At 40.3% G+C, this 72,089-nt stretch overlaps 1 protein-coding gene and 1 pseudogene across 1 annotated transcript; both read left to right on the top strand.

Moving 5' to 3' along the window:
* Positions 1-26,543: 26,543 nt before the first annotated feature.
* LOC147890062 (ubiquitin-conjugating enzyme 15-like) lies at positions 26,544-32,820 on the top strand. The gene is made up of 5 exons (XM_087390653.1): positions 26,544-26,821; positions 26,899-27,001; positions 27,093-27,156; positions 28,874-28,962; positions 32,596-32,820. The coding sequence occupies exons 1-5, from the start codon at positions 26,697-26,699 to the stop codon at positions 32,689-32,691; spliced, it is 477 nt and encodes a 158-aa protein (XP_087246779.1). The 5' UTR covers positions 26,544-26,696; the 3' UTR covers positions 32,692-32,820.
* A 33,585-nt stretch (positions 32,821-66,405) lies between these two features.
* Positions 66,406-67,039, top strand: LOC147890061 (acetyl-coenzyme A carboxylase carboxyl transferase subunit alpha, chloroplastic pseudogene; annotated as a pseudogene).
* Positions 67,040-72,089: the final 5,050 nt, after the last annotated feature.

Below are 72,089 nucleotides of genomic sequence, written 5' to 3'. Positions count from 1 at the left end.
TTTCTAGTAACTGGTTTTAAAATATCTTCATCCACTCTTGATTAGTCATTCTTTCTCCTCTTTGCTCACGTTTTTCTTCCACATACGAAAATATCTCAAAGAAACTTATTCCCAAGCTCTGTTCATCCCTCTTCTCTTCCATTCATTCTCTACTTATTTCACTCTCTCTTAGAAACCAAAGTTGCGACCTAAATCTGCTTGGAAGGAGTGAGAAAAACAAGTGTTCTCTAATTTTTGGTTCTTTTTCTACCTTTTTGGAGTATAGAGAGTCAACTCCTGAAGTTGCAACCTAAATATGCTTGGAAGGAGTGATAAAAACAGGTGTTCTCTAATTTTTTATTCTTTTCCTACCTTTTTGGAGTATAGAGAGTCAACTCTTGAAGTTGCAACCTAAATCTGCTTGGAAGGAGTGAGAAAAATGGGTGTTCTATCATTTTTGGCTCTTTCTCTACCTTTTTGGAGTATATAGAGTCAACTCTAGAAGATAGGAACACATACTTTATAGGTAATGAAGTGATTTCGCCTTAAAAGTTTTGTCTGTATTAAGTAAATACATTTTTGTATTACACTTTGTCTATATGTTTGTTATAAGAGATAGGGGAGAGGGAGAGATAGAGGTAGATGATATTTCAAACTACAAGATGATTTTTGACATTTTTTTCTTCACTGCTATAGGAGGGAGAGATAGAGGAAGGGAAAGAGAGAGAGAGAGAGAGAGAGAGAGAGAGAGAGCGAGATTATGTTGAAGTGCTATGTTTTTTTCTATTTGAGGGATGAGTGAAGGAGAGAGACATAAAATAGTCATTTGTTTCTTCATTAGTATAGGAGGAATAGATAAAGGAAGGGAGAGAGAGAGAGAGAGAGAAAGATTATATTTGAAATTGCTATATTTTTTCATCTATCTGAGGGGATGAGTGAGGGAGAGATATAGAAAATAGTCATTTGTTTCTTTGCTAGTATAGGAGGGGTAGATAGAGGAAGGGAAAAGAGAGAGAGAGAGAGAGAGAGAGAGAGAGAGAGATTATATTTTTGAGCTACTATGTTTTCTTCCATTGAGGGAATGATTGAGGGAGAGAGATAGAGGTTGTATTTCAAACTGCTACGTTTTAGAAGTATTTGAGAAAGAAGGAAGAAAAAGAGATCCTAATCAAAGAGTTTTGGGAGGGAGAGAGAGAGAGAGTGATATGATATTAATAATGTTTGCTTTGTTTGTGGAGAAATAGAGCAGGAAGAGAGCATATCGTAAACCAAGTATTTCAAAATAATTTGATGTTTGTTTGTGTGAGGGGTACCTTGGAAGACTGACTGAGAGAGATAGAAGTATTCTATGTTTTTGAAATAATATTTTGTTTGTTTTTGTGAGAGGTTTAGTTAAAGCACAGAGATGGAGAGAGAGAGAGAGAGAGAGAGAGAGAGAAAGAGAGAGAGAGAGAGAGAGAGAGAGAGAGAGGGATAGAGAAAGAGAGAAGAGACAACATAAATTTTGAGGGTCCATGGAAGTAGAAAGAGGTAGAAAGAGAATTTTACTCATATGGTACAGGGGTAGAAACTATAGAAGTAGAAAATGATAGATATAGAAGTAGTTTATAGTCTATTGTATTGAAGAATGTTAAGGATGAGCATGGGGAATGGACTCCTCAGCTCTACAGGAAATATTCTTGGATCACAATGTAACCCACTAATCATGGGTACTACAAAGTGGGTCGAAAGGATGCAATGGACATCTCCAAACATTGGAAGGGAAGGATCTTAGATTTTGAAATTTCTCCTGGCAGTAACACAGTGACACATGTATATATTCACCATGTCTTTACCCATGCAAACATATGTGTGCATTCAAATGTAGGACTTCCATATCGTAGGCCCAATTGTAAGTTTTTCAAAGTGTACTGGTACTTCATTTGCATTTTATAGTATTTGTATTTATTTGGGTACTTTGACACAACTGTCTTATGCCTTGTATTTTTTTTACAAACTTATATCCATTTACTTACAAAGAGTGGGAGCCTGCAGCATGCGTAACTGGGGTGTTGCATGTCGTCCATGTTGAGATCAAAAGTCTTCAATATGAAAGTTGCACATCAAAATTAAAAAAGGACGGGATCTTCTTCTATGACTCAATGTTCATTGTGCCAGATGAAGAAGGACAGTATGGTAGATTAGAATCTCTTCCCTTACCCTCTTTTGATAGTCCAAAATGGCCACTTCTAAGCACGGAGATAAGTGAAGCATATAGAAATAGATTGTTTAATGATGTGAGAAATGCTATGAAGCCAACTACTGGTGGAAGAAATGCTAGGTTGAGTTGGCTTCTTCCATTTCCATGTTTTGTTGATTTCTTTGTAAGTTGTAGGCAATTAAGGAAAACAAAGATTACTTACACTTGCAAGAGCTTAGAATTGGACTAGTTGTCTGAGCTATTTGACAATGGATGGACAACAAGAAAATGTCATGCTAAAGATTTAGTACAATGTCAATTGAACACTTCATATGTGACATTTCGGTGAGCAAATCTTACAATTCTTGTTTGTATTAAAAATTATTAGGATAGTATGAATTAATAGATCCCAAATTTTGCAAGTATTTCATTGGAAGGCAAAATCTATGCATGACTTTCACATATAGAAGGTTTAGATGGAAGAACCTGCAATGGGAAGATCTGTGCGATGGGACTCACAGTCTTGTTATTGAGGTATCAATTTATTGGCAAGAACATCTTGATCTAATGTTGAAATTGGAAGAGGAGTGGACCATGTGATTTATCAGGGAAGAATTGCAGTTGGCAATAGAAAGTCCTCTCGAAGACTATTATTTTAGACTTGATAATCGTAAAGTTAGATAGAGGGATGAGACAAGTATCCTTTATAAGAATTTTTGCCCCCCCATAATCTAGAGATAGTAGAGACATGATGGCAAGTATTTCATAATTGGATCCTTAGTGCTTTCACAATGCACTTAGCAATGAGGCATTGTTACATGTATGAAAAGAAATCATAAAGAATACAAAGTGTTGCTTCATTTATTGTTAAGATTTTACTTATTAAGTTTGCACCTCTAGATTGATGGCTCTCTATGGTCTATGAATGATAAATTGATAAACATTTGTAATTTTAAATCTGTGTGGATATTTGTATATCTATATTGTGCAAGAGAGAGAGTGTGTGTGGGAGAGATAGATAGCAATTAGAGTGTGCAAGAGAGAGAGAGAGAGAGAGAGAGAGAGAGAGAGAGAGAGAGAGTGTGTGTGTGTGTGAGAGAGAGAGAGAGAATTTGAGAGTGCCAATAAGCAACACAAATAATGCATCTAGCCATGAGACAGAGTTAGATGTATGAAAAGAGAGAGAGAGAGAGAGCAGTTAGGGACACAAATAATGCACCAAGCCATGAGACACTATTAGATGTATGAATAGAGAGAGATATATACTATGAGAGAGAGAGAGGGAGAGAGAGAGCAGTCAGGGGCACAAAGGGAGGGAAAGAGACATAGGGATGGGGAGGAAAAGATGGAGATGGAGACGGGGGTAGAAAGAGGGAGATGGAGACTGGGATAGAGTGAGAGAGAGGTAGAGAATGGGAAGAGAGAGAGAGTTAATATTGCATTTATTCATTTGCACCTCTAAGTTGAGAAAGAGAAAAATAAGAAAGTTAATTAAGGTCTTCAAGAGACTATGAGATTGAAAAAACCCCAGATACAACTAATCCAAAGGGTGGAGCTACTAACAAAATACAAAAAGTGTATATGTAAAATCAATGTCCATGACATAGATAGCTAAGGGCAACAAGGCAACAAGATGATCATCGGGTGTCAGAGAGAGAGAGAGAGAGAGAGCAAATAGGGACACAAAGGGAGGAAGAGAGAGAGAGAGAGAGAGAGAGAGAAAACAATGAGGGACACAAAGGGAGAAAGATATATTAACATCCTCGGAAGACCTTACAAGTCTATGAGAGAGAGAGAGAGAGAGAGGGAGATAGCTAAAGGCAACAAGAGAGAGAGAGAGAGAGAGAGAGAGAGAGAAGAGAGAGAGAGAGAGAGAGAGAGAGAGAGAGAGAGAGAGAGAGAGAGAGAAGAGGGAGATAGCTAAGGAGAGAGAGAGAGAGAGACAAACACTTTCCAAAGTAAAAACAACAAATATAAAAATATTGTAATTAAGAGCTTTTTTAAGGGCAATGACCTTTTATAAAGTACACTTCTAAGGTCATTTTCACATTTTTCAATTTCCCACTCTTGAGTAACATTGCATTCCATAGCCTCCTCTTTCATCTTCCCGAGCATCCTCCTACACTCATGGCTTCCCCTAGAGAGGCTTTTGTCCAGTGGATTTTATCCACTGATTCCCATGCCTCTGTAGATCAGGTTTACCCTATCTTTTGCAAGGCATTCCATCTTGAGTCACACTTGAGAGTTGCAGCTGCTCTTATTTCGATACACCTATACCACCATTGAACCAATTGAGCCATTGGGCTTGACTTAGTTCTACCCACCCCGTGTTGGGTTGCTCTATTATATGCACAACATGCTTGCCACTACGATCTATCCATGCCCTAAGTGGACCACACTCTGATGCTTCCATAATTCCATGCCATGTATGGTGCATGAGCATATAAGATGTGCTGCCAAATAGAAAAACAAATTAGTAAATATAGGACCATTCAATATGCACATTTCAATGTCCAAGTTAGAGATTGCCATGTACTATGTGAAATGATTCTTTACCCAAGCTATCTCCATATTCCAGCTAAAGTCATTCACAACATTGATGAAACATGGTGCATCATCATCTTTGAATCTTTTCTTTTGTAGTAAAGGTACCAAGCTATCAAGAGCTAACCACACTCACACCTTTTCCAGTCTTTTTTGTCCCTTCCTCCCTCATTCACAATAGGCATTGTGTAACTTTCTACATACATTAAACACATTAGCACGTTTGAGCTTGTCATTCTTCTTCTTTGCAGAAACGAATTTTAAAGCCTTGACACCACCAAAGCTTGGCTTACAAGGAACATTCCCTATTTTTCCAGATCTTTTCTCATCTTTTGTAATCTTTACTTGCTCAAAGTGTAGTCAAATATCTGAAAGAACCTTTTTAATTCTTGCAATCATCCTCTCACTATCTTGTTGGGGCTTCAAGTTATATGCATCAATGATGTACAGATGCACCAACTTTTCCATTATTCTCACAAAGCATGAAGCGCACAAATGTGTACTTGCTCAAGAGGAATTTCAATAATTGGGCTCCATTAGTCACAGTTAGGTGAATCTAACTTCTAGCTAGTTAAACTAATTGTATAGGTAGGTTAGCTCAACTAACCTCATTTAGGTTATCTAACTATAGTCGATTTGACCCACAGTTAGGTTAGGCCAATTTAATCTAGGTTAGAGTAACTCATAGTAAGGGTAATAGGTTAATTAGACTAACTAGCATGGATTTGGATTCTTGAGTAATTGCAAGACTTGTGTCCGGATGGGGACAAGATTTAGCCTCAGAGCTAGGGGTGGTGCCAGTTTCCTGTACACTAGGGTGGGTGCCGGTTGGTATTGTTGAGGTCAGATTGGGTTGTTGCGCATGTTGAAGATGCAACTATTTTCGTCATGCCCACCGACTATGCAAATGTGGCACCACAAACTTGGTGGTGGATTGGTTTATGCAGCGATCCTCGCTCTTAGGATGGGGCATTCATTTGCTGTATGATTAGCCATCTAGTGTGGACATCATATATTTTCTTTCCATGGATAAGTCTAGGGGGGCGGCTGAGACATGTGGTAGCAACTGGACCGGGTCCAACCTTGTGACCAACTGTTGCCAGTTGACCCCTGACCACCTTCATAGATCTTGAACAATGCACAAATAAATACAATAGCTAAATTGTCTATTGCAATTGCTCCAAAATGGACAATACTTGATACGAAAGTATGCTCAATATCCCACCAATGTGCTACTTAGATGTGGACCTATAGCAGGCTAGCCTGCATGCTCACCAAAGAGCTTCAGCGGGTTGGCTGTAATGATGCCTTTGTAGCACTCCTCTTCTCCCTGACTTGCAGCCTTGAGTGCCCAACACACTGGATCCCTAGACCTCCCTGTTACTGTAACTACAATCCAACTTGAGGCAACAGCTTCTGCTGACCTTTTAGCTCCTTGATGACCACAAAAGTGGCCCTCAATCGGGCTGGTAGATTAGCAAGTATGATGAGGCTTCATTCTTTAACTATCGACAATTGTTTGTCTCTAACATGGACAGTACTGATGACCTTGTGTGTAATTCTAGCACACATCTTTGTCAAAATAGCCACCAAGACCAGTGCTTTTGCTTCTTCTACTGGTATTTTTAGCTAGAGCATCCTTATCTAGTGCCTTAGTTTGATCTATCTCTGCAAGTTCAGAGGCCCATTACTTTTGATTCTTTTTACCACCCTTTGTAGGTACTCTCGTTTGCATGCACGGTGGACAAGTATGGCTTGTATTTGATCCATGTCCCACATTAAGCATACATTTAATAGTCTTGAGGTAAACAGCTAGCTAGATGCCATTCTACATGGTAGGATCCATAGCCCTCAACTTCAAGTAGCTCACCATTGTTATGACCTTTGATCACACTTGGAATATCGGTTTGGTCAAAAAACCACTTCAAAATTGAATGTGACTCTTTTGGCACCTGTAAAAAATACTCACATGTTATTTCAAAATATTCTAAGTCTTTTTACATTATTGCATTAAAATTCATACCTCAAAGGCAACCAACCACCAAATCTCCTATTTTGATTGCACACTGAACTATCTTGCATCATTAAGCTCAACTTCAAGTCCAGTATTCTATTCATCCTTGTCAAACTAACTCTTTCTAATTTTTTACCTTTGACCACCTCATTTCATCAAGCTTTAGTACAATCTTTAGAGTACCATTGCATTGGACTCCATAGGCATATCATAAAACTTCACCATGGCTTGCAGAACTCTTCAAACATCCATCACAAAGTTATTGTTGACTATCATTTCCAATTCTTTAGACTCTCCATCCTTTGTTTCCAAAGTTAGTGTACTACATACATGCTAGGGCTCACTGACTAAATCAAGTATGCCCAAATTGAGTGCATGTTTGGCCTTATCAACATCAGTTGGTTTAGGAAGCAGGGCTTTAACTTTTGCTCCCAAAGAAAGACATGTTGTTTTTAAGCTCTTAAATATGAGCCGATATGCCTTGTACTTATCCCTGCAGTATCACAAACTCCCTGTGCACTAGTTGCATTGAAATTCTCCATAACTTTATTCATCATCTTAGATGTTATCTCTGATTTTAGACTTTTGAATTTTGAGATGTTGTATAATAGACTCCAACATTTTTTTTGTAAACACCTCACCCATAGCACCATAGTGCTCATCATGGATAGACAAGAGTTCTAAAACACTCCTACAAGCTCTCAATCAATGCTTCTAGTGACCACTTTTCTTGGATATTTCATCCATTGGATGCAATTTCCTCTTATGTAGTCTTGGAGCCATTGGAATATCCTTCATGAATGATTTTTTTTTTTCTAACTTTTTAATCTCATCCTTCAGAGCTGTATTTTGCATCTATAAGTGAATTGCATTTATAGTGCTCTCTCCCAATTGAGCATCTAATGTTTGAACCTTTACATGTAATTCCTGATTTTCCTTCTCTATGCCATTATATGCAAACATTTAAACACTTGTAGCTTGCATAGATGATACCAAATGTTGATTCCAAGCCTCCAACATTGTGATCCTTTTGTCTCTTTCATTAAGCAAAGATTGATATTGGCTGTGAAGGGTACTTGCTCCATAATAAATCAACCTTCGATAATATCCCAACAAACCATTCTCACCCTTACATAAGAACTTTATTAAGCTAGTCAATCCATGGAATTGAGGAGTCTGAAAGTTTGTGGATCTACTGGATATATCTTCCCTTCTTACTACAAATCCATATGTGTTTTTCCTTGATTTTGAAGAGCTACTAAATCACTTTCACTTGCTAAGGAGGATTCATTCCTCTTTAAAAATGGTGCATTCTCTGCATCTATTTGAAAATGGATATCCACCTTTTTTAATTCCGAGTTGCTTGCGTGATTTCATGCACTTTCCACCTAATATAATATAACATTGACATCAACAAACTATATACAAACATGACATGTTTCAGAAAAGTATCAAACCAAGCAAAAATGAAAACCCCAATTGCATGCAAAATCTAACGATTGAAATCTACAAATTCAAAAAAACATTTACTTATCATCAAACAATGTTAAACTATGTGAATGAACAATTACCTTATGGGGATCTTTAAACAAAAAACGTGATGAAACTTGTCCTCTTCAATGGTCCATCTTGTAATCCAGGATGCTAAAGTTGACGGATTTTTCTCCAAAACTAATTATACGCTTCCAAACCACTCCAAATCTATTTCAAACCATCTTCTATAAAAAACCTCAATAGTAAGAGTGTATCTTTTAAAACAAACAAATCTTTCTTCCTCTTCAAATCATGTATTAAAAGAAAACAACACAATTACCAAAATAAACTATAAATTAACTGCTTCTTCAAAGTTGCATCATAAAATCTCGTTATTTTCATTGTCTTGCATTGTTCTTAAGGTTTTCTCACCTGAATCTCCATGCAAGTTGCTCTGATAGACCCTGATTTGGACTTGAAAACTAAAAACATTCTAAAACTACATGAATTAATAGTACTTGATTCTTGGAGCAAGGTTCTTTGAAAGAAAAATGTGATTAAACTTGTCCCTCCCAATTGTCCCAAATGCGTTCCTGGATTGATGAAGTTGATGGTTCTTGCTTCAAAACAAATTATATGCTCCCAAACATCTCGAAATCTATATCAAGCAATATTATGTAGAAAACTATTGATAGTAAGAGTGGAAAAGACTCTTTTCTATAGTGGTGCATATTGTTTTTCCAAATCAATGTGCCAATGGTGTAGTCTCTTCTTTTAAGGTTCTTCTTCAGCAATATGGTTGCACACAACCATTTCTTGAGGTTTGGTTCTTCATCTCATCTGCTTTTTATAAAACTCATCGTTAATCTTTCGTGGTAACTATTCAAATATTTGAAAAAATAGATTAGTTATGGGTTCTTTATGAGAGGCCACCAGCGCATCGTCTGAAGAGATGCGGAATCTATATGGAGAGAGAGTCTAGGAGAGTTTAATGCAAGATCTTCTCAGTTATTTCTTTTTAATTCTACCTTAGACTGATACACTTGTAGTCCTAAACTAACATTTATCCATATTTTATTGCTTTTTCCACATTTTAGAGGACAGATAAAAGCGAAAATAGTGAATTTCTTACAAGGCCCCAAAATGAGCGATGCTTATAGATATACACTTGTACATGGTTTCACAGACTCGACCAAATTTTTTGACAAACAATAGCACCTTCATAGGAATACCATCCACTTTGCTTTTTCAAATACAAAGATTGTGAAGAATTAAACTTTCCAAGATTTTTCTATGGCAATGAGAGTAACAAAAACAAAAGAGCTACTTAGCTATCAAAACAATGGGAATTCACAAGCCATGACCGATGATTTGCTACACACATTACTAATATGTTTTTCAAAGTAATAAAAATTATGATCCAACAAATCTCATCATCATCATGGATCCACCGACTTCGAAAAGGAAAACTCAAAAATAGAATCATTTATGCACAAGAGGTTAAACAAAAGCAAACCATGTTACAATCAGACATAGCCTATCATGACATGCAATGGTTACATACATCATCAGATTACCTTGAACAATTGTAAAATAATTTATTTACCATGATACGTCAACTTGGCCCACCTACCTTTTTTTGTAACATTTACTAGTGGAGAACGCCATTGGGAACCTTTGCAACAAGCTCTACAAATACTAGCAAAAGACAATGACACACAAGATAGTAGTGAAGGTAACATACATAAACTTATAATTAGACAAGGCCCCGTTACACGTGCATGTTACTACTCACATGGAGTTAACTGCTTCACTTAGAGAACTCCTCAAACATACAAAACATATATACAGTGAAGTTGAAGTTTTTTCTTTGTGACAGAATTCCAATCACATGGAAACAAACATGAACATGGTTTGCTATGGATAAAAAATGCACCTACATACAACCAGTCAAATAATTGTCAAATCATTAAGTTTGTAGACAAGTATATCTCATGTGATAGAGAACTTATTGATGAAGTAATATTGTAGGAAAAAGAATAAAACAACATGTAGATTCAATTTTCCTTATCCACTAATGAAAGAAACTAGAATTCTTCTACCTGCTGATAATGTAGAAAAAAACATGTTGAAAAGGCAAAAGAAATATTTGAATTCCTAGAAGTGTACACTGAAAAAAGTAAAATTAAAACATTGAAAGAATTTTTATCTGCTTTATGCTTAGATGAAGAGACATAAAAACAATCAATTTCTACAGGATTAAAATATCCAAGAGTGTTTTTAAAACGTATTCTACACACCAATCCTTTTGCACCACGACTTATAAATATATGGAATTAATCTAATATGGACACTCAATATATTTTAGAGCCATATGTAACTGCATCATACTGCACATCATACCTCACAAAATGTGATAATGGAATAACAAAAACTTTTAATGCGATTATAGAGAAATGTAATCATGGGCACAATGATGCTGCCACACATATCAAGCAACCTAGGTTAGCATTCCTAAACATGCAACAAATTTCTTCTCAATAAGAAATTTTTATAATACTCTCATTACCACTGCACCATGCCTCCAGTTCATTCCAATTTATCAACACAACATCTGTGCATGATCAATCTTTTGTGCTAAAATGCAATTATGAGCTCTAAGCCTTACCTGACAATTCCACAAATATAATGTGCACGTCTATTTTAGAAAAATACAAGGCACTTCCCTTTTCCCTTGACAATTTTACCCTACCTTGCAACAATGAGAGGTTTAGAAAGCGAAAAAAAGATAGAATCATAAGATCGATAAAATACGGTAGACATCGCGACCTCAAAAACTACTACAAAGAGATGATCTTGCTGCATCTATCTTTTTGACAAAAAGAAGAAAATTTGAAAGGTTCATATACAACCTAGAAGGACTTCTACAATCTCCACATTGATAATAAACCAAATAATGCAAAGAAACACACACATGCTTACTGTAACAAGCTAGAATAACTTTGAAGAAACTGCTCACTAATTACCAAAGACAACGATCACTTCATAAGCTCAACAAAACTTGACTTTAGTGAAAACACTATCAAGTTAACAAATGCTACAAAAATCAAGTTATATAACTTGACTTATGAGGAAGACAGTAAAAAAGTCCAAATGAAGCATGCCATTACAACAACATTGGACTCAAAAGGGCCCTGTAAGGGAGCCCTTGGGCTGGTGACATGGAAGAATAAGGTGAATAAAACCCAGTAGAATATTGGCTGATGGAGGGCAATAGAATATTGGAACTGGCCTGACTTCTCTATTTCTTTATTCAATGGCCCAAACAATGATGTGGAGCACCCACTTGCTACCTCAACTCTCCCATCACATTTTTTAACTGTAACCAAACTGAGAAACCTAGTTTCTCAACCAAACTTGTACCATTTGACATGAAACAAAATCCTCCCATCCAACTACCACACTCATTTCATTCCCTCTCATTCCTCTTGCTTCCCCCTTATTTCTCAACACCATTTCGAATTTTTCTTTGCTCCAACCCTCTTTTCAAATTTCCTATTGGTTCCTAAGTAGGAAGTTTCTTTCTCTATTCTCCCTCTCATGGGATGGACTCTCATGCCAAAATCTCGTCACTTCTCTTCTCTACCTGCATTTCCTTCCCATTTCACTCTCATTCTTTCAAAACTTTCAAGATTTTTGAATGAGATTCAACCTACCTTCTCCTTTCTCTATTTTGGGTGCTTTTCCTTCAAATCTCGCCACTTCCTCTCTCATCTAAGATTCTCCCATGATCTGAAATCATTTCATTCAAGAAGACAAGGCAATCAATGTTCTGAGCGAGTTATGAATGATGCAGGGCGTTTGGAGCTTAGAAGGAGCTACTGGATGAGATTCTTTGAGAAAGGATCAAAGAAGATTGACTTCCAGGCATTGCAATTGTTGTTGATGCATGAAAATCAATCTTTCTTTTGCCCATCTCTCAATACTAGTCACTTTCTCAACTACTACAATCTCTAAGGGTGCATAATTTCAAACCATTTGTGAAGGTTTGGGGTCCATCCAGACATCTTGTATGGAGGTTCAGATGAGATAATCTTTGGAACGGTGCAACACGGTGATTATGATGAGATTTGTTTGTTAATGATCTAGCTTTGAAGAAACAGTCAGTTCGAGTCCATTTTGTGTAGTTGTGTTGTTTTGTTTTGAAAACGTTGAAAATTTTGTTTGTTTTGTAAGAAATTCCATGAGGAAAGGGTCTGCTTGTAAATGCTAAGTGAAAGGAAAACATGAGAAGAGCAGACTCCCAGCATATCAACTTATGGTGTGACAGACAGATTTACCCAAAATGTCATGCCCATTGAAATTCGAACCCTCCATTTCCAATACTACAATACTATTGAGGTTTGTGGGTAACGGGAACAATGGATTGTATGGATACGTTCTGACTCAACATTCAACTATGGAAATGTACAAGACATTGTATGTCCAAGAAAGAATGGAGAAGGCACAAGAAATGTCTATAAATTCAAACTTGAAAGAGCAGATGTTGTTGTTGTAGAGGAAAATTGAAGAGCATTCAAAGACAAAGAATGAGCTACAAAGAGCAAGAATGAAGAGAACAATTCTTGGAGACAGAAAACAAAGCAAGAGAATTCAAAACATTGAGGAGTTGAAAGCTGGCACTGGAGGATGTAAGCGTAGAGTACAAAAAGCAAGGTAAGAGCACATCTTGTTTAGCCATTGTAATTGTATATGTGTGTCTTTCTTGCAAGAAAATATTTGATATTGCAGAGTACTTATTGCAAGGTAATTTTGATACCTGAGAAAGAAAATGTTGATCCTAATCTAATTCTTATCAAACAAATGAAGGGTTTAGTATCCACTATTTTTGCAAAGAACATGATCGAGGGAAAAAAGTTTAAGAAGGTAAAACGTGAAGTTGTTGAACACTTTGTATCGGAAAGTAGAGCTGATGTTACTAAAATTCAAGAGGCTCTTGATGTGAGTGGAGTGAGCAAAAAAGGCTATGCTTCAATTTTTAAAGGCTATGCTACTAAAATTCAAGAGGCTCTTGATGTGAGTGGAGTGAGAAGAAAAGGCTCTGCTTCAATTTTTAAAGTTGTCTCATCTACATTAAAAGATCAATGGATAAAATGTGTGCTGTTACCAACAGTAGCACAAGTGTGAAAGGAATGAGGTCTTCTCAAACAAGAAATTGATAAGTTCATTAGACAGCGCTTTCATATCAAAAGTGTATATTAAAGTGAAAAGGGAAGCACTACATATAATGCTTGCTATAATAGTTTTAAACTGTGTTGTGAAGCTAGATGAGTGTGAAATTGTCAAGGATCTTGATTGCATAATGCCAAATAAAATTTGAGTCCTAAAGAATGTATCTAAAGTAAATAGAAGGACTCAAAAAGCAATTCTCACCAAGAGATTCCTCCTCCCTTAATGGTCTTTCTAAAGGTTTTTCTTCATCACTTGTACAAACACACATAATAATTGGTTTGCCCTTCTTTGAATATTTGCACATACACGCAATATGGTCGTTTTTCTTATAATGTACTCTAAAATTGCATTTTTAGGCAAAATTTTTTTGTCTGTGGAGAAACATATTTCTGGAAAGAAAATCAACCCTCAACACACATTGGATGAAGCATATGCATGGGATCAGGTGCAAGAATAGTAGGTTTTTCCCATAAATGTGATATAGGGTCTTTTTTTGCTAAGATGCTCTCAAATCGCATTTTAAAGAAAAAATCCTGGCCTTAAACAAGGACTAGACTCCAAAGAAAACATGAGGTCCACAAAAATTCACATAATTTTGGGATGAAAATGGACTTGGATCATGCAAACGATGAAGCAAATGAATAGGATCTGGTGCAGTATTCGCCCATAAACTCGATATCAATGTTTTTCTTTCAACAATGCACAGGAATTGAGTTTTCAAGCAAACACATGGAGAGGTAGATCAAGAAAACACTATGGCCCACAACTATAGCAGCTTCCAAACCAAGATTATGGCATATATAAATACCTGGATTTTTTCTCTCCATGGCTACTTCTTGACTTGCCTATAGCTCTTGCATAGGTGTAGGTAGGCGGGGATGATTGTGGGAGAAAAGCCAAGACTACAGTGTTGTCTAAATGCAGATGATGATGTGGTGTTGGAGAAAAGTGAAGATAAGAGGAGGTGAAGAAGATCAATTCTATTGGAGGGATGGAGAAAAGTGAAGATAAGAGGAGATGGCATAGATATCTATGCAAGTCACATCACTATTATCAGCCACACATGCCAAAAACGATCTTCTAGGTACGTGTGAATTAAGTATGTAATCATTGCTTACAAATATTTCAAGACCAAGCCGCCACTAAGTAGAGTTAACCTCCCCTTTTCATCTCCACCTAGAGTTTCATCTGCTTCCCTAACTGTCTTGTGCTATCCAACCCCATCGGCTCCATCACACAGACCCACTGCAGCTCTAGCTCCATTTTGAACCATCACCTAGACCTATCTATCATCAAAAGACACATTCTAGGTAAGATATCTATCACCCATCAAGCTCATATTATCTTCATACCTATGAGGGAGTCTTTGTATTCTGCTTGTTGTTAAGGTAAAATGGTCTTTCTCTAAGTTTGTTCTCAAAGACACTATATCATGTATTTTTGTTAAGCACAACTTGTCATTATATCTATGTCCAAATCGCATTTTTGTGCAAATTCAAGAGCCTTATACATTGGACTCAATATTCTATTTCTTTGGTATGTTTGGATTTATGTTTAGGAAAAGAGAACGATAGAGTATGGCAAGAACAAAAGAGACAGCTAGGAAGAAAGGTAAGGAACCTGGCATTGCAGGGGCTGCCATAGCTACATCAAGATCACAATCCTCAAAGAAGGGAAAGCCTATGCATATGATAGCAAGGAATAGGAGGAAAAGAGTCAACCAAGGTAGATCTGTGCTGATGGGGAGCTCAGGAAGGCCTAGAAAGACATAGGGTATGCGATACCCATGGCACCATTCTAGAGGCTTGTGAGGGTAATATGCAACAAATGGGGCTTGGACTTTAGGTGGGAAAGGACTTCATTTCTTACTCTCCAAGAAGCTACTAATGACTGGCTCATAGAGTTTTTCCAAGACACAATGCTAGTAGCAGCACCATGCACACAGGGTGACTATAATGAGAAAATATATCTAGACACTTATAAGGGTCAGGCGGAGATATGACAAGATCCTTAATGTAGAGGATTGGAATGGTCTTAGAATGAAAAATATACTGCTTATACCTCCATACAAGAAACTTAAAGTAGATGCAGTAAAGATACAAGAGGTCACTCACTCACATGACACCAGAGGCAAGGTTGCATATGAAGACTTCATAAGGGAGCAAGTTAAAGTAACACTATCTACCTTGGAATCCTAGACATTACTGAGGGAGTTGCAAATTCAGCAGAAGCTTCTACAACTTGGACCAAGGATTAGAATATGTATACATATTGTGAATGGTGATATGAGCTGGGATTTGATAGAGAATCGCATAAGTGCTTTAGCACAAAAAGAAAAGCATATGACTTGCACAATCATGCTTGCAACTAAGTATATCTTCCAAGGCAAATTGTGTTTATGTCTTTGTAGCATTCACTTTTTCATAGGCTAAGTGAAGTGGTTTTTTGTAGTTTCTTAGAAAGTTAGATCCACCAGAGCATTCAACACACTGTACATATAGTTGATTCGGCTATTTCATTCAAGCTAAAGGATAACAAGATGTCAACATAAAGCATTTCCAAGTGGTTCTGTTTTTGCAATCTTGATGTGGTTGATATGCTTATCCTCCCATATTGTTCAAAGTATGTTCCTTGACCTTTTCCACTAATACCCTCTATTGACAAACTCTTGGTATGTTCAAACTCTATTGACACTCTATTGTATAATCCCCTCATGCTTGTTGTTTTTCTTGTAGCAATCACTAGAGTTTGGTGCATATAGACATATGACAAAAGATATATTATACCTTCAACTCCTTAAAAGGCACCCACCAGGATTTAGAATTGTAAGTCAGTCTTCCACATGTTTTTGCTACAAAACACGTTTTCTATTTTTTCTCTTGAAAAATCGGCCTTATTGCCTTTACATGCAAAAGTATTCATTTTACATTTTGTTGCTTAATTTAATTCAATAGTATGCATTCCCCCAACTTTAATTTTGCTAGTATGCATTCCCACAACCTTCATTCCCATTGCAGCTGCTTGAAAAGACTAATGGATGCACTCAACCTCCGTGATCCAAATTTAAAGATGTTAACCAATGCCATTGCAATTATAATAATCATAGTCACTTTATCTATATCTCTCTCTCTTTTTGGCACTCATCTTAGTCCAAGATACATCTTAACATTCTATTTTGATAAAACAGACACCACAATAGCAAGATCCTTTCTCTTGTGGATGGAGGACTCTAATAAGTGCAAAATATATGATTTTGACACATACTGTGCAAAGAGACAGCCTGAATGTAAGCACCTTTGTTGCATACTATTTAAGAAGTTACAAATTTAATGCATTGGTACAAAGAAGATTGAATACTTTGTTTTTTATTGTAGATGAAAGAGGATAGTTTTGGCTGAATATGTAAATAACTTCAAAGGGAAGACAAATTTGAAGCTTCTAGAGGTCTCTTCCCTTGCTCCAGCACCAAAGCAAATATTATATACAGGAGAGGGAACAAAAGGCCTTAAAGATCTCTGGGTTGAACAAGAGGTTGAGAAGGCAAACAAAATGTCCCTGTTGCTAGTAATCTAGAAGACATTCTAGAATGTGTTGGTGTTGGTGGGGTTGATGAATTCCTTGAAGAATTCTCAAAGGATGTGGAAGGAGAAGCAGTAGCTAATCCTTTCTAGGCAGAGCTACCAAAAAAGCCCGATCCCATGCATGAGGAGGTAGACATCAAAGCAGCATGAGCCCAAGCCCATGCATGAGGAGGCAGTGTGATTGCAATAGGTCTCAAGCCCACAGAGGAGTCAAGGCATCAAGAAGATGTACAGCAACAACTGCCTGACCAGCATGTGGAAGAAGCTAAAGACAACTCTTCTCAACACCGCAAAAGTCGAGAGAGATTCTGAGCAATAGTAGAAATACGCATGATACTTGTACTCATTTTGTATTAATACATCACATGTCAACTTTTTTTTTTTGATTGCAAGTAATACCTAGAGTCAATAGCATTAAATTATCTCAATTGTTCTATCTACAATGTCCTTGCATTGAATTTTGGTTTCAATCCTTTGCAGTATCTGCAAAAATAAATCTTTAGCAATACCATAACTTTAGAAGTGATAGATGAATGTACATGCAAATGTAAAGAGAATAGATTTAGGAGGAACATAGGGTGGAAACCAACCTACTTTCCTGTTGTTCAAAATGAATGAAAATGCTTTGCAAATGTTGTTCTTAGTCTCCAGAATAATGTCACTACGTAACTGAGAGAGAGTGCAGCATTGTCCCAGTGGGATGGATGTTAGAAGCATGTCATTCTCAATAACATTTATTTTAGTTATTGGACCCGAAGAACTCTCATCTTGGTCCATTGCCACAAATTTTTTGCCTATCATCCTACTACATTTATAGTAAAAAGAGAAGATAGAGTTTTGCGAGTTACTCTTGTACTTAATGTTGATGGAGTTATGAGCAACCTCACAATATACATTGTTGGCCACCATTTTATCCCAACCATTATCCAAAAATTTGGAATTGGAATTTCATATCCTTTTCTTGTAAAAGTCAACATTGACTCACAAACTTTAACTAGATAATCCTGAAAAAGTACTATAAGTGGCCTGAAAACATTGATTTTGACTATTATGGTAGCAATATTTGGTTTTAGGGAATGCTGTACTTTTGAAAATTGTTTGGCTCTGTATGATTTTTATGATGCTGCCGTTAGGGATTGGCTAGCCTATTGTATTCCACGCCAGGAGACCTTGCTTTTCTAATACATTGTGTGAGTGAGTTGTCCAACAATTGATAAAAGTGATCATAAAGAAATATATTCGATTCAGCTAGCTTTGCTGATTTTCTACCTTTGTACTGTAGCTCCCCAATAGCACCATGTAAAGCATCAAAGAATCCCAATATGCGCTCCATTGGTTGCCACTATTTGTATGATGAGGAATATATGTCTGAACCAAAACAAAGATACTATCTATCACGGAAAACAAAAGTTGTCAATGTTTCAACTATTTCATTATACAAGTACACTTAGAATTGGATCTATGGTGTGGAAAATAAGTAGGATAATCTCGCAATACAAGTTCTCGAATGTAGACATGTATTCAAACCTCTCTTAGACAACCACTATGATGGTTCTTGGAGTTATATATTAGTGCACCAAGGAAAATGTATTTTCTTGTGCAACCAAGGAAAATGCAATTGACAATATGGCCCTTAAGGGGTCCCCTTTAGGGGCAAGGGCCATATTGACATGCCATATCTGTCGATATTGTATAGTGCATGTTGATATGGCCCTTGCCCCTAGAGGGGACCCCTCAAGGGCTCTATCGTCGAGGCCAAAGACTGTGCATATTGCCAAGACTCAGATTACGGCCCCCCCAACAAGACAAGAGTACTCTACTGTGAAAATCCTAAGTCCTTCATCAATGTCTAGGGAGAATCCATAGAGCACAACCATATAGAGGCCAAAGGTGTGTATGCCATCCAAGCTGGTGACATGCAAATGTGGGGGGAATCGATTGAGGGGATGATGAGATTCCACAAGAGCCAGCATTTCCAGTCCTAAAGAGTGCAATGAAATCACCTAATATGAGAATGCAGACAAGATTAGGATCATGTTGCCTCGAGGGGTGATAGTAGTAATAGGCATGGTGAAAATGAGTGGGTGTGTAGTGGAGCGGGTGAGCAATGGAGTGGATGAGCAGTGGAGCACAGATGAGCAGGGGAGCAGATGAGTTATGAGAGTTGGAGGAGGAAGCATGCAGCAAAGTAGAGCAGGGGCGAAAGAGAGCTAGAGGAGGGTGCATGGAGCAAAGTAGTAGAGCAAGGGTGGATGAGAGCAATGTAGCTAAATACCAAATGCCAAATGCCACGGACCTTACATATTGCAAAGTTTGAGCCATCGTGGTGATGACTCGAGGCCTGGTGTTCCATGCAAATAATCATGACTACCGCCTTAATTAATCAAATCCTAGGAGGGTGCCATCCAAATAATCATGAGCCATTTTTAAGCAAAGTAGTGGCTAAGATTCCACTAGGCTAGCAGTTACTAGCCACCGCAGTGGCCTGTAGTTACTCACCTACTAGTTACCACCACCAAGCTTGTACGATTAGTAGAGTGTAGTTAATTACCAGTCATTGGGCTTGCATGCTTCGTAGAGTGCATTTAATTACCACAATTAATTACCAAGATGGTGGCATCTGCTTCATGATTACTAGCCATGTCATAATTAATTTCCACTATCGTCGATGGTGAGGTGGCATCTAGGGTGGCACCTAAGATTCTACCGAACTGGCAGCAATTAATTACCAGCCACACCACAACGTCTAGCAATTAATATGGTTCATGATTAAATTTGTACGACACCCTCCTTGGATTTTGATTAATTAAGGTGATGGTTTAAAATGTCTCAAGATTATTTGGATGGCACACCGGACCTCCCAGTGAAAAGGGAGAAGAAGAAGATGATACGCGATGGTTTGAACTTTGATTAATATAAGGTCTGTGGCATTTGCCATTTGGCTACTGGGCAGTAATTACCACAAATGGAAATCATGAAGCCTAATCACCTCTAATCACTCATTACCATGCACTCTACTGAGCATGCAAGCCCAGTGAGACTAGTAATTAACAGCACTCTACTAATCATGCATACAAGCTCGGTGGTGGTGATAACTGGGAGGTGAGTATTTGATGGCCACTTCAATCGTTGGTAATTGACCAGTGGAATCTTGGCCACCACCACAAACATGGTTAGACACCACCATCAGTGGAAGATGGCCATAACAATTATCATAGACACAAATCATGAGGCCTAATGACTTCTAATCAATCATCACCATGCAAGGTAGTACAGTCACCTTGAATTAATCAAAATTTGGGCCAACCACCGCAGTGGCTCTTCCCACCTAGTCAATCCCTTTGCCACGCAAAAAAGAGTGGCTGAAGAACAGCAAGACCCCCCACCAATGTCTATATCAGGTAATGCTCAAAGCAATCTTGTACCTGTCTCAGCTAAAAACTTACAAGGCCATGTGTTCAGTTCTATGAGGGTGAACCATCCTTCATGAGCGTTGAGGACATCTAAGCCTTGGGTACCCAGGTTCTGGCCATCAAGTCTTGATGGGCACAGGAATGATTAAATGGACTTCGAGGAGAACACCTTACCACATCCAACGCCCCTCATCCAAATCTATACACAACTTGGGGAGGAGCCCTAGAAGGTACTCCCTTCCCCATGGCCCCATCTCACGAGTCGATGTCTAACATAAATGTACCTATGCCAAGGCACATACCGTTGAGGCTAGTTGCTCCGAGCCCACCACACATGCCCGCTATAGGGCCTTACGAGGCCCGGACTAGCAAACCTAATTCCTATTCAGCTAGCAAACTTCTAGAATCCACCCCAAGGGCCGCCGCCCAGCAATGGGAGTTGGCGGGACCACGCCATCCCCTCAAGCACCTCCGCCTCCACCACAAATAGTACTCATCACAGATGAGGCAATGAGGATCCTAGTGCAAGCACTAGGAAGGAGGGCCGCACCACAAGTGGTCATGGGAAGAGACACTAATGCTTCACGAAGCCATCTGGTCACGATCTTGAAGCTTATCACTGATTTTTTAGGAGAAGGTTTCCTATCTCCCACATTGAAAGGTTCGAGCAGATCTATGAGATCTTTCGAGATATTAGTGACCTAGATAAAGTAAGGTAGGCCAATGGTATAGGGCCCTAGGAGGTCAGGAAAAGATCAATTAAGAAGTCCTTTATAGTGGGATTCATTCCCACTAGACTGAATTGGAGTCCGACCAACCAGTTGTATGAGGTTAAGTAAAAGGAGCACGAAACCCTACAAGAATACATTGTAAAGATTACGCACCTAAATTCCCACTGTGAACCGCATAAAAGGATGAGCGATGAATGGCTTTTGTCTTGATTCCTAATTGGATTAAGGGATGCCAAGTAGCATGATCATCTGTTTACCCTAAATCCCACATCCTTCAAATTGTGCAGGAAGAACGTCGTGCTCCTGGATGACAATAAAGAACAACCAAAATAATCACTTGTTGCTCCTTCTATAGTCTCTCATACTGGCAGGACAATTGGCACTAAGGATGCCCTTGAAGTGGCTAAGGAATGAACATAGACGAGGTAGCCATGGATCTACTAAATCAAGTGGCTCAATGGCTCAAAAGGGTGGGCTAGGTAGAGAAGGCCCTAGCAATCCACACTGATTTCCAAGGCAAGACAATGTGTGATGTGGAATATGCACAGCCCATGCATGGGCAACCACCCTACAAATGAATGACCTTGCCTACTACCAAGGTCGGCGCTTTACTATGCTCATTATGCCACATGGGGAAACCATGAGACTTCACGTGTGATGTGGAATATGCAAGGGAAATCACCCTATGAATGAATGTCCTTGCCTACGAGCAAGGCTAGCACTATACTATGCTCATTGTGCTAGATGGGAAAACCATGAGACTTTGTAGTGTAGCTACCCCAAGTGCAATCAAGCTACAGGCACAACCAGCTGGATACATGCAGACAGGGATTACATTACTACCAATTCATGATAGATATGATTCAACGAGCATTCAATCTCCCTACCATCTCCCAATCATTTTCTAAGTTGTGAACCATGGAGAAGAGGTTGGCCATAATGGTCAAGGACAACACAAAGGCGCATAAGGGTGGCATCCCTATCAACCTCATCCAAAACACGACACTGGCCAAAGCAGTTGGGCTGTAACCTTGCTTGTTCAAATCCAGCTCACAGAGCATCACATTGTGGTGATGTCCAACTTCTTGGCCCACCTCCACAAACCTGAAGAGATGAACTGGGCGGACTTCTTCTACCAAGAAATTATCAGCATCTGCACACGTGGCGAGAAAGTCGGCAACCCAATGTTCCTAATGCCCATCATCCATCACTTATCCAATGACCCTATTCTAGAAGGTTATGGTGATGTGGTAAGGGAAGTCAATTTTCTCACAGCTCCCTCCATAAAATCTACGCTAACAAGGCCCTTGCCTAAACAAAGAAGAGAAGAGCAGAGCCAATAGGCCCAGGAGGAAGCAGTTGCTAAGAGGCAGCAAGACAAAGAAGTCGTGAGGAAACTACAAGAAGAGGTAGAGGCACAACAACTCAGGGAAGAAGAACCAGCAAAGAAACAATGCCAAGACCTTCTCTAGCAACAATAGGAATTGGAATGACTCTGGGTAGAGGAAACAAAAAAGAAAGCAATTGACAGTGCTGAACGCCTTTGACACAAGCCAGATCAGCTGAAGCGGCCCTTCGGCCAAGTGGAAGAGATAATCGAGTGGACCCAGGAGCCACATGATCCCAACCTACCTTGATAGCCAACAGCTAGCTCAGGCCAAGAGACTTTTCAACCCCTATTTAGACCCAATCTCTATCAGCATGGAATTTGGCACTTCTAGTTCCTACACTTCTGCGGCGAGGTATCAAAATTTATTGACCGAAGACACCTAGCTCGGGTACAAAGAGATGGCCTTCATGGAGTCCATCACTACCTTAACAGTTGCCACACGGAACATTCTTCAAAAGCGACAAGAAATTTTTATGGGACATAATATGGTGCTATTTCAGACCAACAACAAACTCCAACAAATAGAAGCGGCTCTCCAAAATGAAAAAGCAGAGCACTAAGTAGTGGAGGCCAGTAGACTCTAGGCCATAGAGAGCAACAAGAAGCTAGAGTAGGAGCTGCAACAAACCCAAGAGGGCCTGACCATAGATCCGTCGCTGTAGAAATGATACCCTCTAGATGGACTACAAGGACGTACATCGATAAGAGACTCTAGATCAAGAGCAATATGCCTGCATCCAAGAAGAGAAAAGGGCCTTGGAACTTCAAGTGCAGCAATAGGTTGCACTCATTGACCAGCTGCATGCAATGATCCAACAACGCCAAAATCAAATCCATTCTTAAAAGATCCCCATTACACATTAGTCACCGCTGGACTACACAATATAAATGCTTGCAGAATTAGTAGAATCCGTCAACATGTAGCACACATTCGTGATAGTTGCCTATGCACCTAATAGTGTTGTAAGACAACAGAAAATTGAAGATAAGTACCTAGGGATATTTGTAGCAATTCAAAGAGCTAGAGAAAAAGTGTTTAGGCTGAAGCAAATAGAGCTTGAGATATTGGCCATGGCACTACATTGAATGTAAGTTTTTCCTTTAGAGAATAATGATGCATTTAAGCAAGTAATCTACAATCCTAGATGAAGATCCATAGAGTAGTTCAACGTAGAGTAGGCCAGTGGACAAAAAAGCCCAAGAAAAGAAGTCCCAAGCTTCACCAAACTAAGAGTAGAGAAATAAGAGCAGACAACTAAGACCAAAGAAGAAATACTAGGATGCTCTTTACTAGAGTAACGAATGAATATTCGACAAAAAGACAATAACATGCAGCATTGTAGATGAGCCGATTGAAAAGGCGAGCAAGCATGATTTAATGATACCCCTAATCTTAAATTTTTACATTTTCTCATGTAATTGATAAACCCCCTCTTGCATGTATACAAATTTCAATCTTAAAATTTAGACACCCCTCCATAAATCTTTACATATAAATTACAATGATTTGCTATTTTATAAATCCCCTCTTGCATGTAAACAGCATGTCCCCCTCTTAAAAAAATTACCCCTCCGTGCATTAACGTGTTGTTTTTTGAGTGACCCACCCAGGGCAGTACATGAAGGAAGCGTGATGGAAGAATAAGTTGGAGGAAGAGCTAGAAGCAACACAAACGTCTCTGTTGTGGCCATCCATATAGATAGACAAAGAATGTTGGCCCAAAAGTCTTACCCAAAATAAAATGATTTCCACTTTAAACCCCACTTCCCCTCACCATACCCTTACTCTTACCTTACGCCAAAATCATTAAATCCCACTTGGCCCCTAACATTGTGTCCATTATTTAACACCTTACACATTCCCCATAGAAAGTGAAAAAACCCACCTGCATGCTTAGAGGGATTCCCCACCACGATGGTTAGTAGCACTAGGTTAGCCCTACTAGTAGCAATATTGTAGTGCCTAATAGGGGTTTGCAAGGCTATAGGTGCACTTAATGTGGCATTTTCTTGCTAGCCTAGCCTTGGGATGCTAGAAGGGAAGACGGTAGTATCATAAGTGATCTTGCAGAACTTAAGAGAAATTGTCCCTTTCAATCATAAGTGTCGAAGAAACGTCGGCAACAGATTTGAGCAATACGTGGAGATGCTTTTGCCTTTAGCTAGACTCATCAGCCTCTTGCTAGGTCCCTAGCGGGGGGGCCTAGCTTTCTAGAAGCTTCATCGTCCTACTTAGACTTTTAGGATCCCAAAAAATTGTGTTTGCCTTTTGAAGGCCACCCATTGAGTGGGTAGTTGAAACATTTTTCTCGTGAACAAGGCTGAGTGGAGGTTGAACACGCGCCATCTAAGGTTGGGTTTACAGTACCCCCAGTCATCCTCCAAAAGGTGTTGAGATGGGTTGCTGTCCTCGTTGGCCCAATAGGAAGGACACGAGCCTGATCCTGACACAAAAGATTTGTCTACCTGGTCTATGAAGGCCGCCCCCACTCCATAGCCAACCCTCCGATTGCTACAAGATTGGCCCATTCCATCTCCTCCAACCACTACCAAGTTGGTGACATAAATTAACAGCCTAATAACCAGTGGGTGGTGTGAACCACCACACCTAGCGGCAATCCTCCAATTCTATTTTCTCCTCCATAGGTGGGCAGGTGGTCTGAACCCACTCGAACACAAACTATTTCCTCTATCCACTACACTAATCAAAACACTGACGTAATGAAATGGCAACACCCTCCATAGAATGTGACCACTAGGTTGTGTGAACGAGAGCCATCCTCCAAAAGAGTTTCTTTGGCCATGGCCGAGCAGGTGGTGTGAACCTTGCCTTAGTGCTAGGCATGAATAACTAATATTTTAGAAGAGGACACTGTGACAGCCCAGTGGTAGGGCTGCTTGCCTACCAGGGGGTGGCCCACATTGGACCCAAATAGTACTTGATCGTCGAGTTCCAAAAGAGTTTCATAGGCGGGTGGGCCTTATTGCTAGGTATGAATTAACAAGGTGAAGCAGTCAATGAGCTAAAGGCTAAGCATGGCCACTACCATACGTGGTTGCAATTGACAAGTTGGAGGGTGAGCATGGCGACTGGCTATGACCCCTCTGGTTTGCCTGTGGTTAGGCTTCGATCGTGGGGCTAGGTTAAGTTAGATAAGTTAGATAGATTGAAAGCTTAAGCTAGCGATATATTATGTATATGCTTGATTAAGCTCTGATTGATGGAAAATTTCAAGCTCTAGATAAAATTGGTTTTCAGTCATGCCATTTTTCTATGTGAAAATAGAAAAATGTTGGTGCTGGTACGATGCTCAATTGAGCTATGGATCAAAAGTTATGGATTTAAAAAATAAAGTATAAGGTGCATTGGGCACTTGGTGTTAGCAAATTGCATACATGCAAGAGAATAAAAAAGGTGAAAAAGAAGTCAGTGGAAAGGGTGTGTAGGAAGACTCTAGGAGATAATGAAGTTAAAGGAGGAAGGGAGAGGGAGAGAGAGAGAGAGAGAGAGAGAGAGAGAGAGAAATAGCAAGTGGAGAGTTGGACCAATGATAAAATTCTGAAATTCCACAAAACGAAAAATCCTAATTTCGCTTCTTATAGAATGGGCCTTCACTTAGGGCGGGTTCAGACTAGAGGCTCTTGGACACCGTGCAAAAAAAACATGAAGGGATGTTATATTTGTTGGACCCATCAGCGTAGCGGGCCGGGACGCTCAGAGAAAATTTTCTTGTCCGGGGTAGGAAGGCTGCTCACACGCTGAAAGATTTAACATGCGAAGTATGTTTATTGGGTAACGAATCTGCACCATCGGGCTCACAGCCATTCCCTCAACCACTTAGCCAATAAACGTTGGTTGTAATTAAGAGCGATAAGAATTTGCGTCGGGTGGTTCTGGTGTGAACCACCACACCGGCAGACATGCCGGGTACAGGAGGCCTCTAGTGTGAACCGCGCGTGAGGCCAAGCCAAGGGGAGGCCAATAATAATTTAGAAATAGAGAATATTCTCAACTTTTCTCTTCATCTTCTTCATCTTCATCATCATCTTCATCTTCATTTAACAACAAGTAAGACCATCGCCATAGCCAAGCTCCATCGCCATCGCCATAGCCATAGCTCACATCCAAGCTCTGTTTGCTCGCCATTGCTTCCCCTCTCATGGGCTCCCCTGCTCCCCAGAACCTCGGCAGAGTCGCCATCAAACGCCTCCAGAAAGAGCTCGTAGAATGGCAAACCAGTCCTCCCTCCGGTTTTAAGCTCAATCCCACCGATGATTTGCAAAGGTTAGCTTCCTTCCTCCACCTTTCATCAGCCCTCTACCCCCTCCGGATTTTGAACCTCCGGAACTTTTCCCTCGTAGATGGACCATCGAATTCACCGGGGCTGCTGGTACCTTTTACGAGGGCGAACGTTACCAGCTTCTAATCGAGTTTCCGGAGAAGTATCCTATGGATTCTCCGCAAGTAAGCACCACTTCTGTTTCTTTTGTGGATGCTCTCTTCTTGCTTAGCTATCGTTAAGTTCTTTTGGATAATAAACGTTTCTTATGTACAGGTGGTTTTCGCTGGTTCTCCGCCTTTGCATCCACACATTTACAGCAACGGTCACATCTGCCTTGGTAGAGTTCTCCTTCTTCCAAGCCCCCCCAGACTTTTGACTTAGTTATCGCTAGAAACATACTAATCACTTGTTTGTGGCATACTCCCGATGGCCAATGACGCTATAAGTCATGTGTGCATGCAATGTGGCATTTCCAATCGCCCAGAGATTGACAGAGGTTGCACAGGCTGAACATTTACTTGTGACACAGGACATGGCCAATATCTGGCAGCGTGGGCCAGATAGGGTGCTACTGGATACACCGTACAGGTTGCAGAGTTTCCCTCAGGCTGTAACTGCAGTTGCCACTTGCGTTGCGTTTTCTGTTGGACGTGCATGCAGGCAGAGAGAGAGAGAGCTCTTAATGTCCATGACGGATGCCAGGACTTTTGATTACTTTTTTCAGCTTTCAACTAGTTGACTGGTAGACATCAGGAAACTTTATGCGAAAATAACTTCTTGACTGTGACTACAATCGTTTGAGAAGAGGAGGAAGAAAAGAAACCTTTTACTTTACAGGACATGGCACTCCACAATGGAACCTGAGGCAAGGGTTGATACACTTTTGCCTTGTACCGTCCATGGATCTTTTGGAACTAAAGACAGAAATATACAACTGGAGCGCCATGTCCACAGAGAGAGAGAGAGAGAGAGAGAGAGAGAGAGAGAGAAAGAGAGAGAGAGAGAGAAGTAGAATTTATTTTCATCCTCGGGGGGCCAAAAATGACCCATGGGACCTAATCTTCAGTACAAAAATCTCCTTCGATGTGGAGGGGTCAAGAATTTTCAAGTTCTTGACGGTACGAAAAAAGACGGGTGACAAAAGATCCCAATGTTGCCGGCGGGGCAATGGTGAGAACTGATGAGAGCTGAGTGGTGTCTACCAGTATCTGTTGGTAGTAGTCCTTGATATGTGTATATTTGGGGCATTGTAGGGCTACATGTGCCTCTGTCTCGACTGTCTGTGAATCACAGAATCTGCAAACTCTGGCATGTCGTGGCAAATTCAGCCAAGCTCCTTTCTCTATTGCCAAGGGGTGTGATCGTGTGCGGAATCTGGCAATATTCCTGCGATAGAGAAGAGGGATGGGAGTGCTGATGTATGGCTGAGCAGAGGCATCTGATGTCATGAATGATGACCAGCATAGGGGGGAGAGAGAGAGAGAGAGAGAGAGAGAGAGAGAATATTTTCTAGCACTTCCTTACAGAGTTTGGTAATTTCTGCTATCATCATGTACTGCTTTTGTCCTCCTTATGTTTGTGTGCTGTGAAAAAGCATGGAGGTGTCTCTCTCTTTATTTCGATGTAGTGTGCCAGCAATAAAGGCTCTGTTGTTAACCGAGAAGCTGCCAATCAACTCATTCAAAGTGTGAAGTTATGCATCTAGGATCTGCTGATTTTGTGCCCAAAAAAATCCAAGAGTTTCTATCTATGGCAAGGACCTCTTTCAAAGGCTTTTTTAAAGAATTTGCTGGCAAATTCTTAAAAAGATGCTGGCATTGCTAGAGTACTTTGTCATTTCTCATGTGTGTGAAATTTCCTTATTTCAGCCTTATGGTGTATTGCTTCCTTGTTAGGTCTTTGCTGAACTTAGTTGCATTGCCTTTCAACTGCTGCTTGTGTTTCTGCACTTCAATCTTTCTTAGGCATATCTGAATTTGACTGTGCAGAGAGAGAGAGAGAGAGAGAGAGAGAGAGAGAGAGAGAGAGACTGAACAATCATTACCCACTGGCAGATATTTTATATGAATCCTGGTCTCCTGCAATGACGGTCAACTCTGTATGTATCAGCATCCTTTCCATGTTGTCAAGTGCACCAGCAAAGGTAACATTTACAGTTTTAAATCCTACAACCATTCAGCTAACTATCTGCTGTTAAAAGGTGCTCCCTCCAGGTCTTTAATCCTAAAAGGGATGCTACGTGTGAGTGAGTTGAAAAAGCCCCAAAACATCCAGACTTTCCTTGGTTAAATTTTTGGTAGATTGTAGAGGTATGCTCATGTTGATTTCTTTAAATGTTCGAGTAGGTTTCATGTGCTAAATTTTTAACAGATAAAACCTACTGTATGCTATGTTGTAAGTTTTATCAGTACGAAGACTTTGTATAAATGGATGCTCAGTATGTGTGGGTGTGTGGATTTGTATGTGAGAGCATATTTTTATACTATGGTCTCAACACCCACTGTTGGGCGTTGATGACGTCAGTGGGGATGTCATAGCTAGTCCCTGCTATGCATGATGGAGTTCATGGTTTTCAACCTTGTGAGTGACTATCATGAGATTGAAACTGCCCTATGTTGTGTTTTTAGAGGATGAGTTTGGGAATGTTCCTGGATTCATCTAGGTAGATGAAATTTTCATACTATGCATTTTCTAATTTAATTCTTCCAAGAGGTCTAGACTCCAGATATGCTTATCTGTGGGGGATATACGTTTGAGGTTGGATGTCCTTGCTTTTTGGTCCACCCTTTAGATGATGCATCGATGGCCTAAAGTATTTGGGTGGATTCATATGTAGCAAATTGGAGGCTTTTATCGTAAGAAGAAGATGTTGAGGCTTGCTTTCTATCTTACAAAGGTCTATCTTAAGTGGTGCATTGCCCTGTCAGCTAGATTGTCTAAAGATTTTTGCTCAGAAATGCTTGTTGGGGAGAGCCTAAAACGAAATTGTAGTCTTCACAAGCAATTGTAGCTTAAATGAAGAGAATGTGGACTACTTTTTGATTAGCCTTTGTCACGGCTGCCTTTCACCTCTCCAGTGCTGACATAATTCAAGTACAAAGATCTTTGTATAAATGGATGCTCAAGTGTGTGATATGTATGTGTGAGAGCATAGGGCGTTGTGACATGTCGTAGTAGCTAGTCCCTGCTATGCATGATGAAGTTTATCGTTTTCAACCTTATGGTTGATTGTCATGAGATTGAAACTGCACACTGTGTTGCTTTTTGATGTTAGAGGTCAACATCTCCTGATGTCACCTAGAGAGAGGGCCTTGCTTGTGGGTGCGCCCACCCAGTGAGTGAGGGTAGCGTACAGAGTGAGGGCCTGTGTTGTGGGTGTGCCCGTCCCCCTGTGAGGGTAGTCTAGGGCTGTGTGTAGGAGGGGCAGCCGGCTATGGAGGAGCCTAGGGAGTTGTCTCTCAGATTTGCAGGTCGGCGGGAGGGCAGAGGGCACAGCCCCTCATATAGGCTGGAGCAGCTCCTTGGAGGGCTAGGGGCAGTCGACCCTAGGGCCCTGCCTGTTGGCTGGCAGGCCCAGGCTTTGGGGCCTTGTGCAGCCCTATATAGGGGGCTGTAGAGTCAGCCCCTTGGGCTGAGGGTTGGCCCACATTGGCAGGCTGGTCGGTCCTGCCCCTTGTGCTGACTAGGAGGCTGGGGGGCTATATATAGCCCCCCCCCCCCCCCCCCCCCCTTTGTTTTGAGCAGTTCATTCCAGTGTCTGGTGGAGGACGGTTGAGCTCTCGAGCAGCCTGTGTTTGCAGAGGCTTTCCCCCAGTTGTAGTGGGGTTTTCTCCAGAGATCACTTGCAGTTCTGTTGTGCCTTTCTCTCCTCTCTCTCCTTCTTAGTTTGGTGTGTGTGAGGCTCTCTCTCTCTCTCTCTCTCTCTCTCTCTCTCTCTGTCTCTCTCTCTCTCTCTCTCCCGTTCAATTATGCTGCATTTCACCTTTGAGAGAGTGAGTTTGTGCATGTTCTTGGATTCATCTAGATATATGTAGGAAGAATGAGTTGCCTTTCCTGGAGACTGCTCAGGGGAATGGAAAAAGAAACATTGGAGCATCATCCCTGCTTTTTACTTTGATTCAAAGCAGTAGGTCTATATATTTCAGAAGCTTCAGGATATCCGAAAACTGCTAAGGGGTATGGAAAAAGAAACACGGGAATAACATACCTTTTGTTTCTGTTTTCTTTGAAAGCAGTTGATAGGGTCAATATATTTCAGGAAGCTTGAAACCTTGTGCAGAAATAGATAAGAATACAGTACTGTGTATCTAGTGAAGGCTCAAGGGCCATTAAGTCTTAGCTCTTGCACTTTTGCTGTTTTCAGAAGCCTGAGTTTACCTGAATTGCACTTGAACCTCTACCTGATTGATGACTTCTTTACCTCTTAGGCATATCTCACTTGGGATACAAGGTCTATGGTGATGTTTCTTGAAGGTTTAACCAGTGGCTTTGGTAGTATTTCTGGGGAGTGGATTTTTAAACATAGTTTTTTCCATACGTTACCATACACATACGTCATACGAGTATGGAAGTATGATTGGAATATGGTCAGCCAAATTTACCCAGAAAACATTTGGGAAAATATACATTGTACACACATTGACATAGAGCTATAAAACTTTCAACTTGAAACTTCAAATTTCAAACTTGTATTAATATTAAAGTCATGAATCATGATTCATGAAAGTTCAAAGAGTCCAGCCTCCAAAGACCAGAGTCATCTGGAATTTGGATTTTGATACATAGTGTCAATGATAGATTAATACTACACCAAACATCATGATCAAAGGTGGTAGGTAGCAGAGACTTGGAAGTAGGTAATACACCAAAACATCAAAGGCAAAACATCATATAAGAAAAGGCTGCCACAGCCCGAAAATAAAGCTGAAAATTGAAATGCATCACAATTCAGAACCGATGAGGCTCAAGCCTCAAGCTGCATCCTCATTCTCTTGCTTATCCTCATCCTCATCCTCATTTGCATCAGTGCCATCCTCCTCCTCCTTGAGACCATCCTTGAGGCCAACCACAGCCAAAGTCGGCCAACAGTGTATGGAGTACGGATTAGCAGCGTACGGATTAGAATAGTGCTAAAAAATGTGTTTTCTAAGGTTTTGGCCAGGCACAAAATCGATCCCCCCCCCAACACAAAAACAAAAACAAAAACAAAAACCAAAAAAAAAAACTCGTACGGAATATAGTACGTATGGATGGAGTACGGAAAAATTACCCGTGCACGTACGGACCTAACTATGTTTTCAAATTATTGCTTGCTTCCAGAGGGGGAATTTTGGTTAGCTTCCTTCTTGAAAACTTTTAACCTTAGAAGTGCAGTGCAAACAGATCCAACAGTCAAGAGTCCTTTTCCAGCTTAGTTGGGCCACACACCCGTCATTATGGAGTTAAGCGTTGTGTCTTACTACCATCTTCAGAATCTACTAGGGGGAGGAAACCCACATCACGTTTTTCAAAACATCAGGGAGATTTAAGTTGCGCTGTAAGTAAAGCTTCTTATTGTTGTCAATTTGGTTCTTCCATAATAGGTAACTTTAGTGAGTTCTGCAATGATGGGTAACGAGATAACCTAATCTAGGCGTTTACCTGGCACAGTGTCATACATTTGCAATGTTTATTGTCTCTATGATATAGTGAATTCTGGTGGTGTAGACATTTGAAGATGATTTTTCTTCTTGGAATCTATATGCATCATTTTTACACTTCTGTATTTCATGGACAGGAAAGACCTGCAGATGATGATCGATATGTGAAAAATTGCCGCAAGGGCAAATCACCCAAACTTACGTCTTGGGAGTTCCATGATGACAAGGCCTAATAGAGCCTCACTGTGTGACCATGCTAGACACATGAACAGGTGAAACATCCTTCCAAATTTATCTGGCTTCGTAAGTATTCCTGGAAGTTGTCAATAGCAGCTTCTACGAAGTATTTTAAGTCACAAATTTTGTGCTTGTAATATTATAAGTCAAAATACTATGAGCACATCTCATCTTCTCAGATGACAAATTTCAGCTCTGGAAATCTACAGCTAAGCTCCATGGAGTGGATAGTTTTAAGAAAAGAAAGGGGACTGGGGTGTGTCAGCATGAGATATCAGGGGTGTAAGGGATTTTGATGTGCTTCCTGGAAGTTGTGTAGCTAGCAGTAACACCAGAACACAGTTGTATGAAGAAACAGTGACAGTTGTGCTAGAAGCCCAAGTCCTCATTTAGAGTACACAGTTTTGAATACCATGCTATTGTTAATGGAGAACTCGAGAAATCAGTACTTGAGTGAACATGGTATGGAATACTCTGCCCTCTGCCCTGTTTGATGTATTAGCTGTTCATTTTGTTTGCTCATCTGGTTTTTTTTGGCTCACCTCATTTTGTTTGCTTTGTACATCATGATTCTGTGTTTTTTTGTTCTGTTTTTGGTTTCTTGTGTCAAAGGTAAAGATCTGATTTGATCTCCATTTCTATATGCTTCTAATCCTACCAGGAACATATGAGCATAGCCAAGGTAGCTTCGCTTGTTTATGTTTTGCATCAATTGGATTTAGAAAGGCATACTCTTGTATTTTGTATGCTCTATGAGAAGACATGAAAGGACATGCTTCTGTCTAGTTGCGATTGTGAGGCTTTAAATCTAGTCTCAAGGATTGGTCACAAAGATTCTTCAAATCGCCCTCTCTCTAACCGTTAGGATGAGGCAAGAGAGAGAGAGAGAGAGAGAGTCTGATGCTAAGCAGTTGATGCCCTTAAGCCAAGCCTGCGATTCACGCGTACTGCCATAGGTTGAGGGGTGAGGAAAATATTATGCCGAGCTCATGGCAATGGTGCAGTCAGTCTTTACATGTGGACTTTAGAACAGCAAAAATCTGAATTTGTACGATTGGATATGTTCTAGTCTTACAAAGGTATATATAGTCTTTACATTTGCATTGTCAACGCTTTTGAGGGAGAGAGGGTTGGCAGGTGGGAGGGATGCTGTCTTTGATGCTAGGTAAACATGTTCTTATGACAAGCCCACGGTTATCGCGTGCACTGTCATGGCCTAAGGTGAGTAAAACATTAAGTCGAGCTCATCGCAAGCTAAAGGTGGAGTCTTTACATTTGCAGTATCAAGCCTTTTTGATAGGAATATACATTTCATTTTTGTGCCATTGGGACTTTGTAGATGTTATACTAGCAACTTTTACTAGATGCTTATTTTTCAACCTTTAAGCTCGCGCACGCAGTCAGCATACATGCGTGCTTGTGTGCATACATATATGTTTGCATGTGGGCGCACATGATGCAGGAGAGGTGAATGGTAGAATCCTCAAGAAAAATGTGCAACTCGTAGTAAGAGCTATTTTAAAAATTGATAAATGGTTGATGAGCAGGATTGATGAATTGTATCATAAAAAAGGTAAACTTTTCATTGGGGTTGCATCTACTCCTTTTAAGCAAGTCTTATTTTCCTTAGTTGGGACATCTTCCCCCGTGCTAACTAGATGCCCAATTTTACAAGAATACCTTTGCTATGCTAATATCTTTAGATTAGTCAAATCTTGAAAACCATTTGATGCTTCAAGTGGCGCTTGTTTTCACTCTTATTGATTAACTTGGTGGTGATGTTTTTGAGAATGGCTTTTATCAAGGGATTTCTAATGGCGTGATAAAAAATTTGTATCACATGATGCTTTTGAAAACAACTAGTTACTTAATTGTTTCAAGATATTATATGGCTTACTAAGGTCATGCCATAGTTTCTCTTTTTGCTCCATGACCATCCCTTTTTCTTCTTGTAGGTTAATGTGAGAGAGAGAGAGAGAGAGAGAGAGATCTCATTATGGACTCTGAAGCTTTCCTTTTTCATTGAGACATTCAAGGCCTTATGTTTATTCAATAGGCTATAAAGATTATGATTTGATCATTATAGGAAGGAGAGCATGACAACACCATGGAAATTGTATAATGTGGACTAATGGAGGGTGGTGTATCACTCTTTAGGTTTGCTTATGCTTAGGATACTTTTAAGGGACACACTCTAGGAATCATTGCATGGTAATTGCATTGGTTTAGTTGAATTTGAAAAGAGAAAATGTCAATTTGATGTGTTTTATTTATATTTGGTCATGTAGTTAACTATATGATTGGCTTAAAGTATTAAGGATGGCGTAAATTGCATCATCTAGATAGGGCAATAGGGGTAAATCTTAACCCTAAGGGGTTCACATATATATATATATATATATATATTCATGTTTATGTTCAATACAAGATAGTGTACAACTTAGTCAATCCCTTGTGCACTCCTCTTTCTCCCTCTCATTTTCGCTATCATGGTATCAGAGCAGCACATCAGTCTTCTAGACATTCTAGCATCAGTCTAGCCATTCTGCATTGTATCATGCTTGGATAAAAAAATAATCACACGTAAGTCTCGACATGCAATCACATGCCACTGTGGTGGTTCGTAATTAATATTGGGACATTCAAATAATTGTGAAGGAGATGCCATGTAGATGATTGGTAATTAAGTGATAATTAAATCGTGTGTATGTCAAAGTAAATTGCTTGTTTTATCTCAAAAATAGTTGCCATGTAAGTTCGGCATGCAATCACATGCTACTGCGATGGTTGGTAATTAACATCGATACGACTAAATTATCATGGAGTTGTTTTGGTGACGGGTGGTAATTAAATCGCATGCATTTCAAGAGTAAATTTCTTATTTTGTTCTAAACATAATTGTCGGCATGCAAGCTTTTCTTATTTAATCACATCCCTCACCGTGTTGGATTGGTAATCTTAATTGTATTAAAAATAGATTGCATGTAAGTCTAGTATGTAATCACACGCCATATGAACATTGGGATGTCAAAATAAACATGAAGGAGTTGAGAGTGCTCTGAATGAAAGCAGAGTAGAAGAGGATGAGAGAGTCAGAAGAGGGTTGCACAAGTTTTGGTAGGTGCAGAACATCCTAATCTTCTATGTCATCTATATATATGCGCGTTTGAGTATTGTACATAACCGAGGTTAAGGCACACTGATCTTTAATCCTTAACCTTTCACTTAAAGACCAATGTGAAGGGAGAATAATCAGTGAACATAGTATCCAATGTCCATCAATTCACGACTAGGTAGACTCATTGTCAGCATATTTGTAAGGTTATTATTTGTATGAACCTTGACAAGTTCTATGCACTTGTCCTTAAGTGTCTCCATGATGAAATGGTGTTTGACCTCAATGTGAAATTGGATAGCCCTCATGGAATCATTATGTAATGTCGGTACATCTGTATGAATCCTCAAATCTTTCACTAGGCGATCAAGCCATATAGCCTTCTTGCAACTCTTTGTGGTTGCAACATACTTAGCCTCTGTGGTAGGCAAATCAATGTACTTCTGTGTGCGAGACATCCGTAACATTGCACCACCTGCAAAGGTGAACACATAACTAGAAGTGGATCTCTTGCTATCCTTATGCTTTGCATAGGATGAATTTATGTTCACAAGTACATGCATCTCTCTTATGCTAAAGTAGATGCACATCTCCTTGGTATCCTTCTGTACCTCATGATGCACTTAACAGCCTCCCAATGCCTCTTTTTTGAATTAGTCATATATCGGCTAACAACTCCCATTGCAAATGCAATGTTCGATCTAGTATCTATCATAGCATACATAAGACTCCCTATGGTTGATGCATAAGGAACCTTGGCCATCATGGTTCTCTTCTCATCTGATTTGGGACTATCTACCTGACTCAGTTTCACATATGAAAGCAGTGGAGTACTTTCTTCCCCTCCTCCATATGGAAACACTGCAATACTTTTGTAACATATTCCAGCCAAAGGAGTTTCTTACTCCTGTCATGCGTGATGCGCATACCAAGAATATGACCTGCAAGTCTTCAAATCCTTCATGTCAAAGGTCTTATGTAACTTGGCCTTCAATGCATCGAGCTCATAAGTGTTCTTGCTAACCAAAAGCATATCATCTACATAAAGTGCTAGGAGTATCAGGCTATCATCCTTAGACCTTTTAGTGTAGAGGCAATGATTAATCTCACTTCTTTTGAAACCCTGGGATCGAATAAAAGCATCAAACTTCTTATATTATTCTTTAGGTACTTGCTTAAGGTCATAGAGACTCTTTTTTTACTTGCAAATCAAATTCTCTTTGCTCTTTTCTTCAAAAACTTTGGGTTGTACCATGTAAATTTTCTCATGCAAATCCCCATCATGCAAGAAAGTTATCTTGACATCCATCTGCATAAGCTCTATATTCTTTGTTGCCACAAGTCCAAGTACACATCTAAGTGTGATCATATTCATAAACGAAGATAAGATCTCATCAAAGTCCACACCCTTCTCTTGCTTAAAGCTTTTAGCAACCAAACAGACCTTGTACTTAGGCACATCATCACCTGTGACCATCTTGTAGACCCATTTACATTGCAATGCTTTCTTTCCATATGGCAAAGAAACAAAGTCCCAAGTTCTATTTTTCATGAGTGAATTAATCTTTGATTGTGTAGTATACTTCCACTTGCATTGATCCTCGCGCACAATAACCTTTTTCTAGGTAGAAGGCTCCTCGTAATCAGTAAGCATCACAGAGTCTGCCCCTGGAACAAATCTCTCAGGCGGTCTATATAGTATAGCTGATCTTCTTATTTTAGCTTACTGTTCCACTTGTATATTAGCCTCATTGGCTCAATATTTTCATCAATAAATGATCCATCATTTGCGCTTGATCCTATGGGAGTATCTGGTTGCATCATTTGCTGCACATTCGATGCATGAACAACTTGCTATCTATCAACATATGCAAGTGGATTCACATCCTGGAAAGTGATCCTTCTCATTTTCATATCCCTCATGGGTATCTTATGCATCTTCTTCTCATTAAAGATCACATCATGGCTTTGTATGATCTTCTTTGCTTCTGGATCTTAGAGACGATAGCTCGTCTCTCCACTTTGACCATAATCCATATTTTCTAGACTTAGGATCTAGCTTCTTCTAAAGCTCTTTTAACACATGTGCATATGCCTAATACCTAAATATACAAAAATGAGAGTAAGAGGGCTTCTTACCACTCCATGCCTCTTCAAGGATACCACCATCCAAACTCTTACTAGGTGATCTATTGATCACACGCATTGCAGTCTTCATTGCCTCAGCCTAAAAATCGCTAGAAAGACTTGCATTGGAAATCATACATTGCAACCTTTTTTGAATGGTGCGGTTCATCTTTTCTGCAATTGGATTTTGGTCTGGAGTACAAGGGGACGTGAGCTCCCTCTTTATCCCATGTCTATCACAAAAATGCTGAAAGTCATGAGAGATACTCTCCATCATTGTCAGTCCTGTAGTCATTTAAGCGTTCTATCTGACTGATTTTCAACCAAAGCCAGCCATTTTTGAAATACTTGGAACACATCGCTCTTTTGAGACAACATAAGCACACACTTTTCTAGTTGCATCATCAATGAATGTCACATAGTATTCAGCCTCGCCTGATGACAGTGTAGGCATGGAATCACATACGTATAAATGCACAAAATCATGCTTTTCAAGATCTTTCTTTTCCCTTCTTCTATGGGTTGATTTAGCTTGCTTCCTATAGAGACAATGCTCACAAAATTCAAAGTCAGAAAAACTCAAATGTGGTACATAACATAAATGGCATAAGAGTTTCTTTCCATTCTGGCTCGTGTCCCTACCGGAAATGCCATAAAGAAGTACTTGGATGCTCGGTTATTACAACAACATGATCAGACACCCTTGATACATGTAAGGGATACAATGTCTACACTTGGGACCTCTTACCAAAACCATAGTCCTTTTGAATTTTCCCAGCTGTGAAAACCAAAGGTGGTATGAAAGCCAGCATCATCTAGTTGACCCATTGAAATGAGACTCTTGATCAGCTTAGGCACATGTCTCATATTTTTCAAAAACAATGTAGACCCATTTGTAAAAGAAAACTTTATGTTACATGTTCTCACTATATCACATGCATAGTTATTTTCAAGATGCACACAACCTGTCTTTCCATTGTCATAAGTGGAGAACCATTCCCTATGGGGAGTAATATGGAATGAAGCACTAGAATCCAAAATTCAATTCTAGGGATATGCATCATCTGAAGTGGTAAGCAACTCTACAGGTAGACTAGACATGAAGAGAATGTCATTGTCACTATCATCAGTGAGATTGCATTGATCTTCTCGATCTTCACATTTCCTTTGTCCTCCCTTGGACTCTATTCCTTCTTATGTGCACCCCAAATTGTATTTTTTTTCTTATTCTTTTGCTCCCTTTTCAACTTGTAGCAATCCTTTTTCGTGTGGTCCTTCTTGTCACAGTGGTAACACTCAATGTTCTGAGCCCTGGATTTGTTATGAGACCTCTCTTTCTTGGGACGCCCCCTTGAACTGTGATCTATCCCTTTGCACATTTAAGGTTGCATCCTTCTTGTTGCCATCCATAGACTTCAATCTAATCTCCTTGGCCAACAAGCTATCTACAACACCATCAAACTTCAGTACTCCGCCAGCTGACTCCGCCAGCTGCAGAGTTATTGATGGTTGTAGGGAAAGTATCCCAATGGCAATGAACAAAAAAGGAATATCACCTTAGTCTTTGCATCAAAATTTAGCTTTTCAGCCTGAAGCTGGCTGAAAATAATATTGAATTCATCCAAGTGAGAAGCAATGAAGATCCCTTCCTTCATTTGTAGCAGCTCAAAGAACCTATTCATGAGAGGTAAACTTTATTAGAGGAAGTTTCCTTCTCATAAGTGGCACATAATTTCTTCTACAAATCTCTCATAGTTAGCTCATTTACTACTAAGAACTCTGCATAGTCTAAGAGCATCTCACACAATCTTTCCTTCCCATTAGGGGAGATTTGGCATCCCAAAAGGGACTCTAAGAGTGTTTCCTAATTTCACGGGATTAGAGAGCAATTTGAAGTGTACTAATGAGAGTGCTCTGAGGTGTGGGTCAATGCCATGTTGAAGTTTACAAAAGCATTTAATTATGTGGAGACCTCTAATCCAGAGTTTGGACCCATGATCTTCACTCCCAGTTCTTGATCTAATCTTCAATCTAAGGGATACATTCAAATTTGAGGTAAAGCACTCCTAGCCATTAGATCAAGGGGTAGATCTAAGGGATACCATCAAAAGATAGAAGGATCAAATCTCTAACCTTGATTAACACAAATGTCTAATGGACAAGATGAGAGGAAAATGCGCTTCAATATGGGCTATAGATTTGCTAGTAGATCCAAGGGAGGAGATGAGTGGAAATGGCACTTCAAAATCTGAGCCCTAGATTTGAAAGTAGATGAAGGGATGAGATGAGGGGAAAGGACGTTTGAATCCGGATCCTTGATTTGCAAGTGGGCAATGGCGCTTCAATCCAATCCATCCAAAATGCACTTTAATCCTAGCTCTCCAAAATGTGCTTCAATCTCCACCCTCCATTAGGTGCCTCCATCTCTTCCATTGATCTTGGACTTGAATCAAGGGCTCATATTAAAACCCACCTTTCTCCTCTTAACGAGGCCTCCCCAAAGTCAAAATTTGCCTTTTGAATCCCACCAAAGTGCATCCACCATCCACTAAAGGCATCCTAGACCTTTGATTTATCCACCATCACCTCCATCCAAAGGCCAAGGTTGCCCAATTTCAAAATAAAGGTACCCATGCCAATTGAGTCAATGCTATGGGTCCCTTAGCCCGTGGGTTACCATCGTAGGTTCATTTCTAATTAAGTTAATCCATTCCTTATGAGGCCCTTTTGAGACCCCAAATCTCACCTAATGCCAGTCTTGAAATAGTGACATATGAGAGTTCCTCACACGATCCTTCCTCCCCTAATCTTAAAGTCGTGACATACAAAGCTCCTCAAATAGTCTTAGAAAGCCTGATTTGGATTCTCTCTCCAACTTTACCAAGCTAATAGATGAAGCAAATGTGAAGGATGGATACATTGTCTGTCAAAGTCAAAAGATTAACATCAGTGAAAGCATGATTGAAAAGGCGCTAGGCATTCCTAGAGGTGATTTGCAAGAACAATTCTTAGAGAAGTCATGGAAGAGATAAGATATTTTAGAAAACACCCAAACACTCATATTAGTGCAGATGGTGGAGTCAAGGTTTTGAGCTTGCCAAAGGATGTGTTGAGGCAAAAGCAAAGGTTTTACAGGAATGAGAGCAAGCTGAGGCCACTGAGAAAATGGACGAGATGGAAAAGCATAGAGGAGGAGAAGAAGAGAAGCTTATCAAGCTACTGCATCAGTAGCTTGAAGACGTTAGGATGGATGGGGAGAAAGCGAAGTAAGAGCTAGCAGGGATGAATAAAGTTCTTGAAGATCAAATAGCCAATAAGGAGGCTCTTTATCAATAGCTCTACAAAATGTAGAATGCATTGAACATTGATAAGACAAAATGATAGAGAAATAAAAAAGGGAGAATGCAGAAACCAGAGCATTGGTGCAAGTGTTGCAAGAGAGCTTCAAGTGAAGGAAAGATATAGTTTGTACAGAGAACGACCATGGTGGAGAAGAAAATGTGAATGTGCAATTTTGGAAGAATACGTACAAGCCCATGGAATTAGATTGCACTACGATGCTGCAAGAGCTTGCCATGGATTTTGAAAGTTATTACAAGCAGTCCTTCGTCTTGTCTAAAACCTAGCAAAGAGTGAATCTCTTGGAATATGCCTATAGAGAAGCTCTGCTACATAATTTCACCAAGTTCAAGAGTAACTGATAGCATAATTAAGAGCTATTGTAGAGAATGAGCATCAAGTGAAGGTGCTACAGGGGAACATTCACACCCTCAATAGTAGAATTGAGAAACATGTTGCTAATGCATAGGGTTAGATTGTGGTATTGATAGTAGAAATAGTTAAAGTGCATGACTATCCTCTTCCGTTGCATGTTAAGAAGTGCATGGTCTGCCATTTGCACATCATAGATGAGTGCATGATCCGATGGTCTGAGTGAGGCCATGCTATGCATGTGTTTTGATGTGGGGTGTTTGTGGATGCAAACTTGCTTTGCAAAGAACTTGGTTGTGGTTGTCAACTACCCACATCTTGGAAGATCAATTGTGTTTTCTTGCTACATCACAACAACCAAGGTGATAGTACAAGATGAGTGGTCACCAGCGTGGTGGTTGGTTGCATATGATATATGGGCCCTTGAGGGGTCCCCTTTAGAGGCAACGTCCATATCAACATGCCACTGGACATAAAGGACATGTCGATATAGACCTTGACCCTAAAAGAGACCCCTCAAGGGACATATCGACAATTGCATTTACACAAGCTGTTTTAGGATCACGATGGTTTCCTTTAAAATTATTACAAGATGAATCTGGTCACTAGCTTGATGGTTTTACAAGATAGGTGGCATAGATTTTATTTATCTGTATATATACACCTTTGTAAGACTAGAATACATCCAATTTTTTGGGATTACTAAAAAAGCATGGTGGGTCAATGGTTGTAAAACAAGCTTGGTGGGGATTTACTATTTGACATTTACATTTACAAGTGCAATGGTTGTAAAACAAGCGTAGTGGGAATTTATTATTTGGGATTTACATAAAATAAGCACAATGGTTTTATAACCAATGTGGTATTTGGGATTTATCCATTGTTCTAGGATAAGTGGAATACATTTTCTTTAGAATGAATCTTTTGCATTGTGTAGTCGTCTACTACTCCAAGACACTCATGATGTGCTCATGCATGTCTAAACCCATTTTGAAGATACTATTTTCCTTCTTTCATCTAGGCACAGCTTGCAATCGGAGCATAATAGCACTTACTAGATGAGAGTACACAAATTTTTTTGAACTCTTATGTAAAATTTTGTAATTGTGGCCTCTCTTGGATGTTTTTTTACTAGATAGCTCCAACTACTACATTTCACTTCGGTTAGCTTGTTCCCCAATGATCGTTAAATGCTTCCTCAACCTTGTGCTTGGGCTTGGTACACCAACAAAAAGTATGGGTCATCTTTGTTGTTCTCCCCCAAGTCAATGACAATTGCAAAGTTCTCTCTCTTCCAAACAGTCAAATCTCATCTTGTTCAAAGTAATTTTTGGCAAAATCGATGACAAAGACAACACTGTTGTGGGAAAAATTGGCAAGGCACTTCATGAAGTGCTTGCCTTGCCATCTGGCTGTGAAATTATGAAGCACATATTTTGAGATGGATTGACCAAGTGCTCTATAAGATCCCTTATCTTAGTGCTCTTATACGATAGAAGCAATCTATTTTTCTCCAATCTTTCAACATTAACATGTTCAAATCTCCTCCATTTTAGAGTAGTAAAGTTGTCTTTTCTCATTTCATTTTGGCAGATATCATATTGTCTCTTCTTCAGATTACAATCCATGCATGTGCCATGAATGCATTCAATGCACTACCGCTCCGAGTCTGCCTTTAGATAGACTACGAGCTCCCACAAAGACCTTGGGCTACAAAACTTGGTCTCCCTTGCAACACAAAATCCGGGTGGCCTATAGATTGCACATTCCCTTGCAGCATGATCTGGGTGGCCTATATATTGCACATTCACTTGCGAGACATGGGCATCTATGCTCCAACACAATTAGATCTCAAGTCATTCAAGCTTTTTGGGCTGGTTTAGGCAACCATTGTCTTGCATTGTATCAAGCATGTGTATGATGTCCTTATCCCACTACTTGTGTCCTGTCCTCTTTTTGCAGATGTCCTTATTTGGAGAGAATTCTCGTGCCAGAACATTGTCACTTTATCAATAACTTCCTTAGGATTTCTCTCCTTTTCCTATGTTTTATTGAAGCCCAAAGACTTCTCAGATCGGAATGATCCTACATTGCTTCCTGAGAGTGCTCTCAACGGAAGTAAGAACAAAAGAGGGAGGGAGAGAAACAGAGAGCCACACAAGTTTTAGTGGGTGCAAAACCACCCTAATCTTCTTTTTCATTCATTTATATATGTGTTTGAGTATTGTACATAATCGGGGTAAAGGCACAGTGACCTTTACCCCCACAACCTCCCACTTAAAGGGCAATGTGCCTTTAAGGGAGAATAACGAGTGAGCATACTATCCAATGCCCATCAATACATGACAATACTTAAACTGCTGACTAGGTAGAATCTTCGTCAGCATATCTGCAAGGTTATCATCTGTATGAACCTTAAAAAGCTCTATGTGCTTGTCCTCAAGTACCTCACTGATGAAATGATACCTGACCTCAATGTGTTTGGTCTTTGCATGAAAGTCCGGATTCCGTGCTAGCTGAATAGCACTCATGGAATCACTATGCAATGTCGGTGCACCTGTATGAATCCCCAAATCTCCCACTAGTCGATCAAGCCATATAGCCTCCTTGCAACCCTCTATGGCTGCAACACATACTCAGCCTCTGTGGTAGACAAAGCAACGCACTTCTGTGCGCGAGACATCCACGACACTTCACCACCTCCAAAGGTGAACACATAACCAGAAGTGGATCTCCTACTATCCACATGCCCTGCATAGTTTGAATCTGTGTACCCAAGTACATGCATGTCTCCTCTACCAAAGCAGATGCACATCTCCTTGGTACCCTTCATGTACCTCATGATGCACTTAACTGCCTCCCAATGCCTCTTTCCTGGATTAGCCATATACCGGCTAACAACTCCCACTGCAAATGCAATGTCTGGTCTAGTAGCTATCATAGCATACATAAGACTCCCAACTACTGATGCATAAGGAACCTTGGCCATCATGGCCCTTTCCTTGGGACTATCTGTATGACTCAATTTCACATATGGAGGAAATGCAGTACTCACTGCCTTCCCCCCCTCCATATTGAAACGCTACAATACTTTTGTAACATACTCTTTTTGTGAAAGCCAAAGGAGTTTCCTACTCCGATCACGTGTGATGTGCATACCAAGAATATGACCTACAAGTCCCAAATCCTTCATATCAAAGGCCTCATGCAACTTGGCCTTTAATGCATCTAGCTCATAAGTATTCTCGCTAGCCAATAGCATATCATCCACATATAGTGCCAAGATTATTAGGCTATTATCCTTAGCCCTTTTAGTATAGAGGCAGTGATCAATTTCACTCCTTCTAAAACCCTGGGACCGAATGAAAGCATTAAAATTCTGATACCATTCTCTGGGCACTTGCGTAAGACCATAGAGACTCTTCTTCAACTTGCAAACTAAATGCTCTTTGCCCTTTTCTTCAAAGCCTTCCGGCTGCACCATGTAAATTTCCTCATGCAAATCCCCATGCAAGAAAGCTGTCTTAACATCCATCAACATAAGCTCCATATCCTCTGATGCCACTAGTCCAAGCATGCATCTAAGTGTGGTCATCTTCACAACTGGAGAGAATATCTCATCAAAGTCCACACCCTTCTCTTGCTTGAACCCTTTAGTGACCAAACGGGCCTTGTACCTAGGCACATCATCACCTGTGACCATTTTGTAGACCCATTTACTGTTGAGATATCGAGCTCCACTCGCGATATGCCAGGGTGACTGTTGTGCATTTATGTCACCGACTTGTTAGCTGGAGATGCAGTTGGTACACTGCCCACGAATAATAGCTGGATGACAGCTATCCTTATCTACACTAGTTCGTGGCTCAGTTACTATGCTACCTTAGTTAGTTGAGTTTGGTTTGAGACCCACATATAGGGTTCTTCTATTTCTTTTTACTAGTGTTCTTTTGGCTTTCACAACTAAGAAGAGGAAAACTGTTTTCAACCTCCACCTTTGTGTGTATTCCCCCATTGTGCATGTGAGAAAGCCGCAAGTGAGACTCCTTCCCTCTCTCCCACAATCTTCACATGGTATTAGAGCCTTGTTCGTGGTAAGGAGCTCAAGAAAGCAAGCCAAGTTCGTGGTGTCCTGGTAAGAGGACCAGTGTTGCTTTCCTATTTCGAGTTTGGGAGCAAATCTCTGCAGGTAGCACAACCAGAAGTGCAAGAGTGCAATGTCTCAGATTGAGACGCCCTTCGCGGTGTGGCGAGAGCACAGTATATGCTTTTGAGGCCGTTTCGGGGCCCGTTTTGAAGGTGGAAGTTCTTCGCAGGCACTCAGAAAAAGGCCCAATTTTTTGCTGTGCGACCACTGCCGCGGCTAGTCGGTGGAAAGGTGCCGTGGAAATTGCATCGTATGCCTTTGTGCAGAGATATTGGGAGTTGCAGATTCATGCTTGTTGCCTGTTGATGCAAATTCGTCACTAGGAAGTGACTGTGTGGTGAAATACCACTTTCGTCAGTTTTGCAGTTCTGCCCGTGTGAGGCAAAAGCTGTGTTTTTTGCAGTGACAGAATATTTTGCAGTGTTCTATAATGGCATCTGATTCTCTTTCACAGATTGTCACTGAAAAGCTTGACAAGAACAACTTCCAGGCATGGAAGTTTAGAATGACGAATTTCTTGATGGGAAAAGGCTATTGGGAGTTCATTACAGGAAATGAAGAAGAACCTGTTCTTCCTAATGTTCCCAGTCAACAGGAAATGCAGGCATTCAAAGGATGGCATGAGAGAGCCAGGAAAGTTATGTACTGGCTGTCTATCAATATTTCAGACTCCATGATTGTGCATATTCAGGATGCAAGTATGCCAAAGGAGGCATGGGATACTTTGGCAAAAATGTACAGCACAAATACGCAAGCCAGGAAAATGCAGTTGCACAATGTGCAGAGAGAAAACATGAGCATCAATGACTACCACATGAAGGTGAAGAAAATTGTGGATGCACTTGCTTCCATTGGGTCGCCAGTGGATGATGATGATTTGGTTTCTGTGACCTTGAATGGTCTAGGAAAGGATTATGCACAGTTCCGGACATCCATTGCTGTCCGTGAAAAATTTCTTGATTTTGAGGAGTTGATTGCTCTTCTAATCTCTGAAGAGCAAAGAAATGGGGGTGCATCTTCTTCAGCAGGAACTTCAAAAGAAACTGTCTTCTACTCAAATGCTGGCAGAGGTAGAGGCAGAGGTAGAGGAGGCCGATCTGCAGGCCGTGGTAGAAATCAGAATATGCAGCAAACGCAAGAAAACCAGTCCTATGCAGGAGGCCTATGCAGGAGGACGTGGTAACTCTAGAGGCAGGGGGAGCCAAAGAGGCCATGGTGGATGGCAGAGAGGCCAAAATGCAAACAGCAATATTGAATGCTACTATTGTGGCAAAATGGGTCATATGGCTAAGGACTGCTATAAAAAGCAGAATGACATTATGAATGGAAAATTGCAGCAAGGCAATTATGCATCCTCTAGTAGACAGGGTGATGACAGAAATGAGCATTTGTTTATGGTGTAGCATATGACAAATTCTGTAACAAGTGCAGAAGAAAGTAATGATGTGTGGTATGTTGACTCGGGTGCGTCAAACCACATGACAGGTCACGCTGAATGGATGCAGGATGCAAGAAAAATGGAAAAACCAGGATTTGTGGAGACTGGTGATGATACTTCACATCCTATTGTGCAGATTGGCAAAATTCCTTTGTCTATGCAGGATGGGAAAAAGAAATACTTGTCTGATGTATTTCATGTCCCGAACATCACCAAGAACCTGGTTTCTGTTGGTCAAATGGTTGAGCAGGGCTTGCAGGTTAGATTTAATCCTCATGGATGCTTTGTTGAGGATATGAAAAATAACGGTCGCTTGATAGCAAAAGGAAAGAAGAAGGGCAGGATGTTTACGTTGGATGCAGACATGCCTGAATTGAGTGCAGCAATGTTTGCACATGGGACCGGTGTAGTTGCAGATATTGATATCTGGCACAAACGCATTGGTCATGTTAATATACAGCGACTGAAATCAATGCAAGCCCAAAATATTGTTGCAGGATTGCCTAATCATCAAGAGAGTAAAAAGCCATTGGAATTAATCCACTCTGATGTGTGGACTACAAAAGCTGCATCTATTGGAGGCTGTCACTATTTTGTCACATTTATTGATGACTTCAGCAGAAAACTGTGGGTGTATTTTATGAAAAAGAAAAGTGAAGTGTTTGGGCACTTCAAAGCTTTCAAAGCTATGGTTGAAAAAGAAACAGGCCTGCAAATAAAATGCCTAAGGTCAGATGGAGGGGGAGAGTACCTCTCAAATGGGTTTGCAAGGTTCTTGCAGGAGCATGGTATAAACCAGCAATATTCATGCAGTCATACCCCACAGCAAAATGGAATTGCAGAAAGAAAAAACAGGCATATTGGAGAGGTATCTTGGGCTATGCTAAATGAAAAAGATCTACCAGATTATTATTGGGCTGAAGCAGTTGCTACAGCAGTCTATATAATGAACAGGACTCCCACTGCAGCAATACATGGCATGACGCCAGAGGAGATGTATACTGGTAGGAAACCAGATATTTCTCATTTGAAGATTTTTGGTTGCATTGCCTATGTCCATGTGCCAGATGAGTTGAGGTCCAAGTTGGATCCAAAAGCTGAGAAGTGCATCTTTATTGGTTATTCTCTGCAGCAGAAAGGGTATAGATGCTATAACCCTTCTACACGTAAGTTCACAGTGAGCAGAGATATTGTTTTTGATGAGATGAGCAGCTGGTATAAACCAGTAAATGTGATGATTGATGTAGATGCACAAAATGGTAATGCTGCACAGAATGCACAGCAGCAATCACAAAATATCAGTGGACTTGGAGTGTCCTCTACCAGTGGTTCACATACTTCACCATGGACAGGCAGATTGAGATCAGGAGAATCCCCTCAAAGCAATGCAGAGAGTGGTACGCAGGTATCACAAAAAGGAAAAGAGAAGGTAGATCAGCCCATGTTTGATGTGAATGCAGGTCACTCTTGTGTGGATGGTGAATCCAGTGGCTCAGAACAAAGCATTGATGATGAGTTGGTGGGTATCCCTTCTGTTGTTACACCTGGAGTAAGGAAGACCAGGGATGTTTTGAGAGCACCTGAAAGTGAGCCTATTTTGCGCAGGTCTACCAGGGTTAGGTATCTTGTGGATAGGCTGAAATATGATGGATTTACAGCCATTCACTATGCCTATATGGTCAAAGTGATACAGGAACCAGAACCCACTTCTTTTGAGAAAGCCATGGGAAATGAAAAATGGGAGAAAGCCATGGATGAAGAAATGGATGCCTTGGATGCAAATGCTACATGGGAATTGGTGCCTTTGCCTAAAGACAAGAATGCAATTGGCTGTAAGTGGGTTTATAAGATCAAGCACAATGCAGATGGTTCTGTGAATAGATACAAGGCAAGATTAGTTGTCAAGGGGTATGCACAGACATATGGCATTGATTATGAAGAAACTTTCAGCCCGGTTGCAAGGATGGCAACCGTAAGAGCAGCCATTGCTATGGCTGCATCAAAGGGATGGTATTTACATCAGATGGATGTAGAGAATGCCTTCTTGCATGGTGATTTGCAAGAAGAGGTCTTTATGGAGCAGCCAGCAGGTTATGTTCATGCTATTCATCCCGAGTTTGTTTGCAGAGGTTGAAGAAAGGCTTGTATGGCTGGAAGCAAGCACCTAGAGCATGGTCTGACAAGATAGGACAATATCTTGTCACTATTGGCTTTCAGATTTCCAAGGCATATTTCTCACTCTATGTGAGAAAAACAGAGAAAGGGATTATGCTGCTGGTCATTTATGTTGATGATTTGATCATCACAGGTGATAGTGATGAAGATATCCTTCATGTGAAAATGCTATTGAGGCAGAAGTTTGAGATGAAGGATTTGGGAGAGCTGCGTTATTTCTTGGGCATTGAGGTGATTAGATCACCAAGTGGGATACAGCTCTTGCAGAGGCAGTATGGATTGGACATGCTGTCCAAATATGGGATGACAGGCTGTAAGCCTATTTCAGTTCCTTTGGAGCAGAATGTGAAGCTGAGCGCAGATGCAGTTGAGCTTCTGGAGGACCCTACTATGTATAGACGCATAGTAGGAAGTTTGATTTACATGACTATTACTAGGCCAGATTTGAGCTATGCTGTTGGGTTGGTAAGTCAGTTTATGCAGGCTCCAAGGAAACCGCATTTGGATGTGGCTAGATGCATACTCAGGTATGTGAAGTCCACATTGTAGTATGGACTATTTTATGAGGCTGGGGTTCAGATACAGTTGCATGGATACACTGATGCTGATTGGGCTGGTAGCATTTCAGATAGACGATCTACCAGTGGATATGTGTTCTCTTTTGGGAGTGCTGCAGTCACTTGGAGCAGCAAGAAACAGCCTACAGTTGCCTTGTCGACGAGGACAGAGGCTGAGTACAGGGGTGCAGCAATGGCTGCATGTGAGGTAGCTTGGTTGCATAAGCTACTTTATGATATGCATCAGTCTACAGATGGGCCGGTTGTCATTTATTGTGACAACATGAGCAGTATATTTGGCAAAGAACCCAGTCTTTCATGCTAGAACAAAGCACATTGAGGTGCATTATCACTATGTGCTGGAGAAGGTTTTACTAGGTCTTATTGATCTAGTTTATGTCAGCACAAAGGATCAGGTAGCTGACATATTCACGAAAGCATTGGGCGCAGTGAAGCTGCGCAAGTTTAGAGACCTGCTTGGTGTGCAAGATTTGGGATTGAGCTCGAGGGGGAGTGTTGAGATATCAAGCTCCACTCGCGATATGCCAGGGTGTTTGTTGTGCATTTATGTCACCGACTTGTTAGCTGGAGATGCGGTTGGTACACCGCCCACGAATAATAGCTGGATGACAGCTATCCTTATCTACACTAGTTCGTGGCTCACTTAGTATGCCACCTTAGTTAGTTGAGTTTGGTTTGAGACCCACATATAGGGTTCTTCTATTTCTTTGTACTAGTGTTCTTTTGGCTTTCACAACTAAGAAGAGGAAAACTATTTTCAGCCTCCACCTTTGTGTGTATTCCCCCATTGTGCATGTGAGAAAGCCGCAAATGAGACTCCTTCCCTCTCTCCCACAATCTTCACATTTACATGGCAACACTTTCTTTCCATGTGGCAAAGAAACCAAGTCCCAAGTCTTATTCTTCATAAGTGAACTCATCTCTAATTGCATAGCATACTCCCACACGTTAATCCTTGCACATCATAGCCTCTCTGTAGCAAGAAGGCTCCCTGCAATTAGTAAGCATCACATAGTCTACCCTTGGAACAAACCTATCAGGTAGTCTAGACACTCTAGATGATCTTCTCAAGGGCATTTCAGCTTGCTGTCCCACCTGCATATCAGCCACATTTGGCTCATCATTCCCACCAATAGATGATCCATCATCTACCCTTGATTGTATACCTGTGGGAGTACTTGGTAGTACCATTTCTTGCACATTTGGTGCATGGACAGCTTGCTGTCTATCAACATATGTAGGTGGATTCACATCCTAGAAAGTGATTCTCCTAATTTCCACATCCCTCATGGGTGCCTTATGCATCTTCTTCTCATTGAAGACTACATCATGGCTGCATATGATATAACGGCATAAGAGTTTCATTCCATTCTGGCTCATGTGCCCCAACCTGCAATGCCACAAAGAAGTGCTTGGTTGCTCGGTTATTGCAACAACATGATCAAATACCCCTGATACATGTAAGGGATACAAAGTCCCACACTTGGCACCCCTGGCCAAAAGCATAGAGCCCTTTTGAATTTTCCAACTCTGAAAGCCAAAAGTGGTGTGAAAACCAGCATCATTTAGCTGACCCACTGAAATAAGACTCTTGTTCAACTTAGGCACATGTCTCACATGTTTCAAAATAAATGCAGACCCATTTGCAAAAGAAAACTTTATGTCACCTACTCCCACTATGTCACATGCATAGTCATTTCCAAGATGCACTCAACTTGTCTTTCCACTGTCATAAGTGGAGAACTATTCCCTATGGGGAGTAACATGGAATGAACCAATCCTAGGAATATGCATTATCTGAAGTGGTAAGCAACTATGCAGATAAACTAGACATGAAGAGAACGTCATTGTCACTATCATGTATGACTGCATTGATCTCCTCGATCTTCACTTTTCCTTTGTCCTCCCTTGGACTCTCTTCCTTTTGATTTGCACCCCAATTTGCATTCTTTTTCTTATTCTTTTGCTCTCTTTTCAGCTTGTAGCAATCCTTTTTCATATGGCCCTTCTTGCCACAGTGGTAACACTCAATGTTCTGTGCCCTAGATTTGCTATGAGACTTCCCTCTTTCTTGGGACTTCCCTCGGAACTGTGATCTGCCCCTTTGCACATTTAAGGCTGCATTCTGCTTGTTGCCATCCATAGACTTCCATCTAATCTCCTCGGTCAACAAGCTACCCACAACATCATCAAATTTTAGTACTCCACCAAGTGCAGAGTTACTGACAGCTGTACGGAAGGTATCCTATGAGGATGGCAATGAACATAAGAGAAATATTGCCTTAGTCTCCGCATCAAAATTCATCTTCTGAGCCTGAAGCTGGCTGAAAATAATATTGAATTCATTCAAGTGAGAAGCAATGGAGACCCCTTCCTTCATCTGTAGCTCAAACAACCTCTTCATGAGGTAAACTTTATTAGAGGCAGTTTCCTTTTCATAAGTGGCACACAGTTTCTTCCACAAATCTTCTGTAGTCTGCTCATTTACTACTGTGAAATAAATTGACTCTGCAAGATGAAGTCTAATAGTAGATTTTGCTAATGCATCCAACTCATTCCAATCATCCTCGGACATATTTGCAGGCTTAGCTTCAATCCTTGCGAAGGGTTCAATCTACTTCTTTTGAATAAGCAAATCCCTTATTTGTTCTTTCCACAAAGAAAAGTTTGTCCCATCAAACTTTTTAATGCTAAAAAACTCTTTTTCAGACATGGAAGAGGATGCCATGATGCAAATGAAGCAAAAATCCCAAATGCTAGTGCCTGCAAGAGAGAATCACACCAAATACCAGGTGCACCTAAATGTGTATGCCAAAATAGAGTGAAATATCACCAAAACTCATGTCTCAAAGCATCTGACTCATGTGCATATACTATGCATCCATATGAGCAAATTTGGCCCAAAAGAAAATGCCAACTGCAATGGTAATCCAAAATGCCAATAAGTGCCAAAGGACTCAAGTATAAACACCGTCCACTGGCATATGCAATAATAATATCTCATCCAAGAGAGCATGGCACTATCAGTGCATCACCTACAATGTATCAAAGCTGTCCCTCATCATAAAATAGCATCCATGTGCAAAGCATCCATAAAAATAGCATCCCACAAGGCAATTTGGGCCTATCAGTGCATCCAATAAGGACCACAATGCATCCAAATGGCCTATAAATCATCCAATGCAACCCAATGCACACCACAAATGAGCGCACATTGCTCAAACTACAACCAGAGTGATTTGCATAAGGTATTCTCAAGAAATCATAGTCCCACGGTAATGACCGCTACTGAAAATAGAACCTAAGATGCCTCAAAACATGGGCGCCATTGCATAATCGGACTCAACAAGAAAATCTGTAAATATCTCTCTTCTACCGGAACTTCAAAATCCCAACCGATGAGTGAGAAACGGGAGTCAACACTTATCCACTACCATGTGGCATAAATCTAAGGTTTCAAAACCTTAGAATGAAAAATGCATAATAGAGAGATGAAATCGAATACATAGAGATCTATAACTTTGAAAATCCTCCACTGAATCGCGCAAGAATGATAGGTAGGGGTTTTTGGGCATCCGGAATGCAATGGGACAGACGGTTTTGGAAACCGTGGTCTCAATCACTGGGTCCAACACATGGACTGAAATCACATCACACATGGACTGATTTACTTTCTCTTTTCCTTTTTGTGATACTTGCATACCACTATCTGCATTGAGTTGAGGAGATCCTCTTGATCTCAATCTGCCTATCCATGGTGAAGTATGGGAACCACTGCTAGAGAACACTACAGGTCCACTAATATTTTGTGATTGCTGCTGTGAATTCTGTGCAACATTACTATTTTGTGCATCTACATCATCAATCACATTTACTGGTTTATACTAGCTGCTCATCTCATCAAAAACAACATCTCTGCTTACTGTAAACTTACGAATAGAAGGATTATAGCATCTATATCCTTTCTATTGCAGAGAATAATCAATAAAGATGCACTTCTCAGCTTTTGATACCTCTCCTCTGGCATCATGACATGTATTACTGCAGTGGGAGTTCTATTCATTATGTAGACTATTGTAGTAACTGCTTCAGCCTAATAATAATATGACAGGTCCTTTTCATTGAGCATGGCACGAGATACCTCTCCAATATGCCCATTTTTCCTTTGTGCAAGTCCATTTTGCTGTGGGGTATGACTGCATGAATATTGCTGCTTTATGCCATGCTCCTGTAAGAACCTTGCAAACTCATTTGAGAGGTACTCTCCTCCTCCATCTGACCTTCGACTTTTTATTTGCAGGCCTGTTTCTTTTTCAACCATAGCTTTAAAAGCTTTGAAATGCCCAAACACTTAACTTTTCTTTTTCATAAAATACACTCAAAATTTTCTGCTGTAGTCATCAATAAAAGTGACAAAATAATGATAGTCTCCAGTAGATGCAGTTTTAGTAGTCCACACATCAGAATGGATTGATTGCAATGGCCTCTTACTCTCTTAAACATGTCTAGGAAATGGTTTCCTTGCCTGTTTTTCAAATTGACAGGCTTCACATACCTTATGCATTTTTGCAACCTTGAACTTAGGCAATCCTACAATAATATTTTGAGCCTGCATTAATTTAAGTCGCTGTACATTAACATGACCAATGCGTTTATGCCAGATATCAATATCTACAACTACACTAATCCCATGTGCAAACATTGCTACACTCAATTCAGGCATGTCTGCATCCAACGCAAACATCCTGCCCTTCTTCTTCCCTTTTGCTATCAAAGTGACCTTTATTTTTCATATCCTCAACAAAGCATCTATGAGGATTAAATCTAACGTGCAAGCCCTGCTCGATCAATTGACGGATAGAAACTAGGTTCTTGGTGATATTCGGGACATGAAATACATCAGACATGTATTTCTTTTTTCCATCCTGCATAGACAAAGGAATTTTACCAATCTACACAATAGGATGTGCAGTATCATCACCAGTCTCCACAAATCTTGGTCTTTCCATTTTTCTTGCATCATGCATCCATTCTGCATGACCTATCATGTGTTTGATGCACCTGAGTCAACATACCACACATCATTGCTTTCTTCTGCACTTGTCATAGAATTCATCATGTGCTGTATCATAAACAAATGCTCATTTCTGTCATCACCCTGTCTACTAGAGGATGCATAATTGCCTTGCTGCAATTTTTCAGTCATGATGTCATTCTACTTTTTAAGCATTCTTAAACCATATGACCCATTTTACCATAGTAGTAGTATTCAACATTGTTGTTTGTATTTTGGCCTCTCTGCCATCCACCACAACCTCTTTGGATCCCCCTGCCTCTAAAGTTACCACGTCCTCCTCCATAGGACTGGTTTTCTTGAATTTGCTACATATTTTGATTTCTGCCATGGCCTCCAGATTGGCCTGCTCTACCTCTGCCTCTGCCTCTACCTCTTCCAGCACTTGAGTAGAAGATAGTTTCTTTTGAAGTTCCTCCTGAAGAAGATGCAACACCATTTCTTTGCTCTTCAGAAATTAGAAGAGCAATCAGCTCCTCAAAATTAGAAAAATTCTCACGCACAGCAATGGATGTATGGGATTGTGCATAATCCTTTCCTAGACCATTCAAGGTCACAGAAACTAGATCATCATCTTCCATTGGCAACCCAACAGAAGCAAGTGCATCTGCAATCTTCTTCACCTTCATGTGGTAGTCATTGATGCTCATATTTTCTCTCTGCACATTATGCAACTCTTGCTTGAGCTGTATTTTCTTGGCTTGCGTATTTGTGCTATATATTTTTGTCAAAGTATCCCATGCCTCCTTCGGCATGCTTGCATCCTGAATATGCACAATTAGAGAATCTAAAATATTGATAGACAGCCAGTACATAACTTTTCTGGCTCTCTCATGCTAGCCTTTAAATGCCTACAACTCTTGTTGATTGGGAACATTAGGAATAATTGGTTCTTGTTCAGCTCCAGTAATGAACTCCCAGTAGCTTTTTCCCTTAAGAAAATTCATCATTCTAAACTTCCATGCTTGGAAGTTGTCCTTGTCACCCTTTTCAGTGACTATCTATGAAAGAGCATCAGACGCCATTACAAAACACTACAAAAATATTCTGTCACTGCAAAAAACACAACTTCTGTCTCACAAGGGCAAATCTGCAAAACTGACAAAAGTGGTATTTGACCACATAGTCTTTTGGCTTTCAAAACTAAGAAGGGGAAAACTGTTTTCAGCCTCCACCTTTGTGTGTATTCCCCCATTGTGTATGCGAGAAAGCTGCAAGTGAGGCTCCTTACTTCTCTCCCACTCTCTTCACATGCTATCAAAGCTCAGTTCATGGTAAGGAGCTCAAGAAAGCAAACCAAGTTTGCAGTGTCTTGGTAAGAGGATCAGTGTTGTTTTCATTTTTTGATTTTGGGAGCAAATCTCAGCAGATAGCACAACTGAAAAGTGCAAGAGTGCACTATCTTAGATTGGGACACCCTTCGTGGTGTGGCGAGAGGGTAGTATATGTTGCGGGGCATTATTTTTTTGATTCGAGGCCATTTCGGGGCCCATTTTGGTGGTGGAAGTTCTTCGCAAGCACTCAAAAAAGTGTCATGTTTTTTGCTGTGAAGTCACTATTCTGCAGGTTGGTGAAAAGTTGCCATAGAAATTGCATCGTATGCCTGTGCGCAGAGATAGTACAAAAGAAATAGATGAACCCTATATGTGGGTCTCAAATGAAACTCAGCTAACCTAGGTGGCATACTAACTGAGCCACTAACTAGAGTACATAAAGATAGCTCTCATCCAACTATTATTCATGGGCAGTGTACCAACCGCATCTGCAGCTAACAAGTCGGTGACATAAATGCACAACAGTCACCCTGGCATATCATGAGTGGAGCTTGATATCTCAATAAATGTTTGTACTATTGTTGACGTCATTGCGCCTCTTACCTGGGACACCCCGCCATGTCTACTATTCGAGATCCACCTCTTCTAGGCCACATCCTGATGCTGAATGCCTCGCCATCTGCACCTATTGTTGGCACCATTTGTTGGAGCCACCTTGAGAATAGGTGTGTTCCCTTTGCTTGTTGCCCACATGGCAGCCTATGTGTTGCCCATGTGGTCTCCCCCTCTCTTTCTGAATAGCACCCACATGGCAGCCATAATGCTACCCATGTGTGGTACTCCCTCAAACCCTAGGTTCACCCCCCCATGCTCTCCTCATATGGTGGCTTACAGATGGGGAGGTGAACTTTCCAATAGTTTGAGGAATGAGATGAGAAGGAGAGCTCTAGAATAAAATATCCAGGAGGGTAGCCAAGAAGATGGAGATTTGGGAGAAGGCAACTGGCAGGAGCAAAGGCTTCTGCGTAGATGAACGAAAGTCTACATCACATTGACATGGATTTCAAATGGCACTTCCAACTAGTCGTGCCTATTTCTATGTCAAAGTACATCACAATTGCCCATGACTGTCTTGTCCAATTTAGCTATCACTACATGGAATAGGGTGGTTGCATTTGTAACTTGTTTCCTCTAAAATTTTGAAGCATAATTATCAATACCCACTTTGAGATAATGTACGCTAGTGATTTTCTTTTTTGTCTCAACCTATGATCATATTTTTGTATGCATTTTTCTTGGTGGACATTTATAGAACCCCATACCTAGATGCAACGTGAGCCCTAGAGCCTCACTCTATAGGATACTAGAGCTATGGTATAATTCAATGAGAGCCATGAATGCAAGAGACTCTAGCCTGTATCGAGCAAGCCTTGGTAGCTCTTTAGAGGATCTCATGTGTGCTTTGAAAGACTTTATGTGAATGGTGAGGAGGGTCCGATGCAATGCGGGTCCAAAAGCCTTGCTATAAACATGGCCTGAGTTTAATTTAGTAAGAGCCACGGATGCGAAACTCGGCATAGGCCAAGATTGACACTTTGTCTATATTACTAGCCATGTGTTGTGCCCTTTGAACCTCATCACCTCTCAATAGTTGAGAGGGTATAGAGGCTGGATGCTCTTCACCTGTGGCTAGGGATGTAGCTTGCCCATAACCTGCTGCAACCTTCTTTTCCCATCTCTTAGCCACTATGACATGATGATCTGATGCAATGACCTTACTCTTGTGCTTGGCCCATACACCCGTCCATTGTGTTAATTTGAAGACATCAAACTCTTGTGCAAAATTAGGGTCAACATTGCATGCTTCATTGAAGTGGGTCTCTGCATTCCCAATAAAGCTGTCAACCCAAAGCATGGCATCTGTCTCCCATTGCACCCGACTAGCAAGGCCATCATGACCTTCAGACTGCAAACTTCTCTTAGCATCATCAAGAATCCTCCTCTTCATAGTGATGACTCATAGGGTTGATTCCATCTCACTGTCCTCCATGTTGCACACCCTAAGAAAAAAGGCATCCCAAATGCTTCTCATCACTCTCTTGCACTTGCCCTTACTTGCTCTTCCCCTACTTTTCACATAGTGCTGGTAGTTGAGCCATGCTTGTGAGTAGATCTTGCTATGTGTGTGTGTGTGTGCAGAAAGCTTTCTCGCTTGACACTAACAAAGAGCTGCATTTGCCACACAATAGTGAGCAAGCATTTGACAATAACTCCCACCCTATGCTTTTGCCATTCTTAAATTTTTTAATTACATGAAATGCAAATGAGTTATCATGTAGTAATGTAAAAGTTTGAAGATTGATAGCTTTCAATGCAACAAATGATTCTTTCGATGCATCCATGCAACAAATGATTCTTTCAATGCATGCATGCAACAAATGCAAAGTAAATTCTTAAAAAATTTGACAAAAAATCCCTCCCCTTTATATGGATAGACGAGGAAACCTAGATCTAGGTCGTGGTTCCAACTAACCCCCCATCTTGTTTAGGACACGGGACCAAGAACCACTTCTTAGATCAAGCCCCTCAGCCAAGACTTGGAGAGAGGAGGATTTCTACCTCTTCTCAATCCACTATTGGTGAAAATGAAACTTGCGATTGGCATATATCTTGGGCCGGTAGTAGTACCGGTGGTAATTATTGTATTACCATCGGTACTAGTAGTATTATCGACAGTAGTATGTCAGTACTAGTGGTAATACAATTCATGGCAAGAATACTCCTACTACCAGTGGTAATAATATTATTGGCAGTATTATTCATACTATTGCTAGTACTATTGTGCTAGACTCCCGGCGGTAGTATTAGCACCACCGTTGGTAGTAGGATACTGCTCTAGTAGTATTGATACTACCGCCATTATGTATTCGGTTTCTAGGTCAGGGCCACATGATAGTGTAAAGGCATGATTGTACCCATGAATGCATGAAATACATCATCACGACACGTAATCACAAGAAAATTCACGTGATTATGTCAATATGCAATCATAGAAACCAACCTTCTTTGCAACTTTTTCATGTGTTACCCAAATTTCAAGATGTAAAGACATATTTGAAGCTGTTTTAGTGTAGAACACAACTATGATAATTTGACTAATTTTAACTCATGGCATATTTTCAAATTCATCTCATACTCACAATTTTGATAAGTATTCTTCCTAAAGGGAGTTGACTCCCCAGGATTTTAGTATGAGGGCTGCTCATGGGTATGCCAAATACATAAGCCTATATGAGGACAATGCTTCAGACTTGGCAATTTTTGTATTGAAAAGTGCACCGTACAATGCGTAAATGTGTGGCAAACATTTGGGCACAAGACCTACCTTGGATAAGCTAAGGGAGAGGATAATGAGTGAAAATTCTAGCAATGTCTCAACAAAAAGAATTCTTGATGAAGTCCATAGTGTCATAGAAGAAGCTGGACTTCAAACACAAAAGATGCAAAGGGCGTCAATGGAGCAAGTTGAGATTAGAAGGAGAAGAGTTTCTACCCCTCCTTTTGCCATGATGGAGAGAGATAGGCATAGGCCAGAGTATATCTATGTTAGCAGCAAGAAACCATTTGGTGGGAGGAGGCTAGCCTCTTCTACAATTCAAAAAGAGGAGATAGTATGAAGAGAGGCCATTGTGCATTATGCTAATTGGGCTATCATAATAACAGAGCCCCATAGCATTGTTACATGATTTGGATTTATTGAAGAGAAAAAGGCTGGATGTGGAGCACTCATAAATGCATTGGGTCAACATGCACCTGAGGGTGTCCCTACACCTTGCTTCAAGGGGAGAAGGCAATATCCTAATGGTATCAAAGAATAGTTTGTGTGGTTTTGCAATACCTCTATAGCCCATACATGGAATGTTGATTAGTCTATTTTGGGTGTCCCTGGTCATTCATCAGGGGTGTGGAAAGTTTCCATTGGGAATTCCATTAAAGCAAATGAAAAGAAGCGATTGCAGCAAGCATGATTTGTGCTTGAGGAGGATGAAATTTTGCATGTGCAAGGGGCAAAAGGCCAAGGAGTGTGGTAGCAATTAGTCATGTTCATGCAGGACAAAGGGATAATATAATAGTGAAGTGGAGATCCAAGCTGAGTAAAGATTTCCAAGAGATAATTGAGAAGGCTTAGTGTTTGAATGTTGATGTGGTGCAAGAAAAGATAATTGGTACAAATAAATTGCATCTCTTCCATATTTTGGATAGAGATTTCCATTGCAAAGGGCCTGAGATATATAGTGACGTTATCGGAGTTCCATGATGCTCTTGTAAGGACTTCATGCAATGAGATGCAAAGAAAGGGATGTATACTCAATGAAAATCCATCTACTTTGTCATCATTCGAGTTTTGGGATTGAGTGAGTGTGCATGAGTTCATGCACTAGGTTGCTCTTACAAAGGTTGAATTTTTTCAATCCTTGGCTTCTTGTCATAACTAGCCAAGCATCACTAGTGCACTTGTATGAATTTTGAGATTACATAGGATAGTTTTTGGCAACGATTATGTATTCAGAATAAGTATGAGAATGTTTTAGCATGTTTATGGAGAAGCTTCATCTTCAAGACAATACAACATGTACATTTCATTAATTTGCAAAGTAATTTTGTGAAAGTTGTCATGTAATCAAAATCTTCATAGTAGCTAAATAATGAGAATATAATCTTTTCATTTTGAGTATACATGGATGCAATTCAATTTGCACTTTGAATGTTGAATATACAACTCCTTTTTTTATATGAAGAAACCATAATTCCTAGCATTTATATCCTTGAATTCTTTGACATTGAAAATATCAAAGGACTATATTTTTAGTGGATTCAATTGCAATCAATAGATTTGTGTATATACATTTTGATTGAGATGGTTTCTTGTTTAAGTTAACTAAATATCTATGGTGCAATATTGTTCTTTTTTTAATGGGAGCAATGATTTCTGAAGAAGTAATAGGTAACACATTGACCATGAAAGCATGCCTTGAATCTTTACTAACAATGCTTTGTACTAAAGAGGGTGATTTTTGACTATGGTAGAATAACTATAGTCACCCAAGAAAGCTTTTGAAAAAGAACATAGACATGAATAATTAAACTAGCTCTACTATCCTATGTAGCATGGAAACTCCATTGTTGCTTTCATGCAAGAGAAAACACTTGTCATTGACCAAAACAGTCAACAATGGTTGCTATTTGTGCTACCTTAATAAATGAAGTATTGTGTGATAATCAAGGAAAGTTATTGCTCAAAACTTTGGCTCTCACTCGATTGAGATCGCTTGAATTTTGACAATCCTCCTTGACTAACAAGCTCCTCTAGACTATTTTTCTAGAGGGTTCTCAGTTGTAGACTCATCACTACTTGCTTTATAAAGTGCTTTTGTGCTTACCCCACTTCTCTACTTCCTCTCCTTCTAAAGGCACTCTAGATGTCCCCATGGGCTACCCTTCATCCATCGACTCGATATAGTGATATCCTTCATCCATCCATCAGAGAATTGTTTACCATATCTTCTATTAGAGAGGCATGCTTTGGCCATTGAGAGTCAACACATGCCATATTCAATTTAGCCTTTCCTTTCTCTTTGAATGAGAGATTGAGAGTCTTATCTAGAGCTTTGATCTGAGGAACACTTCTTCTATGCAAGAAAACAATAATTGTAGATTGTAAGACCTTGTGCCAATGCCTTCTTGATAGTTTAGGTCTTTAAATCATACCATGAAACACTTTTGCAAGGAGATCCACAAGTGTAGATATTAGAATGGAATATAATGGATATATTTGTGCTTTTGTGATGAAAAGGATCACTATTGACCTTTGTCACAATGCCTAAGGACTTGTATGACAAATTTTACAAGGTCAACTATCCTTGACACTGCAATATCCTAGGGGACGAGCATTTTCCGAGCAAAAACGTACGAGCGATCTGAGCAGTGGACCTTTAGTTAAGTCTAATTTGATACCTTCAATATATATATTTTTTCAATAAACATCATGTACAAAAAAATAAAGTAAAAATAATATTTCTTCCAAACAATTTATAGTCAAATGGTCTAGAATCTCAGGAAGATTGAATTGAGAGACATGGATAGATTTCTATAAAAGGACCATTCAAACACACCAAAAGGTCACCGAAAACTATAGTGTGGTGAGTAATACATTGTTCATACACAACTCTTAAAGAAGTTGTGGGCAACAAAATACTGTTTACATACATATAGCTATATTGTGTCAAGCAAATGACTATTAAAATGCACCCAAAAAGTCAACACAAGCTACAATGGTCATACAATATTTGTATGCACCTATGCAAGTTCCTTTGATATAACCACAAGTAGAGATAAACGCCCTTCTTAGCAAGCAGGTAGAGCTTGGTAGAGTTCTTGCCTACTTAGTGTAGATTGGTGAATGAACATGTGTATCTTCTCATCTAGACCCAAGTATTGCATATAAATGTAATACAGATGTTTGCATGGGATATATCTGTTTTGCCCTTGAGAATGGCCCATAAAGTCCAGACATGTGCATGATGGGAACACTGAAACCACAACATTGTACTTGCTCCCTTTTCTACGTGATCCTGGAGTGGAAACTAGGTACTCCACATGCTCTCTAGGGACAACTATATTAACATTGTGAACAACACATTCCAAGGAAATAGACTTAGCTATCCTTGTTCTCATTTCACATGTCACCTCAGTTACCCATTCCACAACCATGCCATCCCTTGTGCTCGGTCTACTTGTTAAATCAGCAGATTTGGCCCTAGTGCATTGCTTTTTTAATCTAAATCCTCCAGCTACTAATAACCTCATTTCTTCCTCATCCAGGCTTGTCCCCTTCTCAATAGGCCACTCCCTCGGCACCTCAGGTGGTTTTCCTTCAATGCAATTTGATGGTGTCCATGTGTGGTCCATGTTATCCCCACAAAACCAAATCAATTGCCTTCGAATGCCTGCTTTGGTGTTGATTCTCCCAAAAAAGCTTAGGTGCAGGAACACCTCTCTTTCCCGTCCTACCCTTGTGATCTATCAATTTGTGGCATTTGATTCCTTTGTCCTCTAAGTATCCTTGACATCTCACCTCACTACCTGCATTAGTTCTTCTTATAGCCCACATAGTCTTGTGTACTACCTCTTCTTCAACATATTGATTTGTTTTCAAGATTGGTGTGGTATTTTGTTTTCTCTTTCTTGGCTGATTTACATACTCATATTCTGGATGATGTGAATCATTTGCATACACTGCTTCTGAGAAAGATTTTGACCGCTTCCTTCTCACAGTCTTCAAATCACCCATACAATCTTGACCTCCAATAGTTGCATCCACCTTGCTAGCCACCTCATTACTGAGATCAATGAACTTGCATGAGTTGCTCCCTATGTCCCCATAAGAGTGCCTTTGAGATAGCTTTTCCAAACTAGGTCCACAACCCAAGTGTAGTCCCTTTAGATATTCTGTGTATCTTGCAGTTTGCAGCAAAGCACCCGTCATATCTGTCTCACAGGCATTTTTTAGTGTGACATATTTCACTCCGTCATTCGATGCCAACCAACTTCCATGGACTGACTCTGCAAGGTTGGCTCTAGGAACTAAAAACTGGTCAGATCCCTCCATGCCCTGTGTGTGCCACAACATAGATTAGTTTCCAATAATCAAAAAAACAATAAAGTTGTGAATGAAATAACAATAGACCTACCTTGAGAATGTATTCTCCCCAATGAGCCACTCTTGCATGCCACCACACAATCCATGTTTCTAAAATGGAGATGTCCTTCTTATGTGCATGATGCTTGAACCACGAACGGAGGTTTTTCAACTCGATGTCCGCAGCTTCTTGAGATGGAGCATTCTTCCACTGTCTACACCTTAGCTTGAACTCCTCACGATCAAATGATGGAAGGAACTTAGCATGGTTTTCCAAGCTTTGCTCCCAATGGAATAAGCAAGATCTCTCTTTTTCTTTGAGCACCTTATTGGCATCACCATTGAATACCATTCTAATTGCACGCCAATTTGCTTGTGCCTCATCAGCCATAAACCCTTTAAATTGAGGCTTTGGGAATCCCTCCTTCTCCATGACTCTATTTAACATTTCCCAAAAAAGGATCTGGGCTTCTGTATCCTCAACCTTGAAATCCCCAATAGCAATAGTTTGTAGCTCTTGAACAAAAGGGTTGTAAACATGGCATGCCATTGTATTCCAATCATGCATACGTTTGACAAAATCAAAGCAAACCCAGCACGATCCTAACTCTCCACCTGGCCTCATCTTGTTCACTAGATCAACACCACTACCATGTCCCTTGGTAGACAAAACATGACATCTTTCAATAGAAGAAAATTCAAGTTCTCCAGGGAACACCATGCTCTGAAAATAATCATATACACACTTTCTTTTCAGTTGTAAAAGAGCATCATAACCATCTGCAAAGGATCCACTTTCAATTTGGGCCTCCCTTTTCCAACGTGCGAGCCTACAGTTAAGAACATGTAGCATCAAAATCCCATTACTTATTTTTCATAAAAACTTGAGTACTTTTAATCACATTAAGAGGACAAGTATGCACATACCTTCTCTTGTCCAAAGTTGGGGTAATCTTCTCTAGTAATGATGTCAATTCAGCATCACTCATGGCTTTCGGATCATCTTGAATGACGGCATCCAATATTATTATTTTTGCTAATGTTTTTTGCAAGGCTTTAGGTCTTCCCATCCCATCTCTTTGTATGAGCTTAGTCAACCTAGCCTTAACTTCCTTCACAGCACCTCTAGAACTTCCTTCACCAACTTTGCCGAAGAGGCCTTAAATGGGTGTGTATCCCTAGTCTAATTTTTATTCTAAAAACAATTATACCATTGGACGGAATAGTTGCGAGAGAAAAATCATGGACATGATGCCATCATTAGATCTAATGAAATAATAGAGCTCAAGAAGGTTAATGGATTGAAGGTGGTAGGAAAAAGTAAAGACATCGCTGGTGAAACACTATTGGAAGCCATTTCATTTGGAGTTCACAACTATAGTTTCACTGGCGAAACTAAACGGGGCAGAAAAAGGGGCTTAGCGAAGGAGGAAGGTCGAAGGGAAATGGAGAGGGAGAGGGAGAAGGGGAGGCAGAGGCAGAGAAGTGAAGACTAGTTTCGTTGGCGAAACTAGTTGGCGAAACTAGTTACTAGTTTCGGAAACTATTTTCGCCAGCGAAACTAGTGAAGTAGTTTCGGAAACTAGTTTCGCTGGCGAAACTAGTGAAGACTAGTTTCGCCAGCGAAACTAGTCAAGACTAGTTTCGACTACCCTAGGATGACACCTCCTCCGCCGCCTTTATCTCCGCCTACGCCTCTATCTCCTCCAAACGCCTACAAATGCCCATGCCTACGCCTACGCCTCTATCTCCGCCTACGCCTACGCCTTTATCTCCGCCTACGCCTCCAAAAGCCTCCGTCTCGACCTTTATCTCCGTCTTTATCTCCGCCTCCAAAGTAGTTTCCGAATCTAGTTTCGCCAGCCAAACTAGTTTCGCCGGCGAAACTAGTGAAGACTAGTTTCGCCGGCGAAACTAGTGAAGACTAGTTTCGACTAGTCTTCACTTCACTAGTTTCGCTGGCGAAACTAGTGAAGACTTCAAATAATTTGGTCTTACAACGATTCAAGGTCAGACACGGTTGTTTCAATAAACTCAAATCTCCATATCACGGTTCCGTTAGTTACAACCAACTTTGCCATTTATAAGTGTTTCTTTTGAGAAAAAAAGATATTACTTTCACCTGTTAGTTCTGACAAAATGGAAAGCTTTTTCTTGCGAACAGCATGCCAGAGATCGTGGCGAAGTACTGTCATTATCACGGGGAATCCAAATCAGCAAGCTCAGTGAGCGATGAGAACGAGGTTAGTGTTTTGAACCGATTCAGAATTTTCACTGTACACACATAAACAAAGAAGAAAGGCAGTGTCCGCAGTGCGTCCACTTGGGAGGAAAATGACAGTGCCTATTGTTTCCTTTCCAAATTCATCCCCGCCGCCATGGCACTGCCCCACAAAGTCTCGTCCCCCCACCTTTCAGGCCAAGATGCGCAAAGGGAAGACTCCCGATACTGAGTATCCATGGCCCCAGAAGATCATGCAGGATGAATTCGGTGGATCCCGATTGAAATTTCTCTCCCGTTTCAAGCCTCTGACAAGCAAGCCGAAATTAGTTACACTCCCCTTCGAGCTGCCTTTAGTTGATTTGGAAAAGAAAATTAAAGAGGTACAAATCAACGCGTGCTACGACGTCATTCCACGCAGCTTGTTGCATTCATATTTTTCCCTTTGCTCGATCGAGCTTGTGAATGCATAACGTGGATCGTAGTAAGGAACCAAATTGTCTCTGATGTCAAAATTAACCAAATCGATCATAAATTTCTGACGTGAATCGCTGATTACGAGGACTTGGCCCTGCAGGTTAGTGAGCTAGCGAGAAACACTGGCATGGACTTTTCGGAGCAAATTGCCGATCTCAAAGAGAAGTATAATCAGGTACGAGGCAATGAAAGCCGCTTACTGAGAATTTTGCTGACATCCATGCTTCATACGTGCTCTACGATAACACAAAATTTGAATTCAGGTACGCAAGGACTTGTACTCGCAACTCACCCCGGCTAGAGATTGAGCGTGGCAAGACATCCAAATAGACCAACTTTTCCTTACATGATTAGAGCACCTTTCCCCTGATTTCGGGAAAGATCGACTTCAAATCAAGGCCATTCGGCTTTTACGAGTTACCCCTCTTCCCAAGTTTCACTGGCGAAACTAGTGAAGACTAGTTTCGCTGGCGAAACTAGTCTTCACTAGTTTCGGAAACCTTTATCTCCTCGACCTTTATCTCCTTTATCTCCTCGACCTTTATCTCCAAAGCTTTATCTCCGCCTGCGTCAAACCTTTATCTCCTCGACCTTTATCTCCAAAGCTTTATCTCCGCCTCCAAACCTTTATCTCCGCCTCCTTGACCTTTATCTCTGCCTCCAAACGCCTCCGTCTCGACCTTTATCTCCGCCTTTATATCCGCCTCCGTCTCGACCCTCTGCCGCCATCCCTTCCCCTCCTGGAACATCTTCACCATTTCTTCCCCTCCTTGAACATCTCGCGAGGATTTTGCCGCTCGAGAACTGCTGGGAGCTTCCCCCCATCTTCTTCGAGGCAAAATTTTGGAGCAGGTGTAAGTCTTCAAAGCTTTGCAGTAAAATTGCAGTTTGCTTCTCGATTTCGATCTCCAAGGAGGAAATTTTGAATCGAAAAAGCTGAGTGTCGCCTCTGCTTCTTTGCCATCCCTGCTACAGTCGTGGGCTTCTCTTGCTCCCAACCTCGCTTGTCGGTCTCCCTTCCTTCCTTGAATTGGATGCTTTTTTGGCAATTTTTTGTTTGCCAATACCTCGTACTCAGACACATTCACCACCATGGTAGACATGGCTCTGACGTCCAGAGTCTCCACGTAATGTCCTAACTCGTTGATGTCAATCTACTATCGACGGGCGCACTTCATAATCGGAGAACTGCTAGAGAAAACGCATACTTAGAGTTGGATTGGGAGGAGGAGAAGGTCTGAGAGTGGGAGTGAGAGAGAGATGTGTACCGGTAAGTTGTTGCTTTTTCAAAATGATATTGCTTTTCTTTCGGCTCAAGAATCTCCCTCTTGAAAGCCGATAGTCGACACGCCCCATGTGTAGTCCTTGGGATTGCAATTGGAGGACGGATGCTCGTTCGAAAGCAGGATTGGGGAGGGATTGGAGGATGGTATGCTTGTTTTAAGGTCATTTTCTAGTTCGGCTCTGTATGAGGATGCCCTTACTTTTCTCCATGACTCTTTTAGCGCATGCGTTGCTCCTATCCTCTCTTCCTCCTGCCCCTCCCCCCTCCCCAAGCACCACCTTGTCGCTGCCCCGCTCTCTCCCCCCATGTTTTCTCTGCCTGCGCCCTCCTTTCCCTACAGCTACTCTTCGAATCGCTCTCTCGGCATTCTTGGGCCGCACTTGGATTGCTGACGGACCAACGAGTTGATCTAGGGATTTGTTTTGCAACTGTGATACAATACAAGACTCTTAATCCCCATGTTTTGTGAGATAAATTTCTTTGAGTGTTCACCCGTTTTGAACCTATACTTAGACTTTGTTTTATGAAGCTATTTGTTGTGAGCATTCATTGGTTTGTTTGGGGTAGAGTCATTTGGACAGTATGTTGCTATTATCCCTATCTTTGGTTTGAAGGGGGTGTTAGGAGGCAAAACCTTGATAAGGTTCAAATACTTTGGAGAGAATGTCGAATGTTGTAGATGGAGTACTTGGTAATTTATGCTCCCCACATTATTCAAATACTTCTCGATTATTCTCGGCTATGGTTTCGCCAGCGAAAGTATGATCTTGTCTTCTTCACACAGTGCTAGTTATAGTTGAAGGGAGCCTCACCCATAACACGAAATGTTTATTCTTAACTTGCATTTTGTTATCAGAATAATGTATTGAGGAACTCCATTTTTTTCAATCATTTAAAAGAAGTTTCCTTTGGCAAAACTATGAATGGCATTTTTATTTAATCATTTGAAAGATGGTTACACTCTGTCATTTTTCATTTAATCATTTCAAAGATGGTTTCACTATGTCATTTATTTGTTTTTCTTCTTGTGCAGGTGAGCTTATTGAAAGTTGTGCAACAAATGCCTCCAGTAAGTTTGGTTTCTTTTTCTTTTTCTAGTTGCATTTCACCTTTGCATTTTTGCAAATCTTGTAATTGAGTTCTTCGAACGTGTAGAGAAAGAAGCGTGATGTGTCTAGTCCTATCACAAGAAAAGGTGGTAAAAGGAAGAAGCAAGAGTCAGAGGTCAAGAATGAACTGAAGGAGCTTGAGCAAGTTGACATTGAAAATGATATTGAGGATCTTGGGGACAACAAGGATAAAACTATAGATGATCCATCCAACAAAGTAGGAGTTAAAGATGATGTGGAGGATATCATTTCAGAGTGTGTTGAGAGACCTTCAGGTGCAGATATTTTAGAGCTTCTTACAGTAACTAAAGAAATTCCACCTCCTCGAATTCCCTTGTGTCGTTGTCTCATAAACCCAGTTGTGCGTCAAATTAGGAATGATTTGACCATTTTGAAAAGAGCATTTGAAACAGAGGGATACATTCCGACCAAAGGATCTTTTATTCTATCTATCAAAATGCCTGATGGGTCTTCCAAGGATGTTGATGATGTCACAAGAGAACGTTGGGACAAGAATTGGAGCTTAGTTAATGATGAGTTTGAATCAGAGATAATTGGCACACCATGGAGCTTTCTATCAAACAAAATGTTCTTCGTGTGGGAAGGAAATCATCGTACGGCATCTTGGATGGAAAGCATAGAAGAGCTTTACACAAATATCAAGTCTAGACACATTAGAGTGCAAGCTCAAATTATTGAACCGGAAGCAAAGGATGAGCTTAAGCTTGTTGCTGCTCTACAAAGATTTAACTTGTAAGCTTTGTTGTTTATGTTTACTATATTGCGCAAGAGGGTTGGATTATTTGAATAATCCTTGAGATGGTAAGTGCTTGTAAATGAAACCAATTTTGATCCATTTAAGTCAATGGTTGTAGGCTTAATGAAGATGCAATTGTTGTTACTAATCTCAAGGATTATTTGTACCACACAAGCACACTCGTATCCTGTGATGCTCAATATTTTACTCAGGATTTTAGTGAGGAGGAGAAAAAAGCTATTGAGTTGGCAAGACAGAAAGAGGTTGGAAGTGGACGAAGGGTGTGGTATCCCCTCACCCAAACTATTCTTGGGAGGATGGTATTTGCTGTAAGTATTAGTTCTTTAGTTTATATATTTTGCTTTGTGTTCCAATAACATTATGATGAGATTATCTGTTTATGTTGAAAGGGGAAATGGAAATCAGATTTTGAGGCTCAATGCAAGAAATTGCATTCTTCCATGCCAAAGGATGAGAGAGAGTCCAAGATTCATGAGATTAAGAAGACTGTGAGCAACATATCGAAGAAAAATTACACGGGTAAGTTTTCAATTTACCAAATTTTGTATTTATAGATCACAAATTTGAATTTGTAGTCCACAAAATTCTACGTTTTATATCTCAGATATTTGAATTTATAGTTTGCAAATTTGAATTTATAGTTTTCAAATTCTAATTTTACAACTCATAAACCATAATATATGATTTGAAAATTATAAATCTATAGTTACAACTTGCAAATTTTTAGTTTGTACTTTGAAAACCTTAATATATGGTTTGTTGTGTGTATCAAAGTCTCTTCTAAAACTGTACTATTTGGCAGATGCTTTCAATAGTCAATCCTTCCCATGGCAAGGAGTGGTTTAATATCCTTTGGAATTTACCATTTGAGGATACATCAATGAAGATCACTTTGGAGAAGCTTTACCAAGTATCAATTGCAACCTGTTCCAAGGCAAAGCAACTATCTATTCTTTCTCTTCTTGGTGCAGATGACAATCTAAAGGAGAGTTATGGGATGCCTATGACTGACCATGGTTTCATACCTTGGCTTGCAAAAGAAGTATGGATGGACCATGTGTTGGCAGATGCTGGGCGATTGCTTGACCAAGTGATGAAATCATCAAGCATTGAGGGTGCAGCTACACTTCCAGACAGTCCTTCTATTCTGGAATACTTTGATGGCATTATAGTGAGACACAGGCCTTTTTTGTTTGAGCCTTTAGCTTCATTGATGACAGTTGCTGTTGTTCCATCCAAGCAAGTTGATCTTACAAATGCCAGCAGACGATTGGTTTACAGGTGCGTTTTGGCTTTCGTTTTCAATGGAAAGATATCTTTGTAATACCTTGCATTCTCTTCTTATATTATCCTAAAAATCATTTAGGTATCTCCATTATCTGGCTGCAAATAAGAGTCTTAAGGTGGTACCATCCATTTGCAAGGCTTGGACTATGCTTGCACCTGCTACTTATTACATGTACACCTCTCATATTTTTAGAGAGAATAAGCATAAGGATGGTCATATATTGCTTACGGAGTGGGAAAGGAAGCACTGCCCTTGGTGGATCGAGATGAAGGCTGGAACATGTATCGAGGAAGAGAAGGAAACTTATGATCGCCATTTAAAAGGTGAGTGCAAGTCAAACTCGGGTTCGTCGGGCAACATGGATGAGGCACAAAAGAAGAGGCTTGAAGAGGAGCAAAAAGCAATAGTAGAAAAGCAAAAGGCAAGTCATGTGACTCCAAATAACAAACGTGGTGGAAGACCTAAACCAACGGGCACTTCTAACACAGGTCTATTTTCTTATAACTCTTTCTTTCATGTTTCAAAGTGATTAGAAGCTTCCTACAAATTTAATTTAGGGTTCTTTGTTATTGTAGACGATGATCCACGAAAGGAGGAGTCTCTTCTTAGTAAGAAAGTGTGTAATACGGATATGGTTTATGTTCCTTTGTCCACTTTCTCATCATTTGCAACTCGTATCTCACAAGAAAACTACAAAGTTTGGGAGTATGATTATGTATCACTTGGAAAAGAAGTTAAGCAATACAAGTACGATGGGGCTTTTCAAATCATAAGAAATTTTTACCATGAACTTGGTGGCATGAAGAAGTCACGCAATGGAAAAAATGCTGCATGGAGTGTGGATTTTTGCTTGATTGACCTTCCTACAGGATCTATAGTGAGTGGAATCAAGGGTGGA

Source organism: Dipteris shenzhenensis, chromosome 19 (assembly GCF_047967505.1).
Source record: "Dipteris shenzhenensis isolate YYH24624 ecotype China chromosome 19, Dip_SZ_1.0, whole genome shotgun sequence".
Lineage (NCBI taxonomy): Eukaryota > Viridiplantae > Streptophyta > Polypodiopsida > Gleicheniales > Dipteridaceae > Dipteris > Dipteris shenzhenensis.
This window is presented reverse-complemented; position numbering and strand designations above follow the sequence as displayed.

Coding starts and splice junctions, on each gene's coding strand:
- LOC147890062 (XM_087390653.1), top strand. CDS start 26,697: ATGGGCTCCCCTGCTCCCCAGAACCTCGGCAGAGTCGCCATCAAACGC. Junction 27,157..28,873: donor CAACGGTCACATCTGCCTTG/GTAGAGTTCTCC, acceptor ACCCACTGGCAG/ATATTTTATATGAATCCTGG. Junction 28,963..32,595: donor TGTCAAGTGCACCAGCAAAG/GTAACATTTACA, acceptor TTTCATGGACAG/GAAAGACCTGCAGATGATGA.